We start from the raw sequence: 72,089 nt of genomic DNA on the forward strand, positions 1-72,089 counted from the left end.
AGATTTTTACGTGGTTCGAAAAACACTTCCTACGATTCGGAAAACACTTCCTACATCCACGGTCGGTTGATCAGACCAACAACTTCATTGGGCAAGTGCTTAAGGGTGCACTGCAAACCGATGCTCATGCTTACGGATGCACAACAAACCTGAACGTGTGCTTGCGTGTGCACACAACCGAAACAACTGAAGATCCAATCTTCAGTACCAACACACCTTGTTGGATTTCTCACTCATAAGACACACTGGGTACTAGGACCTCACGGAGACAGAACACCTTTCTGAATTTCGTTTCAACACAAACACTCAATTCGGTAGGTTGAAGAGAGGTTTGAAAACTTGCCAACTAAACTACAAAGAACAGGTTCTTTGCAGTTAGTTTAACCTAGACTTTGGATAAACAAGGTTTGCCTAAGGACTAAGAGAATATATGTAATCAGCAGTGACTGATTTTTGGCTTTGGGATTCTCTTCTTCGATTCAAACTTTGGAAAGGTTCGGCTCTGAGCTGAGTAATGATTTTGGCAGCGTTTCAGCTTATGTCGTTGAATCAGTGAAGATTGAAGTGATCCTCGAGCGCTATTCATAGGAGACGTCTTGAATAGATCCCTTGGCGGAGATGCTCTTCAAGATTTCTTCTGTTAGAGAGTAATTTGAACTTGGCTGAGGCTTCAATCTTCGAGGTTCCTTGTTTGGTGAGAACGGCTACTTTGAAGAGCAGGAGATGTGACATCTCTGAAAAGGTAATCACCAAAAAGGAATGACCTCTGTAGAGAAAGGACGATCCTGAGATCTCTGCATTTAATGCGGTTGTATTTCTGGAGTGTGTGGCTTCCTTTGAACATAGGAGATTCAGTCCGAGGAAGAATGTTTAACTGATACTTGACTTTAGTATCAGTCCGCTGAATCCACGTGGCGCGCATTAAGTAATCAGTCGAAACTGATCCTTTGACTGATAAGTCAAATATCAATATTTGACTTTGCCTTAATCATTACATCAGTCGGTGTCTTCGGTCTTCAGTTTTCAGTCATTCGTTCTTCAGCCTTCAGTCTTCAGAACAACAACTAAACTAGAAAAAGAACTCTAACACTTGAGTTCGAACAGTTCTAGTCTATTACAAGTGAAACCTATTGATTTTGGTATCATCAAAACTAGGATTAGGATATTTCATTAAGTTCCCAACAATAATAATTAGTGAAATTGTTTCCAAAAATAGGTTAGGAAGATATTTTGGGGATGAACCAAAATAGAAAGAAAAAAAAGGTAAATGTTTGAGGGACGAAGAGAGTAAATATTATCGATATACGATTAATAGCAGATGCAACACATCAATCGTACATCATATCATACTTCAAATTTACATATTTTTTTCTTCTAAAATATTCAATTCCACATCAATTTTTTATAAACTTCATCAAATGAATATTTATATAAAAATATATTTCTATTATCACAACCTACATTTAATTGGCGAAAGTGATTAAGATTAATATTATTTCAAATATTGTATTACTAATTTAATTTGATCATATCAAATTAATTAAAGAAATAATTTATATATAAACTATTTCATATGCTATAATAATAAAAATAACATAAAATAATTATAAATGATGACATAAAATAATTTCCGTCGAATATCGACGGGTTAGACGCTAGTGGTAATAATAATGACATTTTCATAGATAATATGGTTCTAAGAGCATCAGCAATGGGGGGTTTGTTGCTGGGCTCGAGCCCCCATTTTTTGAGTCCCCCCATTGCCGCACTGAGGGAGCACGAGCTCGCCCCCCTCCGCGCTCTGGGCTCAAAGCTCCACGTGGTTATGCACGCGCCCAATTAGATTTTTTTTCTACTAATTAAAAAAAAATTGGCAAAACAAGAACGTTGGAATGTGACCGTTGGAGGGGAGACAACCTTTCTCAACGGTTGTTTTGAAGGAATATTAAATTGAATTAACGTTCCGCTTTGCCCGATGATCGTTTCTTGGTTATTATTAATTCATCATACAACGATTAATCTTAAACATGCTCCTATGAATTTAACAGCTGCACATAGGTGTTAGGAATTACTTACTTGTGAAGCGGATGCAGAGGTCGTTGATGATCGTGTCGAAAGACTCCAGTTCTGATCTTCTCGACTGTATCCCGCTCAGCTTTCACCGTTGGATGGACAACGAGCTATGAAAGTCCCAAGCTAGAAATCACCCTACACGTTTCCTGCGCCTCCTTAGCTCTCAAAAACCCTAATAATTATCAGTGTGTATTTCTTGAGAGCTGACAGCTGTATTTTATAATACAAAAGAAAGGAGGGGGGCGCCAGTTTTGGTGCAGGGGCGATTTCTAGCCCTACTTGGGCTAGGAGACATTGGGCCAGTCCAGGGACTAGATACAAGGAATAAAGATGGGCCTCAAATAAATTAATTTATCTATGTTCAGCCCAGACCATAATTAATTTATAAATATCAGTTCATTCCACTAGAGAACCAATATTGACTTATCCCTTTATTGTCGGCATTTGAGTCGGGGCTTGTATTTAGACTTATTAAATCCTCGTATTTAAAATATCCGACATCCATTAATTAATTAGAGCTCTGACAGCCTTAATTAATTAATCTCTTGTAATCCTTAAGTAGTACCACTCAAAACTTATTATTGCGCCTGAACTTAATCAACCTGCATGGTTTAACGCAATAAACATTATTGAGCTCCTTAAGGGGATGTCATTATCCTCTATCGGATACGAGTACTAATACAGATAATCAAATATCATATATTAACTGCTATCACCCAAGATACAGAGTACTCAAGTTACTATATAACTCTCACTCATAGTAAATCAAAGTGATAAACGAATCAACATATATATCTGAAATCTTATTAGTATTAAGATCATATAAGTTACCGAGATATTGATTCTTCACTTAAGTCAGATAGAAGAATACATCTCACTGTGGTCCTATCAATACGTTATGACGTATCAGTATAGATAAGTAGTCAAGACAAACTACTTCCATCTATACCGCAGCCTAAACCAATAACTTGTCCTAGAGTTATTTCGGCTGTGATTATATTATATCTCTTAAGGTTATTCCAATTATACGGTCTTCTGTGATCTACAATACACCATATAATCTACTTATATAGAGATAAAGAACATACATATGCAATCATGAACACAATCAGATAGGAGATAAAATAGTGAACACAAGAATCAATGTATACAAGCATAAAAAGTTCTTGCTTTCAGTATACAAATCCAACAATCTCCCACTTATACTAAAGCAAAACTTTTAGTATACAATGTGTCTAAATACTAGCTATTACAACAAACACTTCACTTCTTCTCCCACTTATACTGAAAGTTTTTCTCTAAGTGGGTGGCATCAACCGCAATCCCATCCCTCGAGCATGCTTCTCGTAGGCCTTTTGCGGCAAGCTCTTCGTGAAAGGGTCAGCTAAGTTCTCCAATGTATCAATCTTCTCAACTAGCACATCTCCTCTGCTTACGATTTCTCGTATGATGTGGTACTTTCTCTCTATGTGTTTGGTCGCCTTGTGGCTCCTGGGTTCCTTAGAATACTCTTAGGTAAATTAGGGACCACTCCTAGATCCAAGAGGTAGTTCCGGAACCATACAGCCTCCTTAGCAGCTTCAGAAGCAGCTACATATTCAGCTTCCATTGTGGAGTCTGCAATACATTTTTGCTTTGCACTCCGCGATGATACGGCTCCACCTCCCAAGGTAAACACATAGCCAGAGGTAGATCTCTTCTCATCCCGGTCAGCCTGGAAATCCGAATCGGTGTAACCCAAAGGATATAGACTGTTTGATTGGTAAACTAGCCTATAATCTCGAGTCCTCTTCAGGTACTTGAGAATATGCTTTACCGCAGTCCAGTGTCCTGGTGCAGGGTTCGACTAATATCTTGCAACCATGCCAATGACATAGAAAATATCAGGTCTCGTGCAAAGCATTGCATACATGAGGCTACCTACGGCGGAAGCATAAGGTACCTTCCTCATTTCCTCAACCTCACTGGGCGTCTTAGGGCACATGTCCTTAGACAGAGGAATGCCATGTCTGAAAGGTAGCAAGCCTTTCTTGGCAGTTTGCATGCTAAAACGAGCAATCACAGTATCAATGTAGGACGCTTGAGATAAGCTCAACATCCTTTTCTGGCGATCACGAACAACCTTGATCCCCAGGATGTACGCTGCATCTCCTAAGTCATTCATTTGAAACTGTTCGGATAACCACTTCTTTATGTCCGATAATAGCTCAACATTGTTGCCAATGAGGAGGATATCATCTACATAAAGTGCAAGGAAAACCACGTCGCCATTGGCATCTAAACGGTACACGCAACTTTTGTTTTCACAACGAGTAAATCCATAGGATTTAATGACCTCGTCAAAACGCTTGTTCCATGACCTCGAAGCTTGCTTAAGTCCATAAATGGACTTCTTCAACTTCCATACAAGATGCTCTTCGCCCTTTTTCACAAATCCTTCGGGTTGCTGCATATAGATGTCCCTTTCTTCTTCAAGGAAACCGTTTAGAAAAGCGGTTTTGACATCCATTTGCCAAACCTCAAGGTCCATGTGGGCTGCTATGGCAAGGAGTATTCAGATAGATTTAAGCATGGCAACCGGCGAAAAGGTTTCATCATAATCTATACCCTGTTCCTGGGTATATCCTTTCGCCACCAGTCTAGTTTTAAAAGCTGCGACTTCGCCATCTGAATCTCGCTTTCTCTTGTATACCCACCTACTACCTATAGCTTCGAAGCCATCGGGTAGTTCAGTTTTCTCGTATACTTCCATAGCAGTCATGGATTCTATTTCAGAAACCATGACGTCGTACCAAGAATCTGCATCTGTATCTTTCATCGCTTGTCTAAAGTTATTAGGGTCGATATCCTTTTGTTCATCAACAGGAAGAAGATCCGAAGACTCTCCCAAGAACATAAATCGATCGGGTTGAACTACTCCCACTACGACGAAGCGGTGGTGGTACAGCTGTGACAATGGTTTGTGCAGTATCCTGCGGTGCATTCACTTGCACATTTGGCTGGGGTGATGGAATCGCCTGTCCATTGCCTTCGATTTCTTGAAGGACAATCTCGGACTTTGACTTGTGTTCATTTATATAATCCTGTTCCAAGAATCGTGCGTTGGTTCTAACAACCACTTTCTGATCCTTAGGATTATAAAAATAACCACCTTTCGTTTCCTTAGGGTATCCTATAAACAGCATTAACTCGCATCTAGGCTCCAATTTCTTCGCTTCCTTGTCTAGCATGTATGCAGGACAACCCTATACCTTTATATGGTTTAAGCTGGGCTGACGCCCTGACCATAACTCGATAGGAGTTTTAGGAACCGATTTGGACGATACCCGATTTAGCAAATAAATCGCTGTTTCCAAGGCATATCCCCAAAACGAAATAGACAATGATGCATAACTCATCATTGATCGTACCATTTCCAAAAGAGTTCTGTTTCTTCTCTCTGCTACACTATTTTGTTGGGGAGTACCCGATGCAGTCAATTGGGATGTAATCCTAAAATCTGACAAGTATTGCTTAAACTCGTTCCCAAGGTATTCACCACCGCGATCAGACCGCAATGACTTGATAGATTTACCCTTTCTCTTCTCCACTTCCGCCTTGAATTCTTTAAATTTTTCAAAGCATTCAGACTTGCGTTGAAGTAGGTAAATGTACCCATATCTTGAGTAATCGTCAATGAAAGTGACGAAATACTCATACCCTCCACGAGCATTTGTGGACATCGGTCCACACAAGTCAGAGTGAATCAATTCTAACACATGCGAGGCCCTATTCCCCTTGGCCTTAAAAGGCCTTGCCGTCATCTTTCCTTCTATACAGGATTCGCAGGTTCTAAATGGAACAGCTTGAAAGTCTTTCAAGATTCCATTTGTAACGAGCCTTTGGATCCTATTTAGATTGATGTGGCCTAACCTTAGGTGCCACGCATGCGTATATTGTTCATGAGAATAATATTTCCTCTTATTCGGATTAGGACAGATTTGTGATGTAGATGCAACATGGACAAAATTCTTAATTGGACATGTAATAGTATAAAGAGAGTTATTCAAAATTCCAGAACAAATAGTCATGTTATTTTTCATGATAGAGACACCTCTATCAAAAGTAACAGAATATCCATACAAAAACAATTTTGAAATAGAAATTATGTTCCGCCGAAACTCCGGCACATATAAAATATCTTTCAAAACTAAAATGTCATCACCAAAACATAAAGATAAATCTCCAATAGCAACAGCTGCGACCTTCGACGCATTGCCCATGGAGATGGTGATCTCATCACTTTCCAGTTGCCTTGTCGGCTTGAAGCCCTGCAAGGTATAACAAACATGATCAGTTGCCCCCGTATCCACTACCCATGAATGAGTAGAAAACGAAGCTAAACATGTCTCAGTTACTAAAACTTGTGACGTACCTTGTCCCTTTGCCTTGAGCACCGGACAATCTTTCTTCCAATGCCCAGTCTTGCCGCACTTGAAGCACTTTCCCTTCGCCGTCGGCTTCTTCACGCCGCCGGTAGGGCCGTCCACTTTGGCTTTGCCACTCCCACTAGCTTCTTTGTCATTCTTGCCCTTTGGACCTTTTCACTTCTTTTTCCCGCCTTTCGACGAAGAACCAGATCCCTTGGCAGCGACAAGAACCTCTTTCTCTTTCCGCGTGCCCATGACTCCCTCCGCCGTAACTAGAGCATTCAACAACTCATTAAGAGTATAGTTGGCCTTGCTCATAACGACATTGAGACGGAAGTTCTCATAGGATTTGGGGAGAGTGTTGAGGATGATATCGACTTTGGCTTCGCCTTCGATACCCCCTCCTAGCAGATCAAGCCTGTCAAATAAATTTATCATATGCATGACATGATCGTGCACAGAACTGCCATCGCTCATCTTACATGCTAAGATTTCTCTCATTATGTTAAAGCGGGCAGATCTTTCGGACTCCCCATAAACCTCAGAGAGATTTAACATGATGCCAGCCGCGTCATCCATGAACTGATGCTGGAGTTGCAAAGTTTGCGACATAGTCATCATAATATAGCACTTGGCCATATTATTCGACTTGTGCCACCTCCTATGCGCCTCACGTTCCGCATCAGTCGACTCATCAGTTAAGGGCGCAGGACGTGGAGTGGTAAGCACAAAACTGTGCTCATCAGCGTCAAGAATATACATTATGTGGCGTTTCCATTCGATATAGTTAGGACCGGTGAGAGGATGGTTTGCAAGAATAGAGATGATTGGAGACATATACATATCTGAAAGTAAACAATTTAAACATGTAAGAACATGAAGTACATAATTCATAACAATAATATTGTAACCTTTTGATAAAACAATATTAATGAAACCTCCAACCGCTCAAAGAATCCTATGTGCAAGCCACGTGGTGTGGACGTTTACACACGAACTCCTCAACCAGACTATTCACCTAGTCATTTAATTTCCATGTCAACTTAACCTTTTGACAAAGGAAATTAATAGTTGGCACCTTAACTAGACCATATCATCATCAAGAAGGGACTCATTTGAGAGTTGTACATTGTACTTGATATGATATCTAAACAATGACCACATTTTAACCTTGAAAATTATATTCTCGAAATTGACATACTTACTCGGACCATGCCGCTTTCAATTTAATTTTCTTGGTTATCTTATTTAATTCCATTCTCCAAAGTACTTGTGAAAATTACACAAGTAAGCCACGTGGTGTGGACGTTTACTGCATAACTCCCACTACTTTAATGGTTTAAATATTTTTTATAGAAACCTCTTCTGACAAACTTATGAGAAACAAATATGAAGTAAGCCACGTGGTGTGGACGTTTACTCACATTGCTAATCACTTTGTCTAGAGACTGCATGTGGAGGTCTAGAAATAATTTTAATTGCTTAAAATTATTAAAAACTGTTTAGTCTTTTTAATTCAAAAGGTTTGTTCATGCTCAAGCACATAATCCTAATCATGCTTTACTAGAATGCAACATGTAAAACATGCTCGCAGAATTCTAAAACATGCTTAAGAAAATGATAAACCTACTATCATGCTTGTCTAAGCGCAGTTAATAAAGCATATTAACAAGCAGAGATGAACAAAAGCAGGTAAAGAGCATAAGGGATTAACACCACGACATGCAAAGAACAGAAATAAAGAATTAAAATTCTTCGTGACCCATTCGTGGAACCCCAACATCTATTCTATTTAAAAAAAATAAAATAAAAAGAAAAAGAAAACCTAAAAACTAAAACATGGCCCGAACACTTTAGGCCCGTCGTTGGAATTAGGGTTTGGGCCCCCTAGGGTTTGAGACACGCAGCCCTAGCTGCCGCCGCCCCTCCACCGCGCAGCAGCCGCCCGGTGCCGCCGCAGCGCCCCGGCGCACAAGGCAGCCCGGCGCTGGCAGCAGCCTCCTCGGCGTGCAACAGCGGCAGTCGGCAGCGCACGGCTCCTCCAGCAACAGCAGCAGCAGCCCTCGGCGCCTCCAGCAGCAGCGGCGGCACCTCCAGCAGCTCCAGCGCACGGCGACAGCAGCGACAGCAGCTCCAGCAGGAGGCAACAGCAGCAGCAGCGCGTCGCCCACCGGGCGCGCAGCGCGTAGAGCGCGCAGGCGCGGCCCCGGGCGCGCACCGCCCCTGCCGGCTGCTTCATTCCTTGCTCGCCCAGCCCCAGCCTCCAGCGTACACGACGTGCACAACGCCTGACCAGGCGCGCGCAGCACACGGTGCGCAAGTGCTCGTGCGCGCGCTGCCCTCGGCGCCGACAGCCCGGCCGCACGGCGCCCCGCACGTCTCCTCCTTACACCGTTCATCCGTCGTTGATTCGTCGTCGTTCTTGTCCCGTTCCTCAATTTTACAGATTACAAAGGAAAAACAAATACAATTTGAAAAACCTAATCTAACCACAGATTTTTCTCGTGGTGAAAAACGATTACAACGTCAAACGACATATTCCACGAATCAACAGACCACGAAGAACAACAGCAGTAAAAACAACGCGTATTATTAATCGTACATAAATTGATAATAGAGCCAAGAAATTAATCCTGGGCTCTGATACCAATTGAAGTAATATTAAATTGAATTAACGTTCCGCTTTGCCCGATGATCGTTTCTTGGTTATTATTAATTCATCATACAACGATTAATCTTAAACATGCTCCTATGAATTTAACAGCTGCACATAGGTGTTAGGAATTACTTACTTGTGAAGCGGATGCAGAGGTCGTTGATGATCGTGTCGAAAGACTCCAGTTCTGATCTTCTCGACTGTATCCCGCTTAGCTTTCACCGTTGGATGGACAACGAGCTATGAAAGTCCTAAGCTAGAAATCACCCTACACGTTTCCTACGCCTCCTTAGCTCTCAAAAACCCTAATAATTATCAGTGTGTATTTCCTGAGAGCTGACAGCTGTATTTTATAATACAGAAGAAAGGAGGGGGCACCGGTTTTGGTGCAGGGGCGATTTCTAGCCCTACTTGGGCTAGGAGACATTGGGCCAATCCAGGGACTAGATACAAGGAATAAAGATGGGCCTCAAATAAATTAATTTATCTATGGTCAGCCCAGACCATAATTAATTTATAAATATCAGTTCATTCCACTAGAGAACCAATATTGACTTACCCCTTTATTGTCGGCATTTGAATCGGGGCTTGTATTTAGACTTATTAAATCCCCGTATTTAAAATATCCGACATCCATTAATTAATTAGAGCTCTGACAGCCTTAATTAATTAATCTCTTGTAATCCTTAAGCAGTACCACTCAAAACTTATTATTGCGCCTAAACTTAATCAACCTGCAGGGTTTAACGCAATAAACATTATTAAGCTCCTTAAGGGGATGTCATTATCCTCTATCGGATACGAGTACTAATACAGATAATCAAATATCATATATTAACTGCTATCACCCAAGATACAGAGTACTCAAGTTACTATATAACTCTCACTCATAGTAAATCAAAGTGATAAACGAATCAACATATATATCTGAAATCTTATTAGTATTAAGATCATATAAGTTACCGAGATCTTGATTCTTCACTTAAGTCAGATAGAAGAATACATCTCACTGTGGTCCTATCAATACGTTATGACGTATCAGTATAAATAAGTAGTAAAGACAAACTACTTCCATCTATACCGCAGCCTAAACCAATAACTTGTCCTAGAGTTATTTCGGCTGTGATTATATTATATCTCTTAAGGTTATTCCAATTATACGGTCTTCTGTGATCTACAACTCACCATATAATCTACTTATATAGAGATAAAGAACATACATATGCAATCATGAACACAATCAGATAGGAGATAAAGTAGTGAACACAGGAATCAATGTATACAAGCATAAAAAGTTCTTGCTTTCAGTATACAAATCCAACATGTTTTGCAATTTTTTTTTTAATTATTTCAATTTTCCTCTCTATATATATCATCCATTCACTTCTCCATTCATGTCTCCCATTCACTTCCATTCATCTTTCAAAAGAAAAATATCATCATCCAACAATTCTTCAAACCATTCTTCATCTGAAGAAGAAGTTCCAAACCCACAACTTCCTCCTCTCCCGATCCTATGCAAAATCCTGAAATGTTTTTTATGAGTCTTGCTGTGAATTTCATGCAAGTGGCAAGTTCTTATCGATTTGATCCTCCTTCTCTACCGAAGAAGAAGCGTAAAGTTATTCTCCGTGATCGTGAAGGTGGTGGCGAACGCCTGCATCAGGATTATTTTGCTCCCGATGCAGTTTATGGGCCACAATTATTTCGACGTCGTTTTCGCATGAGTCGGGCGTTATTTCTACGCATTGTGAATGTGCTAAAAGTTGATCCTTACTTCCAACAACATCCAGATGCTTGTGGCCGCTTTGGCTTCTCACCGATCCAGAAGTGCACAGCAGCGATTCGGTAACTAGCGTACGGTACTTGATATGTGTGATTTAGTTATCTATTTTCGTGTCGTTTTGCCGTTGGTTTTGCTCGGATATTACCCGTTATTTGCACTTTTGGCGTAGGGATTGCGTGGATGAAGAAGAAAGCTTGAAGATAGAAGAAATATTGAAAGTCAAGAAATTGTTGAAGAGGTTGATGATTTTTGGAGAAAATTAGAAATTGGGCTTGGATTAATTAGTCTAGATTTAATTATATCCAAAACTCATATTTTAATTATTTTGGGTTGTATTTTATTAAAGGGGCCGAAGCCCATATTGTTAGAGAGAGTCGGCTACTCAAGGGATTCTAATTCCCATTGAACTAGGTTTTTACTGATAGCCGCATAGTGAGTATTTTAATTAGGTTGTCATCTTTGTTTTATAGAGAATAGCCGCCATTTAGCAATTAGGAGTTGACTTTGGTTTACACACTTTTTAATTCCTTTCAATTTAGTACTTTACGATTTATTGCTTAGTTAGTTAGGTTTTAATTGTTTTTATTCTTTAGCTTGGGAGAATTAAAAGTGGCGGCTGACTTCACTTTGGCAGATCAGAGCTTGGGCGAGAAGCACGAGATCTTGGCGGCTGAGTGGAGATTTGATTTTTGGTTTTATTTTATTTTCGTAGTTTAGATTTGTTCTTATGTTTTGAATTTTGGATGAATATTTCTGGTAATACTTTCTTTATTCGATTCTTTAGATTTATTATTATGTTTTTCTTATTTGATTTTATTGTGTTTTATTTTATTAGCATGAGTAGCTAATTTTCTTAATTCGGCGAGAATAATGAAGCACTGAATTATTAATCTGTGAGACCTAATTAGTTTTAAAATTGGTTTCTATTGATTTCGATTTATTCCTAGGGTTTAAAGATAATTCTGATTTATTTTAAGCCTGATCAACTTAGATTAAATTGGATCACAGTCAGTTAGCACCTTCAATCCGTAATTGTTGGAATAGGCTGATTAGTGATAAAACTACCGTGTTCGTAGTAGGAATAAATTGGTGGATTAATTATTACTAGCGTATCTAGGATAATTGGTCTAAACTGGGTTCCTTCTTCTTAATGCTATTAGAATATTAAATTTAGGTCTGGCGTCTCCAGCTAGGTTATATTTTAATAAGGAAAATAAGCAGGTCTGGCGTCTCCAGCTGTTTATCGATACAACAAGTAGGGATTGAGGTACGTTCGTTGCATTTCACAGTATCCTATAACTGGTTGGTTGATAGGGATTAATTAATCTTTGCGTCGATGATCAGAGCTTTGAATTAGTGTGGATTTATTTGAGTCGAATTACCTTTCTATTGATATTTTTCTAGAGTCTTTTATTTGATTAATTTTGTTTTATTAGTTTAATTAATATTTTCTCAAAATTAAGGCGTGGTGGCATCACCGAAAATATAGGTTTTAGGGAATTGAATGATTTTACCTGCTCTCTGTGGGATCGACCCTGCTTATCATTATACTAATTAGTTTTTGATAATTCTGCAGGAATTATTTGGTGGAATACGACATCCACCAGTACTGCTGCTGATTGTTGTGACGAATATCTCCGTATAGGAGAAACGACGACGTTGGCGTTCTTGAAGAAATTTTGTAAAGCCGTTGTTCGTGTTTTTAACAGCGTACATTTGAGGAGGCCAACCATTGCTGACATTCAACGACTCACTGCAATGCACGGGGACAAACATGGGTTCTCGAAAATGTTGGGGAGCCTAGACTGCATGCACTGGGCTTGGAAGAACTGTCCAGTGGCTTGGCATGGCACATACACTCGAGGTGATCACGACGAGCCCACTATTATATTAGAGGTTGTTGCTTCACAAGATCTATGGATATGACACGCCTTCTTCGGAGTCGCCGGCTCAAACAACGACATCAACGTTCTCAACTTGCCCACGTTATTCAATGACGTCCTATCGGGCAATGAAGCAGCAGTGCACTTCGTCACCAACAATTCTCACCACACTAGAGGCTACTACTTAACTGATAGCATCTATCCGGACTGGCCGGTATTCGTCAAAAGCTTTCAATTTTTGAGCGACGAGAAGAAGCGAAGGTTCAAACTGATGCAAGAAGCTGCAAGGAATGATGTGGAATGAGCTTTTGGCGTTCTTCAAGCTCGTTGGGGTATTATTAGAGGCTCGTCTCGTTTATGGAAGCAGGAGTATATGAGCAGTATTATTTTTACGTGCATCATATTGCACAACATGATAATTGAGGATGAAGAAGAGTTTGTGGCAACTTGGGATGACGACGTCAGTGAGGGATCAAGTAGTGTTCCTCAAACACAGATCAATTCTGAAGCACCACCGGCATTCGCCACCTTTATGGCTTGAAGCGCAAACATGAAGGACAATCAAATGCACGCTCACCTCCGCGATGATTTAGTCGAGCATATTTGGGCACGCTTTGGTCCCGTCGAGTCATAGTTTGTAGATTTAATTTTATCGAAATTAATGTAATATTTTTATATTCTTCATTTTTTTATTTAATGTGATGTTTGATTTTTAATTTAATGAATTTTAAGTTGTTAAATTTAATGTTAATTTTAATTAAAAACAACAATAAAATTAAATAGAAAATAAAAATATAAAATTAAAGAGTCAAGGGGTGAGCTCTTCCATTATGGAGAGTGGGCTCTCGAATGGTAGGGACCACATTTAACCATTTAAGAGCCCACCTTGGCTCTCCATTGTGGATGCTCTAATTAGGGATGCCAAGGGTGTCATATCCCGGCTTTTAATCACTGATTAAAGGCTTAATTATTAATAAGTAGGGTTCGGCATCCATTAATAATAAAACTGGTTTGATTTATCTGATGTATTTTAATCGTTATACATGTGTTTTGATGTGCTTAGTTCTTATTAATATTTGAATCCGTTTGAGATTTAAAATATTTTTATAATTATAGTGCATAAAGTTTAATTAGTGGGTTGAGCGATTCCTCTGGCGGAGTGCGATTCCTCTGCTCTGGCGAGTTTTTGATTCCTCTGCTCTTGAATTGACGTTAGAGAGAGAGGAGTCAAAGCAAGTGGATAAACATAGTTAACGGATAAGATATTTTATGCAAGTGGATAATTAAGCATATGTTATTTATCCAATACTTGATGGCTAAGTAAATGGGGTTAAATAAAACAACACCTTTCTCTTTCATCCCTCATAACAGACGTCCCTTTCTTCTCTCTTTCTTCTTTCTTCTCTCTCTTCTCTCTCGACTGTCTTCACCCAATACCATTGATGAGATAGTAAAAAGCTTCACAAGCAACTTGTATGCCATAACCACCGATTAAATCAAACTGAAAACACTTTTAGATCCATAGAACAAAAGCTGGGTTGAAGGTTCGAGCTAGGAATCAAGAAGGTGGAGTTATACTTTTCTCTACACAAATCATAAGAGTAAGCCTCTAAACACATGAATCTACTCATAATTAAGCTGTATAAGCATGCATAAGCATGAAAACAACTCCTAATTCAAGCTGGTAAATTTCGAAAATTACTAGGGTTGGAAGTCTTCTAAAATTTTATCATCCTCTAACTTTAAGTGGAGAGTATATGCATGCTATTACGATGCTAATTATTTTTCTTTGAATGAAAAGCATGAATTGATTTTGAGATATGGAATATTAAGGTGTTAGGTTGTGTGATGTTGGAAAGTTGAAGTTCATGAAGAAAGTGAAGATTGAGTGGTTATATGAGTTCTTGAGCATGCTATGATGTTAAGTGATGGTTTAGATTGATGATTAGAAGTGATGAAATGAGTTTTGGTATGAGTTTGTTGTTGAGAGTTATGATGTTATACTCAAGTTAGAGATGTTTTTGAGATATATGAGTTTTAAGTACAAATTGGAGAAATTTCGTAGGCTTACTGACCTACTGTGATCGACGGTTTGTCGATGTCTAATAGCTTTAAAACTTTTATAGCAAGTCCCTAAATGAGTCTTGAGTACCCTGGTAAAATTTCAAGCCATTCCAACTTCGTTTGATATTTCTTTAAAATGCAAAATCTAAACTTTTTATACTGTTCATCCAGACTGAGCATTTCCAAACTACATGTGTGATCTTGCTTTTCAAACTTTTATGGTATTAACCTTATTGTGTTAGCTAGATATCCACAAAAGTTGAGCCCAGTCTGACAACGGTTACTATTTTTCAAAAATCCAAGTTTTTGATTGCTCAAAACTGCCGAACATGGTAGATCGTGGTAAAAACGTCATATCTGTCAAACCACTTGGAGTTTCGACTCTACTTTTTTTATATATATGAAACTAGACTCGAAGATCTTTCTTTTGGTATGAGTCTCAAGTCTAGGAGATATCGGAGTCAGAACAGATTAAATTTTGAAGTTGAGTCAGTGTAAAAACAGAGCATGTTTTGATGATGTTTGATTGTGATTCTTATGTGCCTTATGTGTTTGAATGAGATTAGACGAGGTATGATGGTTTTTTACTGTCTTTAATGGAACGAATTATGGATGCTAGAACCCTAAAACACTAAAATATACCCTAGACACGTAGAATTAGACTTTGTCTTGTGACAATTTTCTTCGCGAACTTGCCGACTCTTCATCAATAAAGGTCCGGGCGACAGGAAGTGAAGCCGAAGAAGAAGCGACTCCACGCTAGCTTAAGAACGTTTGAGGTGGGCATTACTTTTACTATACGTATATAGAGATCCCCTGCGTGACGTAGGCCTCATATACGAATATATGTGCATGACAAGTTTTAACCGTTATTCAGCTTTTATGAAATGCTTATATGTTCAATGCCATTATGAAAATGAAAATGTTTACGAAAATGAAATGTTTATGGAATGATTGACTGCCAAAAATGTTTATATTTTTATATGTATCTTATCTGTGTTGGTTCGCCAACTTTAAAGGAAATCCAATTGGGATCCTATGCTAGACAAAGGTCGCTAGCTAGGGTTAACGTGTACACTCATGGAGACCGCGAGTCGCTTGCGACCGGTCTTGGCGTCCGTGGTAAGGAGGCATCCTTCCCGGCGCGTGACAGAAAAGAACAGATATGGATCATATGAAGGAAAATGATCGGCTGATCGACTTTATGAAAATGAAAGAAATGTTTTAGTAAGCGCATGCCATTTAAGAAAACCCCTGTGTGTTACTGTTGGCAGTTCAATTTATATATGTATGTATGTTGTATTTTCGGCTTATGCCACTGAGTATTTTTATACTCAGCCCTGCAAGTATTTCTAAATGTGCAGGTTGAGCGGGTGATGGAATGGATCGGTGTTGAGCGGATTTCCTTTTGATGGCCATGTAATGAAACCTTGAGTATGCATCTCCATATGCATAACTCACACGTTTTTTCGCTGCAAACACTCTGACTTATTTATCGTTTCTACTTGAACTTATTACTACTTCAGCTTGTTTAACTTTCATTTGAGGTCTAGTCGTTATGGCAGGCTCGTTTGTAAACTACCCAAGCGGTTATATGTATATATATATATATCACTAGTTTGTGGTTGTTAATGTTGGTTACTTAACAAACCCCCTTTAAATTCTATTTCTCATTGTGCACCCCAAGTCATAACCCCGGTTAACCCGTCATTGGGATACTGGGCTGTGACATAATGGTATCAGAGCAGTTCGTTTGCTCTGGCCCTAGAAACCTTATTCTAAAGAGTCGAGTCTAGTTATTTCACTAGACATATGTGGGTTCATACGACATCGCTCAACACTTCATTGCATCGTGCTCAATCAAGGAAAGAAGGTAACTGTAGTTCAATGTTTTAAAGATGTTATTGTTCTAAGATGTTTTATGAATATGTTTATGTAAAGAGCATGCTGTGATGAAATGTTGAATGTTTTGCCTTTCATGGCATATCATTGCAGATATGATGTTATGATATGAAGAATGATAGAGAATTGACACATGCTTTCCCAGTAAACATAGATTGCTATAAGTGGCATGATCACTATTCTAAAAGAACATAGACTACTAGATTAGTAGGATATCTCTACAATCTAGATTCTTAAAGTAATGATTTAGAAGAATAAAAGAGGAATGAAAAGACATGTACGCGTTGAAGGAAAAGCACGGAATGATGATACAAGACAAATTCAAGGCAAACGCTGTATCAAGGGTTTGAGCATAGTCTCTACGTTCGAATGTTTACACGCGACGGAACATCAAATCGACTTTTACTACACGATAGATTTTAAGAATAGTATATTTTGCTTGTATATGTATATATTTGTGTGTATGTTATACGTGAGGGTTTGGGTTCAATAGGACATAGAACTTTAAGTTAAGCTTTTGGTTTGCCAGTACGAACTTGAGTTTTATTATGAATAGTTGTCCACGGCTTTCTAAGTTCGGGACGATGTTTCCCGTGTGACTGGGAGGTGATGATGTTGGACCTGGCTAGTCTACATGATCCAAATCTCAGTAGACGTCTTTTGGGTTGAAAACCCATGTGTTTCAACAGTTTCTACAACACCTTGCTTGTTGATGTAATGATTTTGAGCCTTTCAACTTTTGAGTTGTTATAGTATGTTTCCTTGATGGATAAAACTAAGAAGTATTAGTATACTGACCTAGTATATCACCCAAACTATAACTTTGCAATTGATTAGTATGATAGTATGACCCTTATAGATTATTATCGTTACCGTTGTACTACGCATCAGAAATTATTGATGATCGTCTTGGTCTTTGAAGCACATAATGCCTCCCAGAAGAGTCCCAAGAAACAACATGGGGGCAGGAAATGAACCCCCACGAAGGGTTGAAGAACTTTTTCTTAAACAGAGCCCGCCAACATTCAATGGGACCGGCAACCCGACTGATGCCGAAATCTGGATTAGGGCGATGGAAAGGATTTTCGACTTTCTTCACTGCACTGATCAAGAGAGACTCTCTTGTGTTGCATTCCAACTCACTGGGTCGGCAGATTTTTGGTGGGAAACCATGAAGAGGGCAATGACCCCCGAACAACTGGAAAACCTGACTTGGGAAGACTTCAAGATGGAGATTTACGATAAATACATCCCCAAGAGCTACAAAAAGAAGAAGGAGATAGAGTTTTTCAATCTAAAGCAAAACAAGATGTCCGTGACGGAATATGTAACGCCCCCATCCCTTGCGAATAGGAGATGCTACCAAAAATATTCATTTATTTCATTTCTCTAATATTAATTTAAGTATAGGCTATAAAGAAAAATAGAAAATATTTCCTTTTTTTGATTATATAGTAATCTAATAAATATTACTATTAAAAGTAATAATACTTAACCAATGAGTTATTAAAATATACTATATGTGTAATAGAAAAATTATCAAAATTTTATTTCTCTTTTCCAATAAAAAAATATGTAACGGAAGCTGTAAAACTACAATAATAATTCTGCCAAAACACTATATATATATATATATATATATATATATATATATATATATATATTTCAAAGGCAACGGAAGCTGTAAGTTATATAAACGACATTCAATAATAACTTTATCTAAGCATCATATTTATATATATAAAAAGATGGAGTACATACAAAACCATCAAGTTTAAAAGTATAATTAACGTGTTCGAGGCACAGCTCGTAACTACACATACGGTAAACAAAATATATATATATATTCGGTCACAGCCGTCATCAAAATGCATGATCATAAACCAATATATATATAAAGTCTCGACCCACCAAAATTGGAAGAGGCTAAGTTGGTTAGTAGCAAGATATATTTACCAAAAACAACAACATATAATACTTCATCATATAATAGAACGGGAGAATGTGGAGCTCCATGTCTGCCTTCTTGCCGTCAACTCCTTAACCTGAAAAGAATCATAAATAATAGGGTATGAGTGTGCAAGCACACTCAGTGGGGTAAACACTGCAAGCAGTTATAACCAATTGTGTAATGAATCATAACATGTTGAACTCTTATATTTTTCACTTAGCTGACATCTTGTGAGACTAGTCTCGGTCCCTTGTGGACCTGACCCCTTGTGGGCCGTTCAGCTCTTTGATCCCTTGTGGATCCGACCCCTTGTGGGTCCCATTAGTTCATATGAATGACGCACAACACAACAATGATTATAACCATGTAACAACTACGCTTACAGATAAAAGTAAACCCCACCTTAAGTAATTGAATTCAAACCTCTTCAAGCTTGCTTCGGTTGTCCTCCTCGAGCCTTGGATGCGCCGCTCCTAGCACTTGAAACACTTTAAACTTAGTTTCATTACAAGCACTTATTCTTGAATAAGCTCTCATTTCTTTAAACAATATTTTTAATCTCTTGAATATATTCTTGATAATTCTACAATACACTTGAAGCCGAAGACCATATTTGAACATTTTATGAATCTACAAATTATAAATTCATAGTTTCGATTACTAGTATAAATTATACTAGTCTAACTTCATTATAATCATATCATTTAATTATATAATATACTAAGTTTAGATCACCATAATCCTTATAATTTATTTCAATTCTTGGCTAATAATATTAAAAGCAAATGTCTTGATTATCTATTTATGTGTTCAAGGTGAAACAATCATCAAAAATCTAATTCAAATTCCCAAATAAAAATTAAAATAAGCATAACATATTAAAACTCATATTCGACACATATGGAGCTACATCTCGACGTCTATTCCGGCCAATTCGACCTTAGATTTCAAGAAGAAAACCTATGATTAGAACGTCTACGACATGAGCTACAAAACCCCTAAACTTATTCTCCCTCACGGCATCGATTTGACGCCGGAAGGTCGACTCAAACTCGCGCGGAAACCTTCGCGCACAGACCCGACACCCTGACTTGATTGGCTCATAACTCCCTCGTCCGGTGTCGGATTGACGATCCGAAGGTGCCGTTGGAAAGCCAACGACGATAGCTTTCCAATGGTACCTATATTGATGGGGTTTGATGACAGAAAACAGATGAAAAATGGATCGCAAGATACGACCCTGCTGCTGTCAAAAACAGGGGAAATAAAAACACAGCAAAAGTCATGCCGGCAGCCACCACGCCGCCGGAACTACTGTTCCGGTAATCCCTCCTCCTCACTCACACAACAGACTCCATCCCACCAATATCTACTCAAGACCTTTAGCCATCGATTAAGAAGAACAAGAATGGAAGAGAAGTGCAAAACCCTTTCAAATTCAACAAGCAAAATCGCAGAAACAAGAATTAGGAGAAATTACCTTAGTATGCTGTTGGGATTTGAAGACGAAGAGAGGGATGAAAGAAAAGTGGTGAACGCAGAGAAGATGGAGGTGAGCGAGCGAGAGAAGAGAGAGATAGTTTCTGCAATCTTTTTCTTTTTTAGTAAGAATGTTTAATTCCCTTTTGTATTTATATGCATCTATTACAATTAAAATAATCTAGATATTTAAATTATTTATTATTGTTTAAGAAAAAATCTTAGATATTAATTATTAAATCAATTCTAGAATATTCCATTTATTTATACTTTTACTATAAACAATTTACATATTAATATCTAACATATTCTAGAGTTTTCTTGTATTTTATTTTATTAATCTTATTCTTTAAGATTTATTTATAAGTAAATTTTAATTTTGCTAGGGCGGATCCTTGCTCTAAGTCGGACAACCTGTAAAACATTTAAAAATCAAATCCGTTAGTTTTAATGAAGTCATAAAATAATTAATTTACGCATAAACATCTCTAATATATTGTAATTAAATTATAAATAAATTAAAAAGGTTCGGGGTATTACACCCTACCACCCTTAAAAATAATTTCGTCCTCGAAATTAACCTTGCAAGTCTTTAATGTGAGGATATCGCGCTAAAATGTCGTCTTCTTTCTCCCACGTTGCTTCTTCAGGTCCGTGCCTACTCCATTGGACTTTTACTAATGGTACTAATCTATTTCTTAAGGTATGAACCTTTCGATCTAAGATGGCAACAGGCGTTTCTTCATAGGTTAAGTCAGGAGAAATTTGGAGACTCCCACGAGAAATGATGTGGCTTGGGTCAGAAACGTATTTCCTAAGCATCGACACGTGGAATACGTTATGTACGCCTGCTAGGTCTGGGGGTAAAGCTAAGCGATAAGCTACGCCCCCTATCTTTTCAAGTATTTCAAATGGTCCTACGTATCGAGGTTGTAACTTTCCCTTTTTGCCGAATCTAATGACTCCTTTCATCGGTGCTATCTTCAAGAATACTTTGTCTCCAACCTCGAAATGCACGTCTTTTCGTTTTGCATCGGCGTAAGACTTTTGACGATCTTGGGCTATCTTGATTCTTTCTCTAATTTTTGCAATTACTCCAACTGTTCTTTCAATGATCTCGGGTCCCAAAATTCGTCTTTCTCCGACTTCATCCCAGTGAATCGGTGATTGACATCTTCTTCCATAAAGAGCTTCAAATGGCGGCATCCCAATTGTAGCTTGGTGGCTATTATTGTACGCGAACTCGACCAATGGTAAGTGTTTCTCCCAACTTCCTCCCAAGTCAAGCGCACAAGCACGAAGCATATCTTCTAAGATTTGGATAGTTCGTTCCAATTGTCCGTCCGACTGAGGATGATAGGCCGTGCTGAAATTTAACTTGGTGCCTAAGGCTGATTGAAGGCTCCTCCAAAACTTAGAAGTGAATCTTGTATCTCGATCTGACACTATTGACACTGGTACTCCATGTAGCCTTACTATCTCATCAATGTAGAGTTGCGCCAATTGATCCATGCTATAGGTCATCTTTACAGGAAGAAAGTGGGCTGATTTCGTCAACGTATCAATAATAACCCAAATTGCATGATGGCCTTTCACTGTGCGAGGTAATCCAACCACAAAGTCCATAGCAATTTTCTCCCATTTCCACTCGGGAATCTCGAGCGGGTTTAGTAATCCAGAGGGGCGTTGGTGTTCAGCTTTTACTTGTTGGCAAGTGATACATTTTTCTACAAAGCTCCCAATGGATCTCTTCATGTTTCGCCACCAAAAGATCGTTTTCAAATCCTTGTACATCTTGGTTCCACCTGGATGCACGGAGTATGGAGTATTGTGTGCTTCCTCAAGTATCTCCCGTCTGAGCTCTTCATTATTTGGCACGCACAATCTTTCTTCGTAAACGAGTGTTCCGTCCTCTGTGACTGCGAATCCTTGGATGGTACCTTCGAGTGCTCTCGTCTTTATTTTGCACAAAAATTGATCATCTTTTTGCGCCTCTCGAATTCGATCTCTTAGCATTGGACGGACGACAAGTGCAGCTATAACTCCTGATGTGGTGTTCGGCGGTTGCACCACTTCCAAATTAAGCATCTCGAATTCTCTAATAAGCTTCTTCTCGCTAGTAGGTAATGTGGCAAGATAACTTTTTCGACTTAACGCATCAGCAACCACGTTCGCCTTTCCAGGGTGATAGTGGATTGTGCAGTCGTAATCTTTAACTAACTCTAACCACCTTCTTTGGCGGAGGTTTAACTCCTTTTGAGTGAAGAAATATTTGAGGCTCTTGTGGTCAGTGTAAATTTCGCACTTGCTGCCATAGAGATAATGACGCCATATTTTCAATGCGTGCACAACTGCTGTGAGCTCGAGGTCGTGAGTCGGGTACTTCTCTTCGTGAGGCTTCAACTGCCTTGATGCGTATGCCACGACCTTACCATGTTGCATCAATACACATCCGAGCCCTTGCTTTGAAGCATCCGTATAGATAACAAAGCCTTCAGCACCATCGGGTACCGTCAAAACTGGGGCTGATATTAGGCGTTGTTTAAGCTCTTGGAAACTCTTCTCGCATTGGTCACTCCATTGGAACTTTTCATTCTTACGCGTTAGCTTTGTTAACGGACCGGCAATTCTCGAAAATCCCTCTATGAATCGCCGATAGTACCCAGCCATTCCAAGGAAGCTCCTGATCTCTTTCACGTTGGTTGGCGTTTTCCAATTACTTACTGCTTCAACTTTGGACGGATCTACTTCTATCCCTTTCGGTGTAATCACGTGTCCGAGAAAAGCTACTCGTTCCAACCAGAATTCACATTTTTGAAATTTCGCATACAACTTTTCTTTTCTCAAAGTCTCCAAGACGATCTTCAGATGCTCCGCGTGTTGCTCCTTGTCTCTCGAGTATACAAGGATGTCGTCAATAAAAACGATCACAAATTGATCAAGGTAGGAATGGAAGACGCGGTTCATTAAATCCATGAAGACGCCAGGTGCATTGGAGAGTCCGAAAGGCACGACTGTAAACTCAAAGTGGCCGTATCTCGTCCTAAACACGGTCTTGGAATTGTCGCTCTCTTTGATTTTGAGTTGGTGATATCCCGATCTCAAGTCGATCTTCGAGAACACACCCGCTCCTTTCAATTGGTCGAATAAATCTTCGATTCGGGGCAACGGATATTTATTCTTGATCGTTAGCCTATTCAATTCACGATAATCCACGCACATTCTTAAAGTCCCGTCCTTCTTCTTCACGAATAATACTGGAGCACCCCAAGGAGATACACTCGGTCGAATGAATTCCTTGTCAAGCAACTCTTGTAGCTGAACTTTAAGTTCTTGTAATTCTTTAGGTGCCATCCTATAGGGTGCCTTCGAGATTGGAGTTGCTCCTGGTACTAAATCGATGGTGAACTCGATTTGTCGGTCTGGAGGAATCCCTGGTAACTCATTTGGAAATACGTCGGGATACTCTCTTACTATAGGCACTTCAGAAACCTTACTTTCGTTGAGTAGTGTTGTGGTCATACTAACTAGGTACCCTTGGCAATCTCTCTTTCTTAGCATCTTGATTGCCTTCATCGCGGTTATAATCTTTGGATGAGCTTTTGTTCGAGCACCATAAAAGATGAGCTTCGGTTCTCCAGGGCGTTGAATCTCCACCTCTCGCTCACGACATCTAATTGTTGCATTATTCTTGCCCATCCAATCCATGCCTAAGATTATATCGAAATCACGCATTTCTAGGACGTGAAGATCGGCTTCAAGCTCTTTCCCGTTTATGTCTATCTTTATACCCTTCGTTATCTTATCGCTCCTAATAATTTTTCCTGAAGGAATGCTAACCTCTAGAGCGTCGCAATTATCGTAGGGAACTATACTAATCTTCGAACAAAATTTCGTAGATATGAAGGAATGGGTAGCTCCCGAATCAAATAGCACCAAAGCAGGAATATTTGAGACTTGAAGTATACCTGACATAGTGTCTGCACCGTCCTCGGGATCGGGGTCTCCTTCAGTCATGGCAAAGACTCGGGGCTTCACTTTCTTCATAGGCTCTTGAATATTCTTTTGTGTCTCCTTCTTGTTCTTTGGACAGTTATATGACATGTGTCCTGGATCGCCGCAGGAGTAGCAGACGTTCTTCCCTCGCCAACACTCGCCTAAGTGGAATTTATTACACTTTGGGCATTGAGACTTCTCATTGCTTGACTTGGATGATGCAGATCCTGTTGAAGAACCACGTGTTGGTTGCCATTTCTTGTTTGTTGGAGCATTTTTCCCTTTTCCAAAATCTTCCCATTTTCTCTTTCCGAATGAGTCACGGTGTTGTTGATCTTTGATCTCTAGTTGCAAGCCATTGGAGACTGCTTGAGCTCGGTCGATAACTTCTCTATAAGTTGGCAATCTCAAGGCGGATATTATTCCACAAATTTCAGGTCGTAAGCCTTGCTCGAACCGACGCGCTTTCTTCACATCCGTGTCGACTAGGTATGGTGCATATCGAGACAATTTGTTGAATTTTCTCTCATAGTCGACTAGCGTCATATTTCCTTGCTTAAGATTGAGGAACTCGGTCTCCTTTTGTGTTATGTAGGATTGAGGAAAATAGCGATCCATTATCAACTCCTTGAAGTCCTTCCAAACCAAAGCTTGGCGTTGTTCAAGTGTCAACGTTCGAGCATGAGATTCCCACCAGTGGCTTGCTTCTTCGGCCAATTGATAGATCGCACACGAGACTTTTTGCTCTTCACTACAGCCCATAAGCTCAAATATTCGTTCGAGCTCACGAATCCATTCTTCCGTGTCTTCAGGCCATTCGGTTCCCTTAAATCTTGGTGGACCCATCCTTCGAAACTGTTCAATAATTTCAAAATTCCTTACTCGAGGTTGTCCAGCATTCATGCCACCATCTTGTTGTTGTTGCATAAAGCCTTGGAGAGCTAGTAGAAATTGAGCAAAATCAACCCCATTGTTATTCACAGGTGGGGCTCGCTGCTCATCTTCCGGAGCGCGTCGCGGGGGCATTATCCTTTAACTAAATCAAGATGTTAAGAACCTAAAGTCAATGTCCTAACGGTTATATTTCGAGGACTAATTCTATTAGAGCATAAATCTATGTAATATAAATCAATCAAGATCATTGAGGAAACTTCTATTTCTTTATTTAAAAACTTATTCTATCAAACTTTATCATTGATGTGTCGGAAAATTCAAAACATAGCCAGTAATCGTATCAACTAAACATTAAAATCATTCTTTGTCCCTTGTGGACACACATATTCTTTCACATTATTCAAATTGATACGATCAAGCTTTCAAACTTTTTTTTTTTCGACACGATCATTTCAAACTCATACCATAATTTTAAGCAAAATAAAATTATTTAATAAATACATATTACCTTGGAGTCGGCATAGAGCAGCAGCCACGAACCACATTCTCTCCCGATTCGAAGCATGTCACAACAACTCATATATTACTAATAATTATATTTCAGATGCAAGTCTACAGGAACGTAGACCTGCTCTGATACCACAATGTAACGCCCACATCCCTTGCGAATAGGAGATGCTACCAAAAATATTCATTTATTTCATTTCTCTAATATTAATTTAAGTATAGGCTATAAAGAAAAATAGAAAATATTTCCTTTTTTTGATTATATAGTAATCTAATAAATATTACTATTAAAAGTAATAATACTTAACCAATGAGTTATTAAAATATACTATATGTGTAATAGAAAAATTATCAAAATTTTATTTCTCTTTTCCAATAAAAAAATATGTAACGGAAGCTGTAAAACTACAATAATAATTCTGCCAAAACACTATATATATATATATATATATATATATATATATATATATATTTCAAAGGCAACGGAAGCTGTAAGTTATATAAACGACATTCAATAATAACTTTATCTAAGCATCATATTTATATATATAAAAAGATGGAGTACATACAAAACCATCAAGTTTAAAAGTATAATTAACGTGTTCGAGGCACAGCTCGTAACTACACATACGGTAAACAAAATATATATATATATTCGGTCACAGCCGTCATCAAAATGCATGATCATAAACCAATATATATAAAGTCTCGACCCACCAAAATTGGAAGAGGCTAAGTTGGTTAGTAGCAAGATATATTTACCAAAAACAACAACATATAATACTTCATCATATAATAGAACGGGAGAATGTGGAGCTCCATGTCTGCCTTCTTGCCGTCAACTCCTTAACCTGAAAAGAATCATAAATAATAGGGTATGAGTGTGCAAGCACACTCAGTGGGGTAAACACTGCAAGCAGTTATAACCAATTGTGTAATGAATCATAACATGTTGAACTCTTATATTTTTCACTTAGCTGACATCTTGTGAGACTAGTCGCGGTCCCTTGTGGACCTGACCCCTTGTGGGCCGTTCAGCTCTTTGATCCCTTGTGGATCCGACCCCTTGTGGGTCCCATTAGTTCATATGAATGACGCACAACACAACAATGATTATAACCATGTAACAACTACGCTTACAGATAAAAGTAAACCCCACCTTAAGTAATTGAATTCAAACCTCTTCAAGCTTGCTTCGGTTGTCCTCCTCGAGCCTTGGATGCGCCGCTCCTAGCACTTGAAACACTTTAAACTTAGTTTCATTACAAGCACTTATTCTTGAATAAGCTCTCATTTCTTTAAACAATATTTTTAATCTCTTGAATATATTCTTGATAATTCTACAATACACTTGAAGCCGAAGACCATATTTGAACATTTTATGAATCTACAAATTATAAATTCATAGTTTCGATTACTAGTATAAATTATACTAGTCTAACTTCATTATAATCATATCATTTAATTATATAATATACTAAGTTTAGATCACCATAATCCTTATAATTTATTTCAATTCTTGGCTAATAATATTAAAAGCAAATGTCTTGATTATCTATTTATGTGTTCAAGGTGAAACAATCATCAAAAATCTAATTCAAATTCCCAAATAAAAATTAAAATAAGCATAACATATTAAAACTCATATTCGACACATATGGAGCTACATCTCGACGTCTATTCCGGCCAATTCGACCTTAGATTTCAAGAAGAAAACCTATGATTAGAACGTCTACGACATGAGCTACAAAACCCCTAAACTTATTCTCCCTCACGGCATCGATTTGACGCCGGAAGGTCGACTCAAACTCGCGCGGAAACCTTCGCGCACAGACCCGACACCCTGACTTGATTGGCTCATAACTCCCTCGTCCGGTGTCGGATTGACGATCCGAAGGTACCGTTGGAAAGCCAACGACGATAGCTTTCCAATGGTACCTATATTGATGGGGTTTGATGACAGAAAACAGATGAAAAATGGATCGCAAGATACGACCCTGCTGCTGTCAAAAACAGGGGAAATAAAAACACAGCAAAAGTCATGCCGGCAGCCACCACGCCGCCGGAACTACTGTTCCGGTAATCCCTCCTCCTCACTCACACAACAGACTCCATCCCACCAATATCTACTCAAGACCTTTAGCCATCGATTAAGAAGAACAAGAATGGAAGAGAAGTGCAAAACCCTTTCAAATTCAACAAGCAAAATCGCAGAAACAAGAATTAGGAGAAATTACCTTAGTATGCTGTTGGGATTTGAAGACGAAGAGAGGGATGAAAGAAAAGTGGTGAACGCAGAGAAGATGGAGGTGAGCGAGCGAGAGAAGAGAGAGATAGTTTCTGCAATCTTTTTCTTTTTTAGTAAGAATGTTTAATTCCCTTTTGTATTTATATGCATCTATTACAATTAAAATAATCTAGATATTTAAATTATTTATTATTGTTTAAGAAAAAATCTTAGATATTAATTATTAAATCAATTCTAGAATATTCCATTTATTTATACTTTTACTATAAACAATTTACATATTAATATCTAACATATTCTAGAGTTTTCTTGTATTTTATTTTATTAATCTTATTCTTTAAGATTTATTTATAAGTAAATTTTAATTTTGCTAGGGCGGATCCTTGCTCTAAGTCGGACAACCTGTAAAACATTTAAAAATCAAATCCGTTAGTTTTAATGAAGTCATAAAATAATTAATTTACGCATAAACATCTCTAATATATTGTAATTAAATTATAAATAAATTAAAAAGGTTCGGGGTATTACAGAATACGATCGCGAATTCGGCGACATGTCTCGCTATGCCCCTCATATGATCGACACTGATGAAAAGATGGCCGAGAAGTTTCGTTCAGGCCTTAGGCACGAGATCAAGATGGCACTTGCTAGTCATGGTAATCTCACCCACTCTGAGGCACTTAGCAGAGCTCTGGATGTTGAGGCAGCTATGCCTGAAGACCGCCCAACCCAGACTCAAGCTCCGGGAAACAACGATCGTGGGAAGAGAAAATGGGAAGGCAACAACAACAATAATAGGGGTTACTACAACAACCAAGATAACAAGAGGCCATGGCAAGGAAATATGATGCCACAAGGGCAGTGGCAAGGACGACCAGTCAATCCAGGATCAGCTGCATGGAAACAATCAGGGCCAGCTCAGGGCACATTTGTGTCCCAAATGCTCCAAGTCACATCACGGCATATGCTTGGCTGGTAGCAATACCTGCTTTAAGTGTGGCCAGAAGGGCCATTTTGCTAGAGACTGCCAAGAAAAACCACAGGGAGGAATGAGAGGGCCGAATCAGCCAGGCCAAGTACAACCACTCAGGGCTATTCAAGGTCAACAACTACTCTATCCACCACCACAACAACAGCATCGACCTGTGGCACGTCCACCGCAAATTTCACAGGCAAGAGCCTATGCCCTGCACAAGAATAAGCAAGAAAACAACCAAGGGAATTTGGCAGGTATGGGCACATTACTCGACACACCTGTTATACTTCTGTTCGACACGGGTGCCTCGCATTCTTTTATTGCAAGTGCATGCGTAAAAACTTTAAAGCTCCAACCTGAAAAGACTAATCAGGACTTGAGAATTTCTTCACCAATAGAAGGGATGGCAGTAATAACACATGCTTGCTCGAACCTAGAGCTAACCATAGGATTGTTTAAGGTTATAGCGAATAACTTGCACGTCATATCAATGGAGGACGTTGATATAATCCTGGGGATGGACTGGCTAGCGGAGAACTATGCCACGATATTGTGTCAAGAACGGAGAATCGCTTTCAACTTTCCAGGAAGGGATGCTTTAAGTTTCCACGGAATATGCAAGAGGAACAGAGTGCCGATTATTTCAGCTTTATAGGCAAGAAAGATGATGAACAAGAAAGATTGCCAAGCCTTCCTCGTATACCTGAACGGGGGAGTTGAGACCGAAAAGACAATGGAAGATGTAGAGATCGTGCGGGATTTTCAAGATGTTTTCCCAGAAAATTTGCCAGGATTACCACCTGACAGACAAGTAGAATTCACCATCGAACTAGAGCCAGGAGCGGCGCCAGTATCAAAAGCACCGTACAGAATGGCTCCGAAAGAATTGGAGGAGTTGAAGATCCAATTACAAGAGTTGCTGGACCTAGGCTTCATCAGGCCTAGTGTGTCCCCATGGGGAGCGCCGGTGCTGTTTGTCAAGAAGAAAGATGGCACCTTGAGGTTGTGCATCGACTATCGAGAGCTGAACAAGCTAACGCTTAAGAACAAGTATCCATTACCCAGAATCGATGATTTATTCGACCAACTCAAGGGCGCGAGTGTTTTTTCCAAAATCGATTTGAAGTCTGGGTATCATCAGTTAAAGGTTAGACATGAAGATATACCCAAAACGGCTTTCCGAACAAGATATGGTCACTACGAGTTCGCAGTTGTGCCGTTCGGACTAACAAACGCGCCAGCTGTATTCATGGACCTCATGAACAGAGTATTTCATCCTTATTTGGATAAGTTCGTCTTGGTGTTTATTGATGATATTCTCATCTACTCCAAGAATGAAGAAGAACACAGGGAACATCTGAGAACTGCGTTGCAAACGCTAAGGGATGAATGCCTTTATGCCAAATTCAGCAAATGTGAGTTTTGGCTCAAAGAAGTTACATTTCTGGGACACATTGTGTCTTCAGAAGGTATCAAGGTGGACCCCGCCAAAGTGGAAGCAGTACAAGGGTGGAGGTCGCCAACTACCCCAAACGAGATCAAAAGTTTCTTGGGATTGGCTGGCTATTATCGAAGATTCATTGAGGGATTTTCCAAGATAGCAAGGTCGATGACGCAGTTGCTCAGGAAAGGAATTAAGTACAATTGGACTAACGAGTGCGAAGAGAGTTTTCAACTGCTCAAAGAGAAGCTAACTACGGCGCTAGTGCTAACAATTCCGGAACCAGACAAGGAGTATGTGGTCTACACGGATGCATCAAAGAATGGATTAGGATGCGTTTTGATGCAGGAAGGCAAAGTGATTGCGTATGCATCGCGGCAACTTAGGCCACACGAATTGAATTATCCGACCCATGATCTGGAGCTAGCGGCGGTAGTGCACGCACTAAAAATCTGGAGACATCATCTATATGGTGTCAGGTGTCAGGAAGAAGAGCTCATACGAGATTTTGATAGGATAAGATTAGAGGTGATAAAACCACCTGCTACAATAGCGGGGGTGGTCGCGATTATACTGAATTTGAGGAAAATGGTGGTAGAAGCTCAGAGGAAAGATGAAAAGTTGGAGAATTTACGAGTGAAGATAAGAGAAGGAAATCTCAAGAACTATCACGAAGAAGCCGATAATGCTATTTTCTTTGAGAAGAGAATATGCATCCCTCATGATGAAGAACTCAAGAACAAGATCATGAGCGAAGCCCATGACACTCCTTATGTTGCCCACCCAGGAAGCACTAAGATGTATCAAGATCTAAAAGAGAATTTCTGGTGGAAAGGAATGAAACGAGACGTGGCTTTATTCGTCGAAAAGTGCCTAATCTGCCAACAAGTAAAGGCTTTACACCAACGACCTTACGGTGAGCTACAACCTTTGGAGATTCCAGAATGGAAGTGGGACGATATTGCAATGGACTTTGTTACAGGATTGCCAAAAATAAGACGGGGTAACACGGCGATATGGGTCATTATTGACAGACTCACGAAGAGTGCACACTTTCTGCCTATCCCTATCACGTATGGATCAGATAAGTTAGCCCAACTCTATATCAAAGAGATCGTGCGTTTACATGGGGTGCCGAAGACAATCACGTCCGACAGAGACTCTAAGTTTACCTCCAGATTCTGGATAAGCTTGCAAAAGGAATTGGGGACAAGGTTGAATTTCAGCACAGCTTTCCACCCACAGACCGACGGTCAGTCCTAAAGGACAATTCAAACGCTAAAAGATATGTTAAGGACTGTCGTACTAGACAGAGGAGAAGATTGGGAGCGTGTGCTGCCACTAATTGAATTTGCTTACAACAACAGCTATCAAGCAACTATCGCCATTGCACCTTATGAGGCGTTATACGGGAAGAAATGTAGATCGCCACTTTACTGGGATGAAGTGGGCGAGAGAAGAATGTTGGGGCCAGATACAGTAGGCGAGATGATCGAAATCGTCCGTCAGATTCGACAACGTATTAAAGAGGACCAGGATAGATAAAAATCTTATGCCGACAAACGTCGAACCGACTTGCAGTTTGAGTGTGGGGATAAAGTCTTTTTGAAGGTTTCTCCCTCTAAAGGGATTACAAGATTTGGCGTAAAGGGTAAGCTTAGACCCCGTTTTATAGGACCCTATGAGATCCTAGGAAGGGTGGGCCCGGTAGCTTACAGGCTGGCGTTGCCGCCAAGCCTTGGCAATGTGCATAATGTGTTTCATGTGTCGCATTTGAGGAAATATGTTTATGATCCAAACCACGTGATCCAAAGGAACGACGTTATCCTTAGCCCAGATATGAGCTATGAAGAGAGACCCGAATCTATTCTAGATCAGAAAGTTCAGGTACTAAGGAATAAGTCGATACCCTTAGTAAAAGTCCTTTGGAAGCACCATGATCAAGAAGAGGCGACATGGGAACTCGAGTCTAGCATGAAGGAGAAGTACCCAGAATTATTCCCTGAGGTACAAATTTCGGGACGAAATTTCTTTAAGGGGGATAGTATGTCATATCCCGGCTTTTAATCACTGATTAAAGGCTTAATTATTAATAAGTAGGGTTCGGCATCCATTAATAATAAAACAGGTTTGATTTATCTGATGTATTTTAATCGTTATACATGTGTTTTGATGTGCTTAGTTCTTATTAATATTTGAATCCGTTTGAGATTTAAAATATTTTTATAATTATAGTGCATAAAGTTTAATTAGTGGGTTGAGCGATTCCTCTGGCGGAGAGCGATTCCTCTGGCGGAGTGCGATTCCTCAAGCGGAGTGCGATTCCTCTAGCGGAGTGCGATTCCTCTGGCGGAGTACGATTCCTCTGGCGGAGTGCGATTCCTCTGGCGGAGTGCGATTCCTCTGGCGGAGTTTTGATTCCTCTGCTCTGGCGAGTTTTTGATTCCTCTGCTCTGGTGCGGAACTGACGTTAGAGAGAGAGGAGTCAAAGCAAGTGGATAAACATAGTTAACGGATAAGATATTTTATGCAAGTGGATAATCAAGCATGTGTTATTTATCCAATACTTGATGGCTAAGTAAATGGGGTTAAATAAAACAACACCTTTCTCTTTCGTCCCTCATAACAGACGTCCCTTTCTTCTCTCTTTCTTCTTTCTTCTCTCTCTTCTCTCTCGACTGTCTTCACCCAATACCATTGATGAGATAGTAAAAAGCTTCACAAGCAACTTGTATGCCATAACCACCGATTAAATCAAACTGAAAACACTTTTAGATCCATAGAACAAAAGCTGAGTTGAAGGTTCGAGCTAGGAATCAAGAAGGTGGAGTTATACTTTTCTCTACACAAATCATAAGAGTAAGCCTCTAAACACATGAATCTACTCATAATTAAGCTGTATAAGCATGCATAAGCATGAAAACAACTCCTAATTCAAGCTGGTAAATTTCGAAAATTACTAGGGTTGGAAGTCTTCTAAAATTTTATCATCCTCTAACTTTAAGTGGAGAGTATATGCATGCTATTAAGATGCTAATTATTTGTCTTTGAATGAAAAGCACGAATTGATTTTGAGATATGGAATATTAAGGTGTTAGGTTGTGTGATGTTGGAAAGTTGAAGTTCATGAAGAAAGTGAAGATTGAGTGGTTATATGAGTTCTTGAGCATGCTATGATGTTAAGTGATGGTTTAGATTGATGATTAGAAGTGATGAAATGAGTTTTGGTATGAGTTTGTTGTTGAGAGTTATGATGTTATACTCAAGTTAGAGATGTTTTTGAGATATATGAGTTTTAAGTACAAATTGGAGAAATTTCGTAGGCTTACTGACCTACTGTGATCGACGGTTTTTCGATGTCTAATAGCTTTGAAAATTTTATAGCAAGTCCCTACATGAGTCTTGAGTACCCTGGTAAAATTTCAAGCCATTCCAACTTCGTTTGATATTTCTTTAAAATGCAAGACCTAAACTGCACATTACTACCGAGAATTTCAGAGAACAGGGGAAAGAGTCATTCATTTCAGTAGCTTCCTGTGTGATCTAGCTTTCCAAACTTTTATAGTATTAACTTTATTGTGTTAGCTAGATATCCACCAAAGTTGAGCCCAGTCTGACAACGTTTACTAGTTTTTAAAAATCCAAGTTTTCGATTGCTCAAAACTGCCGAACATGGTAGATCGTGGTAAAAACGTCATATCTCTCAAACCACTTGGAGTTTCGACTCTACTTTTTTTTTTTTATATATGAAACTAGACTCGAAGATATTTCTTTTGGTATGAGTCTCAAGTCTAGGAGATATCGGAGTCATAACAGATTAAATTTTGAAGTTGAGTCAGTGTAAAAACAGAGCATGTTTTGATGATGTTTGATTGTGATTCTTATGTGCCTTATGTGTTTGAATGAGATTAGACGAGGTATGATGGTTTTTTACTGTCTTTAATGGAACGAATTATGGATGCTAGAACCCTAAAACACTAAAATATACCCTAGAAACGTAGAATTAGACTTTGTCTTGTGACAATTTTCTTCGCGAACTTACCGACTCTTCATCAATAAAGGTCCGGGCGACAGGAAGTGAAGCCGAAGAAGAAGCGACTCCACGCTAGCTTAAGAACATTTGAGGTGGGCATTACTTTTACTATACGTATATAGAGATCCCCTGCGTGACGTAGGCCTCATATACGAATATATGTGCATGACAAGTTTTAACCGTTATTCAGCTTTTATGAAATGCTTATATGTTCAATGCCATTATGAAAATGAAAATGTTTACGAAAATGAAATGTTTATGGAATGATTGACTGCCAAAAATGTTTATATTTTTATATGTATCCTATCTGTGTTGGTTCGCCAACTTTAAAGGAAATCCAATTGGGATCATATGCTAGACAAAGGTCGCTAGCTAGGGTTAACGTGTACACTCATGGAGACCGCGAGTCGCTTGCGACCGGTCTTGGCATCCGTGGTAAGGAGGCCTCCTTCCCGGCGCGTGATAGAAAAGAACAGATATGGATCATATGAAGGAAAATGATCGGCCGATCGACTTTATGAAAATGAAAGAAATGTTTTAGTAAGCGCAGGCCATTCAAGAAAACCCCTGTGTGTTACTGTTGGCAGTTCAATTTATATATGTATGTATGTTGTATTTTCGGCTTATGCCACTGAGTATTTTTATACTCAGCCCTGCATGTATTTCTAAATGTGCAGGTTGAGCGGGCGATGGAATGGATCGGTGTTGAGCGGATTTCCTTTTGATGGCCATGTAATGAAACCTTGAGTATGCATCTCCATATGCATAACTCACACGTTTTTCCGCTGCAAACACTCTGACTTATTTATCGTTTCTACTTGAACTTATTACTACTTCAGCTTGTTTAACTTTCATTTGAGGTCCAGTCGTTATGGCAGGCTCGTTTGTAAACTACCCAAGCGGTTATATGTATATATATATATATATCACTAGTTTGTGGTTGTTAATGTTGGTTACTTAACAACCCCCTTTAAATTCTATTTCTCATTGTGCACCCCAAGTCATTGGGATAGTGGGCTGTGACATAATGGTATCAGAGCAGTTCGTTTGCTCTGGCCCTAGAAACCTTATTCTAAAGAGTCGAGTCTAGTTATTTCACTAGACATATGTGGGTTCATACGACATCGCTCAACACTCCATTGCATCGTGCTCAATCAAGGAAAGAAGGTAACTGTAGTTCAATGTTTTAAAGATGTTATTGTTCTAAGATGTTTTATGAATATGTTTATGTAAAGAGCATGCTGTGATGAAATGTTGAATGTTTTGCCTTTCATGGCATATCATTGCAGATATGATGTTATGATATGAAGAATGATAGAGAATTGACACATGCTTTCCCAGAAAACATAGATTGCTATAAGTGGCATGATCACTATTCTAAAAGAACATAGACTACTAGATTAGTAGGATATCTCTACAATCTAGATTCTTAAAGTAATGATTTAGAAGAATGAAAGAGGAATGAAAAGACATGTACGCGTTGAAGAAAAAGCACGGAATGATGATACAAGACGAATTCAAGGCAAACGCTGCATCAAGGGTTTGAGCATAGTCTCTACGTTCGAATGTTTACACGCGACGGAACATCAAATCGACTTTTACTACACGATAGATTTTAAGAATAGTATATTTTGCTTGTATATGTATATATTTGTGTGTATGTTATACGTGAGGGTTTGGGTTCAATAGGACATAGAACTTTAAGTTAAGCTTTTGGTTTGCCAGTACGAACTTGAGTTTTATTATGAATAGTTGTCCACGGCTTTCTAAGTTCGGGACGATGTTTCCCGTGTGACTGGGAGGTGATGATGTTGGACCTGGCTAGTCCACATGATCCAAATCTCAGTAGACGTCTTTTGGGTTGAAAACCCATGTGTTTCAACAGTTTCTACAACACCTTGCTTGTTGATGTAATGATTTTGAGCCTTTCAACTTTTGAGTTGTTATAGTATGTTTCCTTGATGGATAAAACTAAGAAGTATTAGTATACTGACCTAGTATATCACCCAAACTATAACTTTGCAATTGATTAGTATGATAGTATGACCCTTATAGATTATTATCGTTACCGCTGTACTACGCATCAGAAATTATTGATGATCGTCTTGGTCTTTGAAGCACATAATGCCTCCCAGAAGAGCCCCAAGAAACAACATGGGTGCAGGAAATGAACCCCCACGAAGGGTTGAAAAACTTTTTCTTAAACAGAGCCCGCCAACATTCAATGGGACCGGCAACCCGACTGATGCCGAAATCAGGATTAGGGCGATGGAAAGGATTTTCGACTTTCTTCACTGCACTGATCAAGAGAGACTCTCTTGTGTTGCATTCCAACTCACTGGGTCAGCAGATTTTTGGTGGGAAACCAAGAATAGGGCAATGACCCCCGAACAACTGGAAAACCTGACTTGGGAAGACTTCAAGATGGAGATTTACGATAAATACATCCCCAAGAGCTACAGAAAGAAGAAGGAGATAGAGTTTTTCAATCTAAAGTAAAACAAGATGTCCGTGACAGAATACGATCGCGCATTCTGCGACATGTCTCGCTATGCCCCTCATATGATCGACACTGATGAAAAGATGGCCGAGAAGTTTCGTTCAGGCCTTAGGCACGAGATCAAGATGGCACTTGCTAGTCATGGTAATCTCACCCACTCTGAGGCACTTAGCAGAGCTCTGGATGTTGAGGCAGCTATGCCTGAAGACCGCCCAACCCAGACTCAAGCTCCGGGAAACAACGATCGTGGGAAGAGAAAATGGGAAGGCAACAACAACAATAATAGGGGTTACTACAACAACCAAGATAACAAGAGGCCATGGCAAGGAAATATGATGCCACAAGGGCAGTGGCAAGGACGACCAGTCAATCCAGGATCAGCTGGAAACAATCAGGGCCAGCTTAGGGCACATTTGTGTCCCAAATGCTCCAAGTCACATCACGGCATATGCTTGGCTGGTAGCAATACCTGCTTTAAGTGTGGCCAGAAGGGCCATTTTGCCAGAGACTGCCAAGAAAAACCACAGAGAGGAATGAGAGGGCCGAATCAGCCAGGCCAAGTACAACCACTCAGGGCTATTCAAGGTCAACAGCTACTCTATCCACCACCACAACAACAGCATCGACCTGTGGCACGTCCACCGCAAATTTCACAGGCAAGAGCCTATGCCCTGCACAAGAATAAGCAAGAAAACAACCAAGGGAATTTGGCAGGTATGGGCACATTACTCGACACACCTGTTATACTTCTGTTCGACACGGGTGCCTCGCATTCTTTTATTGCAAGTGCATGCGTAAAAACTTTAAAGCTCCAACCTGAAAAGACTAATCAGGACTTGAGAATTTCTTCACCAATAGGAGGGATGGCAGTAATAACACATGCTTGCTCGAACCTAGAGCTAACCATAGGATTGTTTAAGGTTATAGCGAATAACTTGCACGTCATATCAATGGAGGACGTTGATATAATCCTGGGGATGGACTGGCTAGCGGAGAACTATGCCACGATATTGTGTCAAGAACGGAGAATCGCTTTCAACTTTCCAGGAAGGGACGCTTTAAGTTTCCACAGAATATGCAAGAGGAACAGAGTGCCGATTATTTCAGCTTTACAGGCAAGAAAGATGATGAACAAGAAAGATTGCCAAGCCTTCCTCGTATACCTGAACGGGGGAGTTGAGACCGAAAAGACAATGGAAGATGTAGAGATCGTGCGGGATTTTCAAGATGTTTTCCCAGAAAATTTGCCAGGATTACCACCTGACAGACAAGTAGAATTCACCATCGAACTAGAGCCAGGAGCGGCGCCAGTATCAAAAGCACCGTACAGAATGGCTCCGAAGGAATTGGAGGAGTTGAAGATCCAATTACAAGAGTTGCTGGACCTAGGCTTCATCAGGCCTAGTGTGTCCCCATGGGGAGCGCCGGTGCTGTTTGTCAAGAAGAAAGATGGCACCTTGAGGTTGTGCATCGACTATCGAGAGCTGAACAAGCTAACGCTTAAGAACAAGTATCCATTACCCAGAATCGATGATTTATTCGACCAACTCAAGGGCGCGAGTGTTTTCTCCAAAATCGATTTGAAGTCTGGGTATCATCAGTTAAAGGTTAGACATGAAGATATACCCAAAACGGCTTTCCGAACAAGATATGGTCACTACGAGTTCGCAGTTGTGCCATTTGGACTAACAAACGCGCCAGCTGTATTCATGGACCTCATGAACAGAGTATTTCATCCTTATTTGGATAAGTTCGTCTTGGTGTTTATTGATGATATTCTCATCTACTCCAAGAATGAAGAAGAACACAGGGAACATCTGAGAACTGCGTTGCAAACGCTAAGGGATGAATGCCTTTATGCCAAATTCAGCAAATGTGAGTTTTGGCTCAAAGAAGTTACATTTCTGGGACACATTGTGTCTTCAGAAGGTATCAAGGTGGACCCCGCCAAAGTGGAAGCAGTACAAGGGTGGAGGTCGCCAACTACCCCAAACGAGATCAGAAGTTTCTTGGGATTGGCTGGCTATTATCGAAGATTCATTGAGGGATTTTCCAAGATAGCAAGGCCGATGACGCAGTTGCTCAGGAAAGGAATTAAGTACAATTGGACTAACGAGTGCGAAGAGAGTTTTCAACTGCTCAAAGAGAAGCTAACTACGGCGCCAATGCTAACAATTCCGGAACCAGACAAGGAGTATGTGGTCTACACGGATGCATCAAAGAATGGATTAGGATGCGTTTTGATGCAGGAAGGCAAAGTGATTGCATATGCATCGCGGCAACTTAGGCCACACGAATTGAATTATCTGACCCATGATCTGGAGCTAGCGGCGGTAGTGCACGCACTAAAAATCTGGAGACATCATCTATATGTTGGATTTGTATACTGAAAGCAAGAGCGTTTTATGCTTGTATACAATGTTTCCTAAGTTCACTATCTAATCTCCTATCTGATTGTGTTCATGATTGCATATGTATGTTCTTTATCTCTATATAAGTAGATTATATGGTGTGTTGTAGATCACAGAAGACCATATAATTGGAATAACCTTAAGAGATATAATATGATCACAGCCGAAATAACTCTAGGACAAGTTATTGGTTTAGGCTGCAGTATAGATGGAAGTAGTTTGTCTTGGCTACTTGTCTATACTGGTACGTCATTACGTATTGATAGGACCAACAGTTGAGATGTATTCTTCTATCTGACTTAAGTGAAGAATCAAGATCTCGGTGACTCATAAATCTTAATACTAATAAGTATTCAGATATATATGTTAATTCGTATATCACTTTGACTTACTATGGGCGAGAGTTAAATGCTAACTCGAGTACTCTGTATCTTGGGTGATAACGGTTAATATATGATATTTGATTATCTGTATTAGTACCCGTATCCGGTATAGGATAATGACATCCCCTTAAGGAGCTCAATAAGGTTTATTACGCTAAACCCTGCAGGTTGATTAAGTTCAGGCGTAATAATAAAGTTTGAGTGGTACTGCTTAAGGAATTATTAAGAGATTAATTAATTTAAGCTGTCAGAGCTCTAATTAATTAATGGATGTCGGATATTTTAAATACGGAGATTTAATAAGTCTAAATACAAGCCCCCGACTCATCACCGGCAATAAAGGGGTAAGTCAGTATCGGTTCTCTAGTGGAATGAACTGATATTTATAAATTAATTATGGTCTGGGCTGACCATAGATAAATTAATTTATTTGAGGCCCATCTTTATTCCTTGTATCTGGTCCCTGGACTGGCCCAATGTCTCCTAGCCCTAGAAGGAGAGAAAGACGCCTCCTACACTAATTCTGTGCCCACACGTATTTAATTTTATTTAAATACAGCTGTCAGCTCTCAGGAAAACACACTGATAAAATATTAGGGTTTTGAGAGCTGTGGGGCGCAGGGAAGAAAAACGTGTGGGACTTATTTCTCTCTTGGGACTTTCATAGATCGTTGTCCATCCAACGGTGAAAGCTGAGCGGGATACAGTCGAGAAGATCAGAGCTGGAGTCAGATTTTCGCAGGAAACCAAGTTCTGGCAGTCTCCGTAAAACGGCCATAACTTTCTCCACAGAACTCAGATTCAGATGAATCAGGCGGCCACGGAAAGCTCTCTCCAAGACGAAGAAGTCGTATTTCTGGGCGAAATACGATTTGAGGACGTTTGAGGCTTCAAACGAAGGCTTGAAGCTGACTGGTCTGTTCAGATGCAAATCTGCGAATTCTTCTGAATTCTTCAGGTATTTCTGAACTCCAACGTGCAGCTGTTAAATTCATAGGAGCATGTTAGGATTAATCGTTGTATGATAAATTAATAATAATCCAAGAAACGATCATCGGGCAAAGCGGAACGTTAATTCAGTTTAATATTCCTTCAATTGGTATCAGAGCCCAGGATTATTTTCTTGGCTCTATTATTAATTTATGTACGATTAATAATGTGCGTTTGTTTTTACTGCTGTTGTTCTTCGTGGTCTGTTGATTCGTGGGATACGTCGTTTGACGTTGTAATCGTTTTTCACCACGAGAAAATCCGTGGTTAGATTAGGATTTCAATTGTATTTGTTTTTCCGTTGTAAATCTGTAAAACCGAGGAACGAAACGAGGATGACGACGAATCAACAACGAGGAACGGTGTTTGGAGTAACGGAGGCACGAAGGGCACGGAGCGAGCAAGGTCGCCGGCGCCGAGGGCCGCGCGCGCACGATCGCTTGCGCGCTGTGCGTCGCGCGCCTGGGCCAGCGCCGTGCGCCCTTGCTGCTGCTGCTCGTGCGGATCAGTTGGGCGAGGCCGAGGCGAGGCGAGGCGAGGCTGGGCTGGGGCGAGCGGGGGCGGTGCGCGCCTAGGGCAGCGCGTGTGCGCTTCGTGCGCTGCGTGCCCGGACGGCGTCGCACGGCCGCTGCTGCCGAGCTGCTGCTTGTGCGCCGAGGGGCCGGAGTCTGCTGCTGGGGGCGCAGGTCAGGGCGAGGAGGAGGCGAGCGATGGGGGCAGCGCGCGCCTCGGGCAGTGCCTGCGCGCTGTGCGCGCGGCGTGCCCGGCAGGCGACGCACTGCCGCTGCCGCTGCTGCTGTCCAGTCCACGCTGGAGCCCGCTGCGGCTGCTGCTGCGTTCGTGCGGTGGAGGGGCCAAGTGCTGCCGACTGCCGCCGCTGCACGCCGAGGAGGCTGCTGCCAGCGCAGGGCTGCCTTGTGCGCCGGGGCGCTGCAGCTGCGCCGGGCGGCTGCTGCGCGGTGGAGAGGCGGCTGGACGAAGGAGGTGGTGGCGGCTAGGGTTTCCAAACCCTAGCTGCGTCTCAAACCCTAGGGGGCCCAAACCCTAATTCCAACGACGGGCTTGAAGTTTTCGGGCTGTTTTTAGTTTTGGGCCTGTTTTTTCTATTTTATTTTGTAATAGAATAGATGTTGGGTTTCCACGAATGGGTCACGAAGAACTTTATCGTTTTTATTCTGTTCTTTGCATGTCGTGGTGTTAATCCTTTATGCTCTTAGCATGTTGTTTTGTCTTTGCTTGTTAATATGTGTTTATTAACTGCGCTTAGACAAGCATGCTAGGTTTATCGTTTTCTTAAGCATGTTTTAGAATTCTGCGAGCATGTGTTACATGTTGCGTTCTAGATGAGCATGTTTAGGATTATGTGTTGAGCATGATCAAACCTTTTGAAAGAAAAAAGACTAAGCTTAATAATTTTATGGATGATTAAAATTATTTAGATTTCCACAAGCGGTCTCTAGACAAAGTGATTAGCAATATGAGTAACGGTCCACCCCACGTGGCTTACTTCATGTTTGTTCTTTCATAAGTTTGTCAGATGAGGTTTCTATAAAAATATTTAAATCCATTAAAGTAGTGGGAGTTATGCAGTAACGGTCCACCCCACGTGGCTTACTCGTATAATTTTTCACGAGTACTTTAGATGATGGATTTAAATAAGATAACTAAGAAATTAAATTGAATGCGGCATGGTCCGAGTGAGTATGTCAAAATTCGAGAATTTAATTTCAAAGTTAAATTGTGGTTATTTCTAGTTAGTTTTATTCTTAAAATTATGTAGACCTCCACATGCGGTCTCTAGACAAAGTGTTTAGCAATATGAGTAACGGTCCACCCCACGTGGCTTACTTCATATCTGTTTCTCATAAGTTTGTCAGAAGAGGTTTCTATAAAAAATATTTAAACCATTAAAGTAGTGGGAGTTATGCAGTAACGGTCCACCCCACGTGGCTTACTTGTGTAATTTTCATAAGTACTTTGGAGAATGGTATTAAATAAGATAACCAAGAAAATTAAATTGAAAGCGACATGGTCCGCGTGAGTATGTTAATTTCGAGAATTTAATTTTCAAGGTTAAAATGTGGTTATTGCTTAGATATCATATCAAGTACAATGTACAACTCCCCCACGGAGTCCCTTCTTGATGATGATATGGTCTAGTCAAGGTGCCAACTATTAATTTCTTTTGTCAAAAGGTTAAGTTGACATGGATAGAAATTAAATGACTAGGTAAATAGTCTGGTTGAGGAGTTCGTGTGTAACTGTCCACCCCACGTGGCTTACATATGGAATTCTTTGAGCCGTTGGAGGTTTCACTAATATTGTTTTATCAAAAGGTTACAATATTATTGTTACGAACTATATGCGTTCATGTTCTTACATGTTTAATTTTGTTTACTTTCAGATATGTCTATGTCTCCTGTTTCTTTATTCTTGCACAAAGTCTTTTAACCGGTCCACATATATAAAATGGAAACGCAGTTTTGGATTTTTTATCTTTATCACAAACTAACACAATTTTTGTGTTGCTTACTACCACTACTAGAAAAACGCTTATAGATAACGGATTTTATCCGTTATCTATGAGCAAAAAAAGCGTTGTGTATAGTGGTGTTATCTATTATAGGTGTCATACACAACGGTTTAAAAACCGTTATCTATGAAGGGAAAAGATAACAGTACAACCACACATACATAACGGTTATAATACCGTTATCTATGAAGGGAATAGATAACAGTACAACCACACATACATAACGGTTATAAAACCGTTATCTATATTGATTATACATAACGGTTTTCGACTGTTATGTATTATAATTTATCCGTTATCTATTCCATAATATATATTTTTTCATATTATAGTTAACAGTTTTTATACTTTTTATAACGGTTTAAACCGTTATCTTTGTAATAAAAAGATAACGGTTTTCGACTGTTATGTATTAGAATTAATCCGTTATGTATTATATAATATTTCTTTTTTCTCATAACATAATTAACAGTTTTTTATACTTTTTATAACGGTTTAAACCGTTATCTTTGTAAGATATAGATAACGGTTTTATATTGTGATAGATAACACTTACATCCGTTATCTATGACTTGCATACATAACGTTTTTTACCGTTATGAAAGACATGGAAAACCGTTATCATTTTGCATTTTAATTGTTATACATAACGTTTTATTGCAATTTACATAATGTTTCTTGTTCGTTATCCTTGTGATACATAACACTTACATCCGTTATCTATGACTTTCATTCATAACGGTTTGTCTCCACATACATAACGGATTATTTTCGTTATTGTTATCTTACATAACGGTTACTAACCGTTATGTATGACCTTTAATTTTTGTTGTCTATTTTATTATAGATAACAGTTTTGCATGTAATAGATGACAGTTTTCTGCATATTTTTTATATATTCTCAATTTTGCCTTTTATTTATATCTAAAACTCAAAAGAAAAAAATTCAAATAATAAAATAACATTGAGAACATAATATTAACATTCAGAAGTTGCAAAAACAATCATCAAAGATTCAAAAGTAAGATCTGTTAATCTACAGGGCAAAATGCAGTCCAATACATGAGTAATTTAAAGCAACGAGGCCAGACAAAATGCAGTTCAAGACGACAAGGTCAGCATTCTCCGAGTTCGAGTAGAAGAAACTAATATTTTCAGTTCATAAAGCACATATACCACAAGTCAAGAGATCTATACGGTTATCCATCCATGTTGTAGTCTTCTTGTTGTAAATAAGGATTGTAGTTCCCGGGAACTTCTATCTTTCCTATCATCTGCTCCATTCCTGCATAATACCAACTTCATGCAGTCAAAATGTGAAATTTTTATGCAAATAAAACATTAAGTTAAAGGATTTCATGAATGTAAATGCAACAGCTTTCAATTATCCATAGCTTGCACCTAAGAAAATTTACATTAACATATCGCTATCATACCTAAAGTTCAAGCAAACACATGCTTTATCACAAAAGTTGCCCATTCCTCACGAATATCATCGATTTCAGCTTCGGTGTATGTCTTAACATTCTTAAACTGTAAAAAGAAATACGTACATAAATATATTTTACGAATAATTACAAAAGTTCTATTAGAAAGTTAAATGATGAAGAGTATAATATATATAGTTACCATCGATGATAGAGACGTGTAGGCATTAAGTTCATAGCGTGTTATGATCTCTTTCATGAACTTCATGACATAAAATCCACATTGAGATGCATCAGGCTGGATAGGACCCTATCAAGATTCAAGAATCCGAAAAAGAGCAGTCAATAAGTGGCAGTTTACCCCTTGATATGCATGATTTTCAGCCAATAAGTGGCAGTTTACAGTTCACATATTAGCTAGGGAACTTGGCAATAGCAAAAATAGAATTAATTGTTTGGATGATGGGGATCATAGTAATTACAATGAGAAGTGAGGCAATTTAATTACTGCTCATTTTCTTATTTGTACCACGTAAGAAGTTGTTTTCTGAAAAAGAAAAATTGTTGATATGTCACTTATGTTAAATTAATTGATTGAATTTGGCAAGCAAAGGCAATCATATCTAGAATCTGTTTCGGATTTAATTGGCCATCAGTCAAGTGATTTAATTGGTATCTAATGCTAATATGATTTTAAGTCTTAACAGAAAAATAATACTCCTATCAACGGGAAAGTTACTGTTGCTAACTTTCTAGTATTGTGACTCAGATTTGTGATGGAAGTGTAATTAGTCCAGTGATAAATATTGCACAGATATTTGCTGTGCAGTACAAAACTGGTAGTTGAGAGATACTATTAAGTACTAAGATTTGATTTGGTTCTGTTAATAATCACAATCTATGTGTTTCCTCTCTCGTTTCAAAGTATATATTTTGCTATTTTTCTCCTTATATCTGCTAGCCCACAACACCATATTTTACAATCTATAGCATGTTCATGATAAATGTTCAAACTAAACTAAAGTGTAAGCATCAAAACACACAGTACAAACACACATAGCACATATAATCGGCTCCAAGCCATCACCACAGCAACAAATGGAATGGAACGAGCCATTCCCCAACCTACTCTCCATATCGACTACCTAGATACATGCTTATCTATGATATTCATGCATAACCATGGCTGCCAGTTGAGCCATGGTGCAAAACTAAGAGCACCTAGATTCCTTCTAAAATCTATATAGGGCATTTACATAACCATGGCTGCCAGTTGAGCCATGGTATAAAACTAAAAGCAAGAGGATATAAAACTCACCTTGAAGCTTATCTCTTTGTCAATCTCTCTATCACCGTGTACTTTCAAACCTAAAACAACATAAATGTAAATGATAAACTTATCACTCTATAAGATAATGCATAGCTAGCTATAAGACAGCCATATCCCAATTGCATGGGCAACATATTTAGTGAATCATTACACACCTCTAAAACCACAATCCTGCAAAGTGCTTTACAGTTTTCTATCAATTACTTGTTAAACAACCAAAACATTGACAAATTACAAGGTTTAAGTTGCATATCTCATACATGTTTAATTTAATTCTCTAGGAGCATATGAAATTAGATTGAATTAAATATCCACCCAATATCTTGATCAGATTTTATGTAAAATCTTTTTACCAAAGTACTTTAATTACAATTTTGGAGCCCAAGTTATGAAATAAAAACAATTATCTTCACCAAACCAATGAAGATTGGCAGAGACAGTACATAAAAAAGCTATTCTATTCGTAACATAGTACTGTATATATTTTCCGACTTAAAAATAAATTAACTACTTCTTTCATTAGCCTAATATTGTCTTTAATCCCCAAGTCTGTTTATAATGCCAGCTTATCTACAGAACAGATTCTCAAATCAGTTACCAAAGGAAAAGGTTGGCCTTCAAATAACAATAAAATGCCCTGGTAAAAAATAAATAAAATATCATAATATCCAGTTTGGTCATATAAATCTAAATTAGTACTTCATATACATCAGGATCCTATAGCTGTCAGGTTATATAAAAATGCACCTGATTTTCATCAACAGGTTTATGAAAGTAGTTGGTTCTTTCAACCAGCAGGTGTGCAGTTTTTGAATGAAATTGAACTTACAGTGCCTAAGCCAGGTGCTGACTTGAATATTCCACACAAGTGGTATACTGGTATCTGCACTGCACTCTTAGCCAACTCGAGACCTAATATATCGACATTTATTGCACGGTCCCATTTTGGCTTGGGTGGATTTGAATCTGTCCAGCCACTGAATCCCAGGCCGGAAATAATAGTAGAAGCTTCTGAAATTGACCAAATAAAATAATACTTCCAACGAGCAGTGAAACCTGACATGTACTGGTAACTCAACTTCTTGAAGAACCCATATTCTTGGTACACTGGTTCTGTGAATCGAGAAAGTGGGAAATGTGGTACAAGATACAGATACAAGCCCATGCAGATAGCAGATTGCAGAAGAGCCCTGAGAGTTGCCCAATAAGGAGAGGGGGACTGTCCCTTGGCCGAAGGTTGCCAGATCTATCAAAGTTGATATTGGAACTTAATTAATATAAGTTTGTATATTGCACAAGACAGACAGAAAATTGACATACTAATAGAAATACAATACCCCTTTCCTCTCTGTCCATTCAATATAGTCTTTCATTTCATAAACAGGACCGGCAAAGTGACTTCCACAACATAGACAGAACCCAAAGTACTCCAGTAATGATGGCATCTTCAGCAACCAATTTTTCTTTTGTGCTTCACGTAGATCATCCTCTTTGAGAATTCCATCATTATAGTTTATGACACATGATATAATTTTCAGAGTTATCACCATCAGAGCACCTGCAATTGTGAACCCCAAGGACATGAACAAAAATCATCAACAAAAAGATGGAACTTTTATCCATTTGAATAAGATTAGGTTAAACAGAGAAATTATCTTACAAATTTAAAAAGGATTAAAAGAAAACAGCTACTGTAGTCCGTACTTTAAAATTGATGAGCTTCTCATAACAAATAATCACGCATATCGAATTACTGGTTATGCAATTTAAAAAATGATTAGTTGACGAATGCAAAAAACATGGCCGTATTACTGGACTCTGAAGCTATGTGCTTTAGAGAAGTTCTTTGCATAGGAGTTTCACTAATGCAGGTAAACATCAGTATCAGACAAAGATAAACCTAGACCCAGAGCCAGAAGCGGAAGAAAGTCAAAATTCGGCAACAAATAAATGAGCTGGTGCTGACCTGTAGCATCAATACCTCCTTCCTTCCATGCATCACCACTCATGTAGTATACATGGCTACACATGCATGCCAATAGTCAATACAGAATAAAGGCATAATTTAGCAGTGGGCAAAAAGGATCAGAATATCATATCTGATCTTTTAATTAAAACAAATGAACGTTTTAATATACTTAGCACCATACAACTAATCTAAACCCCAAATTTTATAACCCCCAAAGGTGAAACAAACCATAATTGTATTTATTCCCAACCAAGCATAAGAGAGCTAAAAAAACTTTAAATCCCGGTGACATGTAAAAGTCTGATTTACATCTACAATCATGTCAGATCCATGGAAACTGAAAAAGTGACAGCATCTAATCATCTAAATTTAAGTCTCTTACACAAAGACAATATAAGTGACATTGTTTGTTCCTTAAGCTCGTCATTCTTTTGCTACTCGCCTACTCCTGACTAAGCATAAGAGAAGTAAAAAACTTTAAATCCCGGTGACATGTAAAAGTCTGATTTACATCGACAATCATGTCAGATCCATGGAAACTGAAAAAGTAGCTGCATCTAATCATCTAAATATAAGTCTCTTACACAAAGACAAAATAAATAAAACCTAAGCACCAATACAAGTGACATTGTTTGTTCCTTAAGCTCATCATTCTTTTGGTAGCCTTTTCTCAGGGAACATTTCCCCCCTAAAGAGACCCCATACTAAAACCAGCCATTCCCGTTACATACTTCACTAAAAAAGTCAGAGCGTCCCTGCTGCTACAGTGTATAGTTTAAGAAATAGCACTCTCATGTCACTTTTTAAGGGCATATAGAACCACTAAATAGAGAGATGCCCCTCCCCTCTTTTATTTCTAAACCCAAACAAGATGGCTACAATTATCAGTCAAAGGTGATGGCTCTGCACTCTTCAAATCAGTGCATGAGTTCAGCTATGTCTTGGATTTCCTAAAAACAATGAACATTGAGTAAAATCGTGGATAAGGAAAATAGATTTAACATGATCTCAGAAGTCAGAACCACAGTTACTGATGTCTCCAGACTCCACAAAAATGGCATCCCTTGTTACAGAAAATAGATTTGACATCATGTGATTTTGCTTTTATGCGCCTAAGATGGCTGCTATTGGAATGTAAGAAAGCAAAATCACATGGTGTTAAACAGAGAAAAAAAAAATAATGAAATGAATATTAAATTTATGCATGTTAGGGAACTTGGAAAATAGAAATGTTCAATTTACATAATTATCTCCTTTTGTAATGTTCTTCAACAGCTAAAAGTAGAACTCAAGTACATTCAAAACGGATTTAGGATATGCTTACGAAGTACTCATCTTACAGTTGGCTTCCAGTTACAGCCTTATCGAAATACTGTGTTTAAAAGATTATGTGGAGCTAGAATTACAACTAACTAACCCATCAAACCAATCGTAAAGGTAGTTTCTTGCTTTTCAACAGCAAAAGATAGACCACTGCTCCAATCTCTAAGAATCTACTGAACAAGCATGCAAAGTAATACCTTGCTTAAATTGGTAGATAACACAGCACGAACATGAGGGAGAAAGAAAAAAAGTTCAATCACTTTATTCTTATCAGTTCTATTTGATTCTATCAATTAATAGTTAATAGTTAACAAACACCGTTCGAAACATTGTTTGTTAACCAAAATCTGTCAATAAAAAGGGCAAAAACAGAAGAGAGGAAGTCAAATTAGAGAGAGAAACAACAGATGCAGAAGACACAATAGGAAGAGATGGGGAGGGCTCCTTGCTGCGATAAGGCAAATGTGAAGATTAGGGCACTTAAGCTCCAGAAATTTCCTAAACCAAACAAAATTAACATAAACTTTACTGGAAAAATCGCCTAAACAAACAATCTAAAGCCTAAAGTAAATCTGAAAATCTGAAGGCATTTTGCTAAGGGGCCGAATGAATTATATTCACATCTTAATAATAAATACTGAATCACATTTTAGGTGTCAGATTGGATTGGCGAACATCAAATTCTTCAAAATTATGCCTCAGTAAAAAAACCAAATTAATGATTTTAGCAACCACAAACCAAAGCCTTGGGTTCATGTTCATACTTACACGTTGAGGAATTTCGGTGTGGATAGCAAAGCGGCGGAGCAGGACTTCGGCAACCGGAGGAGGTACACTCGCTAGCGACAGGTGGAGGCGAAAGGGCGAGAGGGCGGCAGATAAAGCCCTAGGCGATTGGCAGAGGAAGGGCGAACGGCCGTCCTCCTTTTGCTGACGTAAAAGGGCGGTGACCTAGGTGAGAAGGGCTGCAGGGGTGGCGGCGCCTCGGTGAGCAGGGCTGCAGGGGTGGCGGCGCAACAGGCAGATAAACGGCGAGCAGAGGCGAATCTATTTCCTTCTTCCTTGTTGATTTTGGATTCAGCGCGGGATTGGAGATTTGGAGGTGTTAGCGCGAAAATTTTAGGTGAAATAAGGAAGGCAAATTCTATTCTTTTTTTTATTTTATTTTTATTTTTAATATTCAATTTTTGGCATTTAGATTTTTAATTTAGATTTTATATAAGTGATAATAAAATAAAAAAATGTTATGATTTTTTTATTTTTCAAAGTCTATATCTAGAAATAAATTCAGATTTTAGGATAAACAAATTATTTGTTATTTTTTAATATAATTTAATATAATGTAATATAATATTATTTTTAAAAAAATTAAAAAAAAAGCATACATAACAGTTTTTAGAAACGCTCATACATAACGGTTCAAAAACCGTTGTAAATGACACTTATACATAACGGTTCTTTAGCGTTATAAATAACTGTTATAAAAGATGGTCATAGATAACGGTGTCGTAACGGTTTTGTAATACCGTTATCTATGCAACTAATAGATAACGCAAAAACATAACGCATTTGTTCAAACCGTTATCTATGCATTTAGACAACAGTACATAGATAACGGATTTTCGAAAAACCGTTATCTATTCTAAAAGTGCGCTCATACATAACGGTTTTTGAAAAAAACCGTTATCTATGTACTGTTATGTATGTAAACTTTTGTAGTAGTGTACTCCACGTTCTATTGGTCCGAATAATGGGTCAACTGATGAGAAAAATGAATTACATAAAAGGTGACATAAGGCGAATAATGTGGCTATATGCTATATTATGAGTATAATGTCACAAACCTTGTAGCTCCAACATCAGGGCATGGACGATGCTATTAGCATCATGCTGAATCTCAAGAAAGTGTTCGGAGAGTCGAACTGAGCTGCTCATTTAAATTTGATGAGAGTAATCTTGTTATTTTTATGAGTGAGCACAGCTCAGTGCACGAGCATGTCATGCATTTTTTTGACGGACTTGACTTGCTCAGTGGGAGTATCGACGGTGAGGTAAAAGTCGATATTATCCTGAACTCTCTTCCCAAGTCTTTTAATTAAGAACTTCCGCCTCAATGCTGTTATGAGCAAGAAAGATAATGCTCTTTTTGAGTTGTTGAATGCTCTAGTTACGGCTAAGGAAGTTGTGGGAAAGAGATGTGCAAGCACTTGTTATTGCCAAAGGAGAGCCATCTTCTTCGTCGAATGACGGGAAGAAGAAGGGTCTAAGGGGCAAGAAAGACAAGGGAAATAGTGGGAGTAGTGGTGTGATAAGATTGAGTATTGGAGATTACTTTTCAATACTCAAGGCAAAGGGTTAAGGTACTTCACTTGCTATAGTAACTGAGACATATCAGCTCATTTTCTACTCAGTTGTGAGTAGTGGATAACGAGAGAAACTGATAATGATTGTTACACCTTGCATGGCCTTTTAAGCTGACAAGGAAGCTGAGAAGTGATGAGATGATTGTCTTCATAGGCAACGTGACTAGAGTCGCAGTTGTTGCAATTGAAGCCTTGTCTTTAAGTTCTAAAGACATAGTTTAGTTTTTGAGAGTTCCTTATCATGTTCCAAAATTTTGAATAGATGGATCTTATGTCATTTTTGATAGTGGTGTTTCTATCATAAGAAATGACAAAGTTGTCTATTCTGGTATTTTTTGAACATCTCTCTTCATACTATAACTTGTCTACAAAATACCTTTATATTGCATTTACATCATCGAACAAAAGAAAGAGTTAGGTCACTCTTAAAAAAAATATATGTTCAATGATGAGTTATGTATCTTTGCAATTAGTCCTAAAGAATCAGAAGGTGGTTATTAGCAATGACACACGATTCTTAGAAGTGGACTATGAGAGTAATCACTAATCCAAGTCAGATAGTGTACTTCAAGAAATTGAAGACATTAGACAGGCGATTCCATCACCCAAGCCAAGTGTGCAAGAGTTTTGTACCACAAGACACTGCACGCACTGTTGACACACATGTGCCACCACAGATCCATTGTAGTGGGAGGGTTGTGGGACAACCCGATCGATTTATGTTCTTGGGAGAATCTTTGGATTCAGTCCCTGGTAGTGAATATAAGAGAATCGACCCAGATATCTACTTGGAATTAGTGGAAGACGAGAATGTAGATTTCTGGCACGCCTCAATGGAGCAATCCATTAAGAATATGGTTGTATACTAAGAAAATCTTGCTACCAGAATGCCGTAAAGCCATAGGTTGCAAGTGAGTATACAAGAGAATGATAAGTCCGAATGAGCAAGGTCGTAGCTTTTAAAGCTAGACTGGTGGCGAAAGGTTATGCCCAGTGTGAAGGTATAGGTTATGATGATATTTTCGCCAGTGCCATGCTCAGAACATTCGGATCATTTTACCCATAGCAGCTCACTTAAACCATCGAGGTTACGTGAGGGAGGGAGAGAAACATCTCGTGTCAATCGCTCTCGTGTCATCGGTGATGTGGTTAATCTTGCATTTTATGTAAACAATATCCTCCTAATTGGCGACAATATGGAGCTATTGTTAAGACATAAAGTAATGGTTATCCGAACAGTCTCATATGAAAGACTAAGGAGGTACAGTATACATCTTTGTGATCAAAGTAATAAGGGATCACTAGAAAAGGATGTTGGGCTTATCTCGAGTGTCTTACATTGATACTGAGAATGCTCGTTGTAGTATGAATACCGCCAAGAAAGGATTGCTACTTTTTAGATATGGCGTTCCTTTATCTAAAGACTATGTCTTAAGATGCCTGTTGAGGTTGAGGAAATGAAGACAGTATTCTACGTTTCCGCAGTAGATAGCTTCATGTATGGATTACTATGTACGAGATCTTATATTTGCTATGCAATTAGCATGGTTGTAAGATATCAGTATAGTCCTAGTTAAGACACTGAACTGTGGTAAATTATATTCTCAAGTCCATGACTAGAGAATAAGGATAGTTTACCAGTTAGACAGTTTAGTTCCCTTTTTGGATTATACGGTTTCGGATTTCCAGGCTGACCGGAACAAAGAATAATTACCTCGAGCTATGTGTTTTTTCTTGGGAGGTAAAACCTTTTGGTTTGACCACTACCTCCAGGATCTAAGGGTAATTCCTAGTTTGCGTGGGAGCATCACCTTCGTGATACCTCAAGTGCAGTTGCGAACTCTAAGGAATCCAAGAACCACAAGGGGTTAAACACATGGAGAGTAAGTACCAAGTTATACGATTATTCGTAAATCGAGGTTTTTGTGCTCAAAGAATAAATTCTCACATATTGGAGAAACCTACTGATCTTTCACAAAAGGCTTATCGCAAATGGTCATTGAAAGATGGGAATGCGATTGATGCCAGATTGATGCTACCCACTTAGGAAACTTTAAGTATAAGTGGGAGAAGTGTTAGGTGATTGGTAAATAGACGCATTGTATACTAAAAGTTTGCTTTAGTATAAGTGGGAGATTGTTGGATTTGTATACTGAAAGCAAGAGCGTTTTATGCTTGTATACAATGTTTCCTAAGTTCACTATCTAATCTCCTATCTGATTGTGTTCATGATTGCATATGTATGTTCTTTATCTCTATATAAGTAGATTATATGGTGTGTTGTAGATCACAGAAGACCATATAATTGGAATAACCTTAAGAGATATAATATGATCACAGCCGAAATAACTCTAGGACAAGTTATTGGTTTAGGCTGCAGTATAGATGGAAGTAGTTTGTCTTGGCTACTTGTCTATACTGGTACGTCATTACGTATTGATAGGACCAACAGTTGAGATGTATTCTTCTATCTGACTTAAGTGAAGAATCAAGATCTCGGTGACTCATAAATCTTAATACTAATAAGTATTCAGATATATATGTTAATTCGTATATCACTTTGACTTACTATGGGCGAGAGTTAAATGCTAACTCGAGTACTCTGTATCTTGGGTGATAACGGTTAATATATGATATTTGATTATCTGTATTAGTACCCGTATCCGGTATAGGATAATGACATCCCCTTAAGGAGCTCAATAAGGTTTATTACGCTAAACCCTGCAGGTTGATTAAGTTCAGGCGTAATAATAAAGTTTGAGTGGTACTGCTTAAGGAATTATTAAGAGATTAATTAATTTAAGCTGTCAGAGCTCTAATTAATTAATGGATGTCGGATATTTTAAATACGGAGATTTAATAAGTCTAAATACAAGCCCCCGACTCATCACCGGTAATAAAGGGGTAAGTCAGTATCGGTTCTCTAGTGGAATGAACTGATATTTATAAATTAATTATGGTCTGGGCTGACCATAGATAAATTAATTTATTTGAGGCCCATCTTTATTCCTTGTATCTGGTCCCTGGACTGGCCCAATGTCTCCTAGCCCTAGAAGGAGAGAAAGACGCCTCCTACACTAATTCTGTGCCCACACGTATTTAATTTTATTTAAATACAGCTGTCAGCTCTCAGGAAAACACACTGATAAAATATTAGGGTTTTGAGAGCTGTGGGGCGCAGGGAAGAAAAACGTGTGGGACTTATTTCTCTCTTGGGACTTTCATAGATCGTTGTCCATCCAACGGTGAAAGCTGAGCGGGATACAGTCGAGAAGATCAGAGCTGGAGTCAGATTTTCGCAGGAAACCAAGTTCTGGCAGTCTCCGTAAAACGGCCATAACTTTCTCCACAGAACTCAGATTCAGATGAATCAGGCGGCCACGGAAAGCTCTCTCCAAGACGAAGAAGTCGTATTTCTGGGCGAAATACGATTATTTGAGGACGTTTGAGGCTTCAAACGAAGGCTTGAAGCTGACTGGTCTGTTCAGATGCAAATCTGCGAATTCTTCTGAATTCTTCAGGTATTTCTGAACTCCAACGTGCAGCTGTTAAATTCATAGGAGCATGTTAGGATTAATCGTTGTATGATAAATTAATAATAATCCAAGAAACGATCATCGGGCAAAGCGGAACGTTAATTCAGTTTAATATTCCTTCACTATATGGTGTCAGGTGTGAGATCTACACCGATCACAAAAGTCTAAAATATTTTTTCGAGCAGAAGGATCTCAACATGAGACAGCGAAGGTGGCTCGAATTAGTGAAAGATTATGATTGTGGTATAAATTATCACCCAGGGAAGGCAAATGTAGTAGCCGACGCGTTGAGCCGCAAGGTCCCATCGAAACTGGGATACATCCTTACAAAGGAAGAAGAGCTCATACGAGATTTTGATAGGATAAGATTAGAGGTGATAAAACCACCTGCTACAATAGCGGGGGTGGTCGCGATTATACTGAATTTGAGGAAAATGGTGGTAGAAGCTCAGAGGAAAGATGAAAAGTTGGAGAATTTACGAGTGAAGATAAGAGAAGGAAATCTCAAGAACTATCACGAAGAAGCCGATAATGCTATTTTCTTTGAGAAGAGAATATGCATCCCTCATGATGAAGAACTCAAGAACAAGATCATGAGCGAAGCCCATGACACTCCTTATGTTGCCCACCCAGGAAGCACTAAGATGTATCAAGATCTAAAAGAGAATTTCTGGTGGAAAGGAATGAAACGAGACGTGGCTTTATTCGTCGAAAAGTGCCTAATCTGCCAACAAGTAAAGGCTTTACACCAACGACCTTACGGTGAGCTACAACCTTTGGAGATTCCAGAATGGAAGTGGGACGATATTGCAATGGACTTTGTTACAGGATTGCCAAAAATAAGACGGGGTAACACGGCGATATGGGTCATTATTGACAGACTCACGAAGAGTGCACACTTTCTGCCTATCCCTATCACGTATGGATCAGATAAGTTAGCCCAACTCTATATCAAAGAGATCGTGCGTTTACATGGGGTGCCGAAGACAATCACGTCCGACAGAGACTCTAAGTTTACCTCCAGATTCTGGATAAGCTTGCAAAAGGAATTGGGGACAAGGTTGAATTTCAGCACAGCTTTCCACCCGCAGACCGACGGTCAGTCCTAAAGGACAATTCAAACGCTAGAAGATATGTTAAGGACTGTCGTACTAGACAGAGGAGAAGATTGGGAGCGTGTGCTGCCACTAATTGAATTTGCTTACAACAACAGCTATCAAGCAACTATCGCCATTGCACCTTATGAGGCGTTATACGGGAAGAAATGTAGATCGCCACTTTACTGGGATGAAGTGGGCGAGAGAAGAATGTTGGGGCCAGATACAGTAGGCGAGATGATCGAAATCGTCCGTCAGATTCGACAACGTATTAAAGAGGACCAGGATAGATAAAAATCTTATGCCGACAAACGTCGAACCGACTTGCAGTTTGAGTGTGGGGATAAAGTCTTTTTGAAGGTTTCTCCCTCTAAAGGGATTACAAGATTTGGCGTAAAGGGTAAGCTTAGACCCCGTTTTATAGGACCCTATGAGATCCTAGGAAAGGTGGGCCCGGTAGCTTACAGGCTGGCATTGCCGCCAAGCCTTGGCAATGTGCATAATGTGTTTCATGTGTCGCATTTGAGGAAATATGTTTATGATCCAAACCACGTGATCCAAAGGAACGACGTTATCCTTAGCCCAGATATGAGCTATGAAGAGAGACCCGAATCTATTCTAGATCAGAAAGTTCAGGTACTAAGGAATAAGTCGATACCCTTAGTAAAAGTCCTTTGGAAGCACCATGATCAAGAAGAGGCGACATGGGAACTCGAGTCTAGCATGAAGGAGAAGTACCCAGAATTATTCCCTGAGGTACAAATTTCGGGACGAAATTTCTTTAAGGGGGATAGTATGTCATATCCCGGCTTTTAATCACTGATTAAAGGCTTAATTATTAATAAGTAGGGTTCGGCATCCATTAATAATAAAACAGGTTTGATTTATCTGATGTATTTTAATCGTTATACATGTGTTTTGATGTGCTTAGTTCTTATTAATATTTGAATCCGTTTGAGATTTAAAATATTTTTATAATTATAGTGCATAAAGTTTAATTAGTGGGTTGAGCGATTCCTCTGGCGGAGAGCGATTCCTCTGGCGGAGTGCGATTCCTCAAGCGGAGTGCGATTCCTCTAGCGGAGTGCGATTCCTCTGGCGGAGTACGATTCCTCTGGCGGAGTGCGATTCCTCTGGCGGAGTGCGATTCCTCTGGCGGAGTTTTGATTCCTCTGCTCTGGCGAGTTTTTGATTCCTCTGCTCTGGTGCGGAACTGACGTTAGAGAGAGAGGAGTCAAAGCAAGTGGATAAACATAGTTAACGGATAAGATATTTTATGCAAGTGGATAATCAAGCATGTGTTATTTATCCAATACTTGATGGCTAAGTAAATGTGGTTAAATAAAACAACACCTTTCTCTTTCGTGCCTCATAACAGACGTCCCTTTCTTCTCTCTTTCTTCTTTCTTCTCTCTCTTCTCTCTCGACTGTCTTCACCCAATACCATTGATGAGATAGTAAAAAGCTTCACAAGCAACTTGTATGCCATAACCACCGATTAAATCAAACTGAAAACACTTTTAGATCCATAGAACAAAGGCTGGGTTGAAGGTTCGAGCTAGGAATCAAGAAGGTGGAGTTATACTTATCTCTACACAAATCATAAGAGTAAGCCTCTAAACACATGAATCTACTCATAATTAAGTTGTATAAGCATGCATAAGCATGAAAACAAATCCTAATTCAAGCTGGTAAATTTCGAAAATTACTAGGGTTGGAAGTCTTCTAAAATTTTATCATCCTCTAACTTTAAGTGGAGAGTATATGCATGCTATTAAGATGCTAATTATTTGTCTTTGAATGAAAAGCATGAATTGATTTTGAGATATGGCATATTAAGGTGTTAGGTTGTGTGATGTTGGAAAGTTGAAGTTCATGAAGAAAGTGAAGATTGAGTGGTTATATGAGTTCTTGAGCATGCTATGATGTTAAGTGATGGTTTAGATTGATGATTAGAAGTGATGAAATGAGTTTTGGTATGAGTTTGTTGTTGAGAGTTATGATGTTATACTCAAGTTAGAGATGTTTTTGAGATATATGAGTTTTAAGTACAAATTGGAGAAATTTCGTAGGCTTACTGACCTACTGTGATCGACGGTTTGTCGATGTCTAATAGCTTTGAAAATTTTATAGCAAGTCCCTACATGAGTCTTGAGTACCCTGGTAGATCGTGGTAAAAACGTCATATCTCTCAAACCACTTGGAGTTTCGACTCTACTTTTTTTTTATATATATGAAACTAGACTCGAAGATCTTTCTTTTGGTATGAGTCTCAAGTCTAGGAGATATCGGAGTCATAACAGATTAAATTTTGAAGTTGAGTCAGTGTAAAAACAGAGCATGTTTTGATGATGTTTGATTGTGATTCTTATGTGCCTTATGTGTTTGAATGAGATTAGACGAGGTATGATGGTTTTTTACTGTCTTTAATGGAACGAATTATGGATGCTAGAACCCTAAAACACTAAAATATACCCTAGAAACGTAGAATTAGACTTTGTCTTGTGACAATTTTCTTCGCGAACTTACCGACTCTTCATCAATAAAGGTCCGGGCGACAGGAAGTGAAGCCGAAGAAGAAGCGACTCCACGCTAGCTTAAGAACGTTTGAGATGGGCATTACTTTTACTATACATATATAGAGATCCCCTGCGTGACGTAGGCCTCATATACGAATATATGTGCATGACAAGTTTTAACCGTTATTCAGCTTTTATGAAATGCTTATATGTTCAATGCCATTATGAAAATGAAAATGTTTACGAAAATGAAATGTTTATGGAATGATTGACTGCCAAAAATGTTTATATTTTTATATGTATCCTATCTGTGTTGGTTCGCCAACTTTAAAGGAAATCCAATTGGGATCCTATGCTAGACAAAGGTCGCTAGCTAGGGTTAACGTGTACACTCATGGAGACCGCGAGTCGCTTGCGACCGGTCTTGGCGTCCGTGGTAAGGAGGCCTCCTTCCCGGCGCGTGACAGAAAAGAACAGATATGGATCATATGAAGGAAAATGATCGGCCGATCGACTTTATGAAAATGAAAGAAATGTTTTAGTAAGCGCAGGCCATTCAAGAAAACCCATGTGTGTTATTGTTGGTAGTTCAATTTATATATGTATGTATGTTGTATTTTCGGCTTATGCCACTGAGTATTTTTATACTCAGCCCTGCATGTATTTCTAAATGTGCAGGTTGAGCGGGCGATGGAATGGATCGCACTACTAAAAATCAAAATAGGGATAACGGTTCATACATAACGGTTTTGGTCAAAAACCGTTATGTATGAGCGCACTTTTAGTGATATATAACGGTTTTACAAAATTTTGTTATGTATGTAGTGTTATCCAAATGTATTTGTAACAATATCAAATTAAGCGTTACATATTTGCGTTATCTATTAGTGATATAAATAACGGTATTATTAAACCGTTAAGTTATACGTTATGTATGAGCATCTGCTTTATAACGATTATTTTAGCGTTAAGAAAATCGCTATATATAAGTATTATTTATTTATTAATTTTATTTTTATTTGTTTATGTCATTAATTCTAATATTTAAATAAACTAAATACCTCCCTCAATTTCAAAATCAGAAATCTAGGGTTTCAAGTTTCACTTTGAATTTCTCTTCCTCCGGTGAATCTCGCCGCCGCCGCCGCCGCTGCCGCTGCTCGACCGTTCCTCACGCCCTCTGCTCTCACCGTTTCAGGTATTCCTTCTCTCTTACTCGTTCTCTTTCCCCTTGCCATCTATGTTTCCTCCCCGATCTCCCTCCACCCCCTGCTTTCGTTCGCGGCGCCGCCGCGAATCGCCGCTGCGTATCCTTGCTATGGTATCCTCATCGCTGCTCCTGTCGAAAGCTCGCGGCAGTTCGGCAGTCGCCGAGGAAATCTCGGCTGCGGCGGGCGATGAGAGCGTGATTCGGGAAGATAAGCTGCGGAGCACAAGGAATCATCGGTGACATACGACTGGACCAAGGAATGGTATCCGCTGTACCTCGCGAAGCAAGTATCGGACGACGCGCCGCTAGGGCTCACCGCGACATCTGCCGCGAACCGCCGCTGCTCGAGCAGCACCAGCGGTCGTCACTGCCAGTTGCACCTCCGCCGTGGTGGTTCTCGGCTATTGCTGCCCCATTTTCTTCTTCTATTTTGTTCTTTTTCTTTACTTATTCTATGTTAAATCCTTGTTCTAATTCTTCCCTAACTATTCCCCTATTTCAGGAATCGACCGAATGTCGAACGTTGTCGATTCGAGGGTGAGAAATGAGCAAAGAGGTTTAGGCTCGCCCCTGCCTCACCCAGAGTCCAGACGGCCACCGTGAGCTGGCCTCGCCCAGCCAGAGACAAATTAGTGTCGGATTTCTCCAATTCTCTCTGGTAAATATTGCTCGACCTCTCGATTTACATATGTCGTCATCTAAAAAGCTCGACCTTATTGTTCTTCCCGACAACATTCCTCTCAAATTCAAAGCAAATGATATTGATTCCTCTGCTCTTACTGACTTAGCTCGACATGTTCCCGGTATGTCTCGACAAATTAGGTTTATGCATCTTAATTTTTTAAGTCGATTGATTATGGTGGGATATAGGGCTTTTTGTAAAATTGAAACGGCCATTTCGTAGCTGTGCTTGCTTTTGCCTAAGTTATTTTTCTGGTACATTCACCCAAATTTTGTATCTTGTTTGTTGTGGTGCTATGTCTTTTGCATCTATCTGTCTGGCTAATTAATAGAGAATGTGAATAATGTAATGCTTAGATTCTTGGAGTTTACCACTTAAATGATAATGTTATGCAGGGTTCCAGTTTGTGCCACGTCATGTGAATAAGATGATAGATAATGTAGGAAAACATAATCAACATCTTGTGGGCTATGGAACTGGGGAAATAGTTATGTTGGCCTTTTCTTAAAGAATTTTAGTTGATTGGTCATCTATGGTAATTCTTATTAGATAAACTAGTTGACTATCTATAGAGGTCGCCACTGCCTTTTTGTAGTTAATACCATTAATGCATGAAAACTTTTGTTGCTAATAAATCTGGAAAAAGTTATTGTTGCGCCGTTTTCTCTAATTTGTCTCTCTCTTTGATTGGATGAAATTGCAGGTTCTCTCTCTCTCTTTGCTAATTTGATTATTGCAAATGTAGTTTTGGGAGGTTTTGTCGATAGTGCTTCAGTTTTTGCTTATCTATTAGCTGGTTTGGGCTTTAGAAGAGGTTTTTTTAGGTGCAAGAATGACCTTTCTTATGCTTATCTATTATCAAATGTATGTGGTTCTTTTAAGCGATTACATTTTTTAAGGAGCTGCTAGCTAGAACTACGAGTGGAAACATAGTTACCGCTGTTGCTTCTTGTTTCAATTTTTCTTTTCGTTTTTCATAATTTTCTACATTGATTTTATGTCTCTACTTCATTTGTATGATCTCTTATTCATTTTTATACTAACTGGATTAATCTTTCTAATGCCCTTGTTTTTGTTCTTGGGAAGGTGAAGGCTGCCTAAGAGAGGAGATGTGGAGCCTGGGGAGATTCCTACGTTGCTCGATTTGGGGTTTAATCCGAATGCTGCAACGGGGCAGGTACGATGTGAATTCCTGTTGATTGATTATTTGGTTGAGAATTTGGGATTCAAGGGTGGTGCTGGTTTAGAATGATCTGTTTTGTGAGTGAATTATTTGTGATGCTTGATCATGGTGCATTCGTCTGTTGCATTGTGCTCACGGTTTATGTTTGTGCGGGCTATTTTGACGATGAGTGTCTTGTGATGATGAACACTTTCTATTCTTAGTTGTGATATGGTGAAAGGATCATTGTGTTTTGGTGTACGGATACTGTGTTCTTTGGTTTGGCTGGGATGTTGAGAGATTGGAGTTATGAATGCTAAGACCTACGTGATCTTATATTAATTGCAATTTGGATATTGGATTTTTTACATGTAAATTATGAACTGGCTATTAATCCTCTTATATCATCCCTAAGTGTTGGTGATATACTTGTGTCATATTAATCCTTTTATATCATCCTCTTATACTTGTGAATTATGATCAGGCTTTAAAATTCACATATATAACTTAAGTAACAAATTACTGAAACTGGGCTTTTGAGATTAAGTTTAGATTCAAACATTTGTGAAGTTAATCTTCATTTAGCATCATTTTTAGTTTCTTTACATGGCATATAGTATTATGTTTTACTGATTTTGTTTCATGGTCAGGTGGCAATAACAGTCAGCAGGAAGATAGGAAGCTAGATGTGGCATTTTGGTTGGTGTTTTGTATGTCTTTTGAATTTGGAAAAAATGTAAGAATTTGGTGAAGCAAGTGTTGAACACCATTTTTTTGTTAATATTGTTTGGATGTAAATTACATGACTACTTTAGGTACTTTAAAGCTACAATGTATGGAAGTTTAAGTTATTTTAGAATATTGTATATTTGTATGAATTATAATTAGGAAATTACTAAAAACAGGCAAAAAAAATAAAAAAAACCATGAAAATATGGTTAATTTTATTACTGAGAATACATAACGGTTCTCATTGCCGTTTCTAATATGTATAAACATTGTTATCTATAATCTAATTACACAACGAATAATATAAATTCATAACGGTAAAACACTGTTACAATTGATACCAAAGATAACGGAAATAACCGTTATGTGAAGTACAAAAAAGCGTTGTATATAATACTAATACAATTTCTACGAAATATATTTTATAACGGAAAAATAAATTTCATAACGATAAAAAAGCGTTATGTATGAGTATTATACACAACGGTTTTGCGTGTGTTATGGATATCCGATAAATCGTTATGTATTCATAGTATATGTAACGGTATATTACCGTTATGTATGAGCGCCCTCATACATAACACCACTATATACAACGGTAGTTTTGGTACATACATAACGGAAATTTACCGTTACGTATGAGCGTTTTTTTTAGTAGTGTCGGTGTTGAGCGGATTTCCTTTTGATGGCCATGTAATGAAATCTTGAGTATGCATCTCCATATGCATAACTCACACGTTTTTCCGCTGCAAACACTCTGACTTATTTATCGTTTCTACTTGAACTTATTACTACTTCAGCTTGTTTAACTTTCATTTGAGGTCTAGTCGTTATGGCAGGCTCGTTTGTAAACTACCCAAGCGGTTATATGTATATATATATATCACTAGTTTGTGGTTGTTAATGTTGGTTACTTAACAAACCCCCTTTAAATTCTATTTCTCATTGTGCACCCCAAGTCATAACCCCGGTTAACCCGTCATTGGGATAGTGGGCTGTGACAAAGGACCAACCGGAACCGGCAGTTTGGCCCTGAACCGGCCCGATGGTCAACGGTTCCGGCCCGGACCGTTGACCACCTGGCCGGTTCAGGGCCGAACCGCCAGTTCATCTGGGCTGGTTACGGTTCAAAGGATTCTTAACCTTGAACCGCCGAGCCCGGCGCGGGAGCCGAGGACAGCTGGTGGTCAGGGGGCGCAGGCGGCAGGCACAGCTAGTGTCACGGCCGCACTCGCTAAGGATAGCGAACTCGGGGAACCCGCGACAAGGGGAGGGAATTTAGGAGCGGGATTAGAAACGGGGCATGCTTGGCTTCTTGAAGACTCGACCTTGGATAAGGGGAACAATGGAAATAACTAAACATTTACGAGGGCCACAGGGGGCGTATTAAGCTTCTTGATGACTCGACTATATGTAAAGGAAACAAACGGAATGACTAGATTAATCAAGGGCCGGAAGGGGGCCGTACATAATTATCCAAGAGGGTACTTGAAGAGTTTGAAAACATTGTTGAATAGTACATATTGTTTGATAAATGACATGATAACTTAGCAAAATCAGTGTTCGCAGCGGAAAAACAACAACTCGAGTATATGTATGAAGACATATACCCTGCTCTGAAACTCTCGGCCTAGATTGACAAAAGCTCCGCTCGCACACCACATCCCCGATCACAGCTCAACCTGCACATTTAGAAATACATGCAGGGCTAAGTATGGGAGTACTTAGTGGACACTTGCCGAAAAATACATACATGCATAAAATTTTATTGTCAAGCCTTTCATCGGTAGTAAGATACGAGGGTTTTCCTTTAAAGACTCGTATTTACTACAAAAATACCATTTCTTTCATAAATATCCCGCGCAGGCATTTTAACATCATTAATCACCATATCAGTAACTCGTGCCGAGAGGTAGGCCTCCCTCTACGGACACTATGATCGGCCAACCCGCTAGATGACTCACGATCACAAGGGTGTACACTAGCCCTGGCAGGATAGCTATCAACTGCTCAGGACCCGAATTCGATTAACATCAGATAGGCAATTAATAACAAAACATAAAGCATTTAGGCGTTGACAATCATTTAAAAACTCATAAGCATAAAGTCTTAACAATTCTAAGATATGGTTTTAGTTTATACGTAAGAAAGCCTCACCTGGTAGTGGTGACTCACGACTAAGCCTTAAACTCTTGCTTCAACTTTGATTTGAAAGGAATAACGCAGAGTCTTAGCCGTGGAAAATCTAACATAAATGAGGATGCGTAATGCAATTATGCATGGCTCATATTCTTTTTATTAGACTGAGATAACACTAAGGGAAATTTTATCTCCAGTCCTTGTTATTAAAGCAATTAACCAACTAGGTTTTGTCTCGTGAGATCTGGTAATTACTATATTGATTTGCTCTCTTTAGGGTGTTCTAAATTGCTAATTTAATAATAAACTCCCTTCGTGAGTAAAGGGAAAAGAAATGAAACTCAAACACCCTAAGTTCTTTCTCTCTCTATCTCACGTTCTGCTCTGTCTCATCGTTCTCTGTTCTGGAAAGTCAGCTCTGGCTTTTAGGTCAGCTCTGGCGAGCTTAGCCCTGGGAAGTCAGCTCTGGCGATTTAGCCCTGGAAGTCAGCTCTGGCCTCCGAAAGTCAGCTCTGGCGATTTAGCCCTGCTCTGGAACTTCCAGCTCTGCTCTGGCATTTTTCAGTTCTGCTCTGGTATTTTTAGTCTGCTCTGGTATTTCCTAGTTCTGCCCTGGCAATTCCAGCTCTGCTCTGGAATTTCCAGCTCTGCCCTGGCAATTCCAGCTCTGCTCTGGTAATTACTAGGTTTTGTCTCGTGAGATCTGGTAATTACTATATTGATTTGCTCTCTTTAGGGTGTTCTAAATTGCTAATTTAATAATAAACTCCCTTCGTGAGTAAAGGGAAAAGAAATGAAACTCAAACACCCTAAGTTCTTTCTCTCTCTATCTCACGTTCTGCTCTGTCTCATCGTTCTCTGTTCTGGAAAGTCAGCTCTGGCTTTTAGGTCAGCTCTGGCGAGCTTAGCCCTGGGAAGTCAGCTCTGGCGATTTAGCCCTGGAAGTCAGCTCTGGCCTCCGAAAGTCAGCTCTGGCGATTTAGCCCTGCTCTGGAACTTCCAGCTCTGCTCTGGCATTTTTCAGTTCTGCTCTGGTATTTTTAGTCTGCTCTGGTATTTCCTAGTTCTGCCCTGGCAATTCCAGCTCTGCTCTGGAATTTCCAGCTCTGCCCTGGCAATTCCAGCTCTGCTCTGGAATTTCCAGCTCTGCTCTAGCCATTCCAGCTCTGCTCTGAAATTTCCAGCTCTGCCCTGGCCTTTCTGGGCAGAACGATGAGGATTTCCAGTTTCCAAAACCAGAGTTCTTCGTTCTTTCTTGCCTCGATTCTCACTCGTACACAGACCTAAATCTATGCCTATGTGAGCATGATGTGCTTATTCAAGTCCATCTACGTTCAAAGCTAAGGTTCTCGTCATTCATCAAGGTTTCACGTCGTAGGTTCTACAGAAAATGGCTTAACATGCTTTTCGTGTTCGTTCGTATCTAGAGCCTAAAACATGCTTTCTGCGAGGGTGTGATTCATGCTGAAAGGAGTAGCAACAGAGGTCGAGAGTTACCTTGCTGTCGCGTGCTTTGGTCGGACAAGAACGATGGTTTCTCGCTTTTTCGATCGTCAAGGTGCAAACTGAAATGAAAGGCTGTTATTCTTAGGCTGGAAACAGATGGAATGAATCATGGCGAGGGGAGGAAAATCGAAGCCGAGTCTTACCTTGGACGTAGGTAGCAAGGATCTCAGTCTACTCCTCTCCGTGCAAGGCGTCGAAAGAGACGGAGCTAATGTTGTTGCTGCTGGATTTTCAGAGTGCCGAAAGAGAGAAAGGGGTGGCACAAAGGGGTTGAAGGGGAGTTTATATAGGAGCTCGGTCGATGCACTTGAGTGCCTAAGGGGGAGGGCTTGGCTGTAGCTCTGTCTAGCGTGGGATAGGGGAGACCTTTGGGCTGCTCGGCCAATGGAGGGGCTGCTGCTGCTGCTGCCGTGCTGAGCTCGGCAGGCGTGGAGGTGGAGTGTGCAGCAGGTGAGGCGTGGGAGTCCCTTCGGCTGCCCAGCCAATGGGGCTGCTGCTGCTCTGGCGTGGAGTGCGGCCCTTCGGCTGCTCGGCCAATGGCAAGGGCTGCCGCTGCCGTGGCCATAGAGAAGGGGTTGCTTTCGTAGCACTCCTTGCTCACTTCCTTATTCTTCTTTCCTTCTAGTCCTAGGTGTAGCCGACGTAGAGAGGTAGAGAGGTGTGGAGGTGATGTGATCTAAACAAGAGATCTAGAATAAAACCTCTCAGTGTTGGCTTCTTTGTAAAAGAAATACTAGTTCCGTGTTTGCTAAAACGATAATGCTAAATTAAATCCGTAGATTTAATTCGTTCGTTATTCTAATACTTAAATTAAATCCGTAGATTTAATTATCCCTAAAGTCGGAATTAATTCACGACTTGAGCAACCATGCGAAATAAACTCCATCTTGATAAATAACACAACTTAGCTAAGTTGGTTATAACTCGGAATAATGATTATTCAACAACTCAAAGATTCTCATCGCGGTCTTAAACACGCGAAGGTAAATAAAGCATACTGCTAGCGTAGTGACTCTGTCACCAAGATACGTAATTCAGAAACATAGCTGAGAACATAAAGTGCTTCAATTACTGGCAGATAGACAACTAAACACGCAATACTGGGATTAAATACCAAAAAAAAGAGCGGGTTGTCACAGCTAGGGGCTAGGCCTTGACCGGCCATTTTAGTTCAAATTTCAATTTTTTTTTTCAAATTTTTAAAATTATAATTCTACTTTTTCCCCGCACAATTTTATCTAATTCACATTTTCCCCCACCCAATTTTATCTATAAATACCCCTCTTCTTCCACCTTCAAACTCACCCCATTGTATTAACAATTCTACACTCTCTTCTCTTCAACTCCTAATTCTCCTCCATTCTTTATGTGCTATTGCTCTTGTTAATTTGCTGTTGCTCTATAATTCTTTAGCTATTCTCTTGCTTAATTAATTGATTTACTTTATTTTTCTTGCTTTACATTATAAAATAATGAAGTGCTAGAATGGTACCTTCCCACATTAGATGATATTAAACTTAGAATAGATAACACACTTAGAACTTTGTTTAATGACTATGAACAAAAATACATGCTTGCAAACCCCGCATACTCTTCAAGTGGTACTAGTAGTTCACATGCTCAATATGGCTCCTCCACTTTAGATAGTAGTTTTGATAAAAACGAATGGGCTCAAGCCGCTTATTCATTTATGCATACACAAAGGAGCTACTACTAACGAGTTAGATATATATTTGTCTAGTACATTTGCTTTCAAAAATGTAGGTGGTCAACAATTGGACGTCTTGAGATGGTGGTCCACGCACGAGAGGGAATATCCCATACTCGCCACTATGGCCAAGGAGTTATTCGCGGTCCTGGCCTCCACGGTCTCCGTCGAGCAAGCATTTAGCGTTGGTGGGCTTGTCTTGGACGAAAGAAGAAGCAACATGGCTCCTCGAAACATGGAGGCCACCATGTTGCTTGATGATTGGTCCAAAGCCGAGTTGCGAGCTCAAGAGAACCAATGGGATCAAGCCGACGAGAACCCAAACGATGAATTCACCGAGTCCGAACGATCTGAGGCCGAGGAGGACTACGATTAGGTAAGCTAAGGTAAGAGAACTACGTGAGCTTTGATTCTTCATTATTCAATGAAGATACGTAGGCCACTCAATTTTAATATTTATATTAAAATTGAGCTCAAGCCCTTAATTGTTATCCCCCCCCCCCTTTAGACAACTCTCTTTCGTAATTTATTGTAATAAATTAGTTATTTAGTTAGTGTTAGTTAGTTTACTTATTCAATTTTCAAGATTGTAATTTGTATCCTTGTAATATTTTTTTTGTACATAGAATAAATTCAATAAAGATATCAATTTTTATGCATTATTTTGATTGTCAATGTGTTAGAATTATTTTTCTTTTATTGTATTTCAATTTTCAACACAAGTCATTTAATCAAAAAAAATATTTTGATTGTCAACTTGTTATAAATTTAAAAAAAAAAATGACATGGTATTAATTAAAAGAACACAAGTATTACTTAAGAATTAAGATGACATAACAAAATATTATTTTAAAAATATATTAATTGTCATGTTTATAAAATATAAATTTTCAACACAAGTCATTTAATTTAAAAATGACATAAAAAAATATTACATGTTTATATTTTCGATTTCAACACATGTTTATATTTTATATTTTAAGTTGAATAAAAATTTTGAAATTTCATCTCAAATCATTTAATTTCATAAAAAAGAATACAAAAAAATTGATAAAAAAATGGAAAAAGCCCGAAAACCGCCGGTTTCTGGCCCAGCCCGGAACCGCCGGTTCAGGGTCCGAAAACCGGCCCTTTAAATTTCATCCGAGCCGGTTCAGGTTCCTAAACCGGTGGCAACCCTAGCTCTAATACATTACAAATAACATAACTAAAAAAGTTTCAATACATTACAAATAACCTAAGAATAAATACTTGGTAAGCTAGTTATTTTTGTTTGAGAAAGCGATGACAACTAATTGCGACATGTACTCATTGATTGAAAATGTTGCAATATCTTCTCGTTATCAATTGTTGAAAAAAATATTTTTTTCAATGTACACGATCAAACTGTCATTCATCAAAAGTAAAAGCAAGCAGACGATGAAGCGCAGTCTGTTGGTAAGACGCTTCCCTTCCAACCAATAGGTCGGGGGTTCGAGTCACCCTAGGAGCTAGAGTGTGAGTGAGTTTTTTCCTTTCTTTGGTTGTAACAATTTAAAAAAAAAAAAAAAAAAAAGTAAAAGCAAGCATCTTTTGCTACACTATAATACTCTAACCACACAAACTTTTGATACCACACATCTTGAAAACTCCTTAATTAATTGCCGAATTGAGTCTTCGGATAGTTATGCCCAACTAGTTAACAAGGACCCATAGACAAATACTCATATACTTCACATTTGCTCCAATAATAGGTGTAATTGAATCATATGAAGATTCACCTCTATGTTTTTTAGAAAAAAAAAATGTTCTATTTCCTATAAAAAAAACATTATATATATATATATATATATATATATATATATATATATATATGGAGAGGTTCAAGAAAGAACCACCGAATAAAAGAAGAACGGAAAACTATTTTCAGTCATTCGATCATCAAGATCTACGGTGGATGCATCATCTTGTTGGATGAATGCAGATCTTGAGTTCAAATCCTGAAAGGAGCAATTTTTTTTTTGTTAGTGCATTATTTTGACAGCAAATGCATTAATTTTTACAGTGAATGCATTAGATTTGATGGTTCTCATGTTCTCACAAATAATGTAGTTCTCTCTCGAACCACACCCTATATATATATATATATAGGGGTGGGCTACCGTGAGAGCACATATTAAAATAAGAAATAAGAGTAATTTTTAATGTATGAATTTTATGTAGAATACGTATGAATTTGTTGTATAAAGGTATGAATTGTGAAAAATAAATTTTTGCTACCTTTGGGATTCAAACTCAGGACCACAAATCCATCCAACAGGATTACGAATCAATCGTAGATCTTGATGATCTAAGGGCTGAAAATGATTCCTATTTTATACCTTAAGAAATGCTCTTATTTTAGCCCTTCCCTATATATATATATATATATATGGTTAGCTTCCATGGCAACCACCTACTTAGATAGAGAATAGAGACCACATCATGTCCGTTGGATGAATCTGTATCAGGGGACCATAAAACTCCATGATATTAAATTAATTTGGTATGTTTATGAAATCCTATGAAATACTCCATTCATTTTCTGATGTGATACAATTCGTCAATGAACGTAATAGCTGAACATTAGTATGTTCATTTATTTTCCTACGAACATATCGCTGTTCATTTGTTTTTCTACGCATATATCATCGAACATTAGTATGTTCATTCATTTTTCTACGAACATACACTACAAAAAAGCGTCGATTTACCGGCGAAATTTACCGGCGGCAGCTCCGCCGCCGGCGATTACTGACGGCTTTCCGACGACGGAGCGACCGACCCGTAAATTTTAAATATATGGCGTACATACCGGCGGCAAAATCGCCGCCGGTAAATATTAAGGCCGCTGGGAAATGTCTATTAATTGTTTTTTCAATATTTAACAAATAGCGGCGGCATCTGCCGCCGGTGATTAGCGGCGGCAAGATTGCCGCCGGTAAAAGGAGAATGCGGGTCGGGCTTTAGCGGCGGCAATGGGCTGCCGCTAATTTTTAAGCCCAAATTCGGGCTTCAAGCCCTAACCCTCTCCAGAAGACCAGAACACCCCCCCCTCATCTCCAGCCCCCCCTGCCCTGCCGCTGCCCTGTTGCTGCCTGCCGCCTGTCGCCGTCGCCGCCATCGCCTCCGTCAAGGTAAGCCCCTCATTTCCTTCTCTCTCTCTCTCTCTCTCTCTCACCCTCTCTTCATCTTTCTCCTCCTATTTTCAGGCCAATCCTGCTGCCTCACCGCTCCTGCCACCGCACGGTTCCGCCGTCGACTCCCACGGTACACTCTCGTTTTTAATAGACTTTTATTTATTTGTTTATTTATTTATTATTTATTTGTTTGATTAAAATTAACTTAACTCTAATTAATTTATAGGATGTTTAAAGTATGATTTAATTTGCTAATTAGATTAATTTTGAATTGATTAAACTATAATTACTTTAAAGGATGTTTAAAGTATGATTAATTGAAATTAATTTGTTAATTAGATTAATTCTAGGCGCGCACGTGAGAACCGATACTCTGAGCCCGATGGAGTTGGTACAGGGATCAGTCGGCACGTTGGAGGGTCTCAGTCGAGTCGTATTCTGCAGCAGAGTCTGGTTAGTAATTATTGATTAAGTATTTATCTAATAAATATAAATATTAATATATATATATATAATATTAAGTAATAAATACTTAATATTATATATATATATATTATATATATTACCTTATATATATTATATTATAAATATATATATATATATATATATATATATTAAGTATTTATCTAATAAATATATATATATATATATATATATATTACCTTATTTATCTTATATAAATGCATGAACAGCTCGTGGATGGTGAAGTCCCCCCAGCTGCATCTAACTACAACACTTTCCTCCGCCTACACATGTACGCAGATGGAACTTTTGTGTCAGAAAAGGATGCCAACCTTGATGTAAATGTTTAAGTTTGAACAAATATTAGTAATACATAGTAAAATGTATTTATTTTATAATAATTGTGTATTGTTATGTATGAATTAGGCGGAGATTCATCGCGTTGCTGCTGAGACAGGACGAGAGGACCGACTCGATGAGGTCTACTTGGAGCTCGTATGTCCCGGTAGGTCACGATTGTACGGCACTGGAAGTGTCGGTGTGAGCCAGTTTAGTAGGGGGTCTACTAACAGTACAGGCTCTTCCCAGATGTCTCAGCGGATGTATGAGACTCGGATCTCCACACTGGAGGAGCGTCTCCAAAGGGCTGAGGAG

General features: G+C 39.1%; 1 protein-coding gene and 2 long non-coding RNA genes across 6 annotated transcripts; 1 reads left to right on the top strand and 2 right to left on the bottom strand.

Moving 5' to 3' along the window:
* Positions 1-26,079: 26,079 nt before the first annotated feature.
* Positions 26,080-28,268, bottom strand: LOC131013992 (uncharacterized). Its single transcript, XR_009097935.1, has 3 exons — positions 27,838-28,268; positions 26,760-26,836; positions 26,080-26,451 (listed from the first exon to the last, which is right to left on the bottom strand). It is a non-coding gene; the product is annotated as an uncharacterized LOC131013992 (long non-coding RNA).
* Positions 28,269-44,056: 15,788 nt separating this feature from the next.
* LOC131013993 (lysophospholipid acyltransferase 1-like) lies at positions 44,057-50,239 on the bottom strand. 3 transcript variants are annotated; one of them, XM_057941931.1, is made up of 8 exons: positions 49,933-50,239; positions 47,839-47,894; positions 47,210-47,430; positions 46,702-47,118; positions 45,861-45,910; positions 44,745-44,852; positions 44,552-44,648; positions 44,057-44,400 (listed from the first exon to the last, which is right to left on the bottom strand). In XM_057941931.1, exons 2-5 carry the CDS (start codon positions 47,879-47,881, stop codon positions 45,905-45,907), a joined length of 687 nt encoding a protein of 228 aa, XP_057797914.1. In that variant the 5' UTR covers positions 47,882-47,894; positions 49,933-50,239; the 3' UTR covers positions 44,057-44,400; positions 44,552-44,648; positions 44,745-44,852; positions 45,861-45,904. The 3 variants fall into 3 exon arrangements, with proteins under 3 accessions (XP_057797914.1, XP_057797912.1, XP_057797913.1); XM_057941929.1 differs by lacking the exon at positions 49,933-50,239 and having other exon boundaries at positions 47,839-48,742; XM_057941930.1 differs by lacking the exons at positions 44,552-44,648; positions 44,745-44,852; positions 49,933-50,239 and having other exon boundaries at positions 47,839-48,742.
* A 9,452-nt stretch (positions 50,240-59,691) lies between these two features.
* Positions 59,692-62,592, top strand: LOC131013994 (uncharacterized). 2 transcript variants are annotated; one of them, XR_009097937.1, is made up of 4 exons: positions 59,692-59,877; positions 60,029-60,547; positions 61,658-61,748; positions 62,384-62,592. It is a non-coding gene; the product is annotated as an uncharacterized LOC131013994 (long non-coding RNA). The 2 variants fall into 2 exon arrangements; XR_009097936.1 differs by lacking the exons at positions 59,692-59,877; positions 60,029-60,547 and having other exon boundaries at positions 61,445-61,748.
* Positions 62,593-72,089: the final 9,497 nt, after the last annotated feature.

This window comes from Salvia miltiorrhiza, chromosome 3 (genome assembly GCF_028751815.1).
Source record: "Salvia miltiorrhiza cultivar Shanhuang (shh) chromosome 3, IMPLAD_Smil_shh, whole genome shotgun sequence".
Classification (NCBI taxonomy): domain Eukaryota; kingdom Viridiplantae; phylum Streptophyta; class Magnoliopsida; order Lamiales; family Lamiaceae; genus Salvia; species Salvia miltiorrhiza.

What these genes read in the sequence shown, in the direction of transcription:
- LOC131013993 (XM_057941930.1), bottom strand. Translation starts at nt 47,902, where the DNA reads ATGTGTAGCCATGTATACTACATGAGTGGTGATGCATGGAAGGAAGGA. An exon ending in AGGAGGTATTGATGCTACAG is followed by an intron (nt 47,431 to 47,838) that starts GTCAGCACCAGC and finishes TCACAATTGCAG; the next exon opens with GTGCTCTGATGGTGATAACT. An exon ending in AATGGACAGAGAGGAAAGGG is followed by an intron (nt 47,119 to 47,209) that starts GTATTGTATTTC and finishes CAACTTTGATAG; the next exon opens with ATCTGGCAACCTTCGGCCAA.